This window comes from Oncorhynchus nerka, linkage group LG14 (assembly GCF_034236695.1).
Source record: "Oncorhynchus nerka isolate Pitt River linkage group LG14, Oner_Uvic_2.0, whole genome shotgun sequence".
Lineage (NCBI taxonomy): Eukaryota > Metazoa > Chordata > Actinopteri > Salmoniformes > Salmonidae > Oncorhynchus > Oncorhynchus nerka.
The window spans coordinates 36,952,054-37,024,142 of NC_088409.1; the positions used below are offsets into that span (position 1 = coordinate 36,952,054).

The 72,089-nt window shown below is 43.6% G+C and overlaps 2 protein-coding genes and 2 non-coding genes across 4 annotated transcripts in view; 2 read left to right on the forward strand and 2 right to left on the reverse strand.

The window, feature by feature from the left end:
* Positions 1 to 3,256: 3,256 nt before the first annotated feature.
* Positions 3,257 to 36,809, reverse strand: LOC115140959 (protein O-linked-mannose beta-1,4-N-acetylglucosaminyltransferase 2-like). Its single transcript, XM_029679484.2, has 2 exons — positions 36,523 to 36,809; positions 3,257 to 6,715 (listed from the first exon to the last, which is right to left on the reverse strand). Exon 2 carries the CDS (start codon positions 6,639 to 6,641, stop codon positions 4,866 to 4,868), a length of 1,776 nt encoding a protein of 591 aa, XP_029535344.2. The 5' UTR covers positions 6,642 to 6,715; positions 36,523 to 36,809; the 3' UTR covers positions 3,257 to 4,865.
* Positions 36,810 to 38,222: 1,413 nt separating this feature from the next.
* trnat-ugu (transfer RNA threonine (anticodon UGU)) lies at positions 38,223 to 38,295 on the reverse strand. Its single transcript has one exon. It is a non-coding gene; the product is annotated as a tRNA-Thr (tRNA).
* Positions 38,296 to 48,895: 10,600 nt separating this feature from the next.
* Positions 48,896 to 48,968, forward strand: trnat-ugu (transfer RNA threonine (anticodon UGU)). The gene has a single exon. It is a non-coding gene; the product is annotated as a tRNA-Thr (tRNA).
* A 12,915-nt stretch (positions 48,969 to 61,883) lies between these two features.
* LOC115140960 (FAST kinase domain-containing protein 4-like) overlaps positions 61,884 to 72,089 on the forward strand; it is a 21,421-nt gene continuing 11,215 nt past the window's right edge. The window contains exons 1-4 of the mRNA XM_029679485.2: positions 61,884 to 61,988; positions 62,581 to 63,119; positions 63,329 to 63,649; positions 69,553 to 69,727. Of these exons, the coding sequence (XP_029535345.1) occupies positions 62,703 to 63,119; positions 63,329 to 63,649; positions 69,553 to 69,727 (913 nt within the window). The 5' untranslated portion in view covers positions 61,884 to 61,988; positions 62,581 to 62,702. The remainder of the gene's footprint in view (positions 61,989 to 62,580; positions 63,120 to 63,328; positions 63,650 to 69,552; positions 69,728 to 72,089) is intronic.

Consider the following 72,089-nt stretch of genomic DNA (forward strand, 5'->3'; position numbering starts at 1 on the left):
AAACAGACATTGAATATCCCTTTGAGAAGCAGTGGGAGGTGAAAACTGAGGATGGATCAACAACATTGTAGTTACTCCACAATACTAACCTAATTGACAGAGTGAAAAGAAGGAAGCCTGTACATAATTAAAATATTCCAAAACATGCACTGTTTGCAACAAGGCACTAAAGGAATACTGAAACAATGTGGCAAAGCAATTCACTTTTTGTCCTAAATACAAGGTGTTACATTTGGGGAAAACCCAATACAACACATTACTGAGTACCACTCTCCATATTTTCAAGCATAGCGGTGACTGCATCATGTTATGCTCGTCATCGCTAAAGACTGGGGAGTTTTTCAGGGTAAAATATAAATGGAATGGAGTTAGGCACAGGCAAAATTCTAGAGGAAAACCTGGTTCAGTCTACTTTCCACCAGACACTGGAAGATTAATTCACATTTCAGCTGGACACGAACCTAAAACACAAGTCCAAATCTACAGTCGTGGCCAAAAGTTTTGAGAATAACACAAATATTAATTTTCACAAAGTCTGCTACCTCAGTTTGTATGATGGCAATTTGCATATACTCCAGAATGTTAGGAAGAGTGATCAGATGAATTGCAATTAATTGCAAAGTCCCTCTTTGCCATGCAAATGAACTGAATCCCCCAAAAATATTTCCACTGCATTTCAACCCTGCCACAAAAGGACTAGCTGACATCATGTCAGTGATTCTCCCATTAACACAAGTGTGAGTGTTGACGAGGACAAGGCTGGAGATCACTCTGTCATGCTGATTGAGTTCGAATAACAGACTGGAAGCTTCAAAAGGAGGGTGGTGCTTGGAATCAGTTCTTCCTCTGTCAACCATGGTTACCTGCAAGGAAACACGTGCCATCATCATTGATTGGCACAAAAAGGGCTTCACAGGCAAGGATACCGCTGCCAGTAAGATTGCACCTAAATCAACCATTTGTCGGATCATCAAGAACTTCAGTGAGAGCGGTTCAATTGTTGTGAAGAAGGCTTCTGTGCGCCCAAGAAAGTCCAGCAAGCACCAGGACCGTCTCCTAAAGTTGATTCAGCTGTGGGATCGGGGTACCACCAGTACAGAGCTTGCTCAGGAATGGCAGCAGGCAGGTGTGAGTTCATCTGCACACACAGTGAGGTAAAGACTTTTGGAGGATGGACTGCTGTCAAGAAGGGCAGCAAAGAAGCCACATCTCTCCAGGAAAAACATCAGGGACAGACTGATATTCTGCAAAAGTTACAGGGATTGGACTGCTGAGGACTGGGGTAAAGTAATTTTCTCCTTTCCGATTGTTTGGGGCATCCGGAAAAAAGCTTGTCCTGAGAAGACAAGGTGAGCGCTACCATCAGTCCTGTGTCAACAGTAAAGCATCCTAAGACCATACATGTGTGGGGTTGCTTCTCAGCCAAGGGAGTGGGCTCACTCACAATTTTATAAATAAAGAATGTTACCAACACATCCTCCGAGAGCAACTTCTCCCAACCATCCAGGAACAGTTTGGTAACGATCAATGCCTTTTCCAGCATGTTGGAGCACCTTGCCATAAGGCAAAAGTGATAACTAAGTGCCTCAGGGAACAAAACATCGATATTTTGGGTCCATGGCCAGGAAACTCCCCAGACCTTAATCCCATTGAGAACTTGTGGTCAATCCTCAAGAGGCGGGTAGACAAACAAAAACCCACAAATTCTGACAAACTCCAAGCATTGATTATGCAAGAATGGGCTGCCGTCAGTCAGGATGTGGCCCAGAAGTTAATCGACAGCATGCCAGGGCGGATTGCAGAGGTCTTGAAAAAGAAGGGTCAACACTGCAAATATTGACTTTTTGCATCAACTTCAAGTAATTGTCAATAAAAGCCTTCGACACTCATGAAATGCTTGTAATTATACTTCAGTATTCCATAGTAACATCTGGCAAAAATATCTAAAGACACTGAAGCAGCAAACTTTGTGGAAATTAATATTTGTGTCATTCTCAAAACAGTGAATGTTCCTGAGTAGCCGAGTTACAGTTTTGACTTAAATCTGCTTGAAAATCTATGGCAAGACCTGAAAATAGTTTGCTAGCAATGATCAATAACCAATTTGACAGAGCTTGAAGAATTTTAAGAAGAATAAGGGGCAAATGTTGCACAATCCAGGTGTGAAAAGCTGTTAGAGACTTGCCCAGAAAGACTCCCAGCTGTAATCGCTGGCAAAGGTGATTCTAACATGTGTTGACTAAGTGGGTTGAATACTTACGTAATAAAGATATACTGTATGTGTTTTTTTATTTTTTATTTTTTACAAATGTTAGTATTTTTCTTCCACTTGACATTACATATTATTTGTAGATTAATTTAATTGTACATTTTGTCAACCATTTTAATCCCACTTTGTAACAACAAAATGTGAAAAAAAAATCAAAGGGTGTAAATACTTTCTGAAGGCAATGTATTATATACGCTTAGTAGGACAGGAGGGCTGCAGCAAGACCTGATCCTACATCAGCACTCTTACTCTGGGGGCTTGGTACATACTGGGAAGCTAGTCATTACTTTAGTTTTGCACACCACAAGGCAATGAAAAGTAACAGGCAGCATTTCACACTATCATATAGACTTGAGTCCCAAAATCAGCACTATTTTTAGGCTCTGGTCACCTTTATCGGTCTTGGTCAAAAGGAGTACACTATAAAGGGAAGAGGGTGCCATTTGGGATACAAACCCTGCATCACGCATGGTTAGCAGCACTGATGAGCCATAGAATGGGTTACTCCTCCAGCTTGATTTGGGGCAGAGCAGTCATTACCACCCTTTCAAATTAAAAGCATAACAGGCTAATTATAGTCAAGTTTATGCATGCATATAACCTGCGCAAAATGTAAATGATCACAATCAGAAATGGTACCCATTAATAGTAAGTAAGGAATTCTGATCATATTCTGCAACTGTGTGGACTGAATAACAAAACATAGGACAATTGAAATTAATGGGGACACTCAGATATTGCTGTATTTAATGGGGACAAAGAAACTGATTGAAGGAACTCCAGTTCTTCTGAAAGAAATAGAACTACCCCTCGCATATCTAGTGACCGCACAGCAACAGAACCTTTCACATAAATACATGATAATAGATTCTCTTAATTTTCATTTAGAGGAATCCTGTTCTTAAAAGACTGCTACATTTGAATGAATAATGCATGTTTTAGTCAGCATCTTTAGAAAACTGGCAACATATTTTCCTGGACACACTCTTTGAAAGTTTTATCTGCCCTGAATTAATATCTCAAATGGGAAGAATTTATTATCCATGGGTCACAATAGTTCAAAACGGTAAATGGCAAATATTAAAGCCTCAATGAAGCACAAGATAATCCAAATCACAACTAATATCATACTTAATGGTACTGTAGACTGGTGACCATATTTTCAAATTCACTTTGGTTTCTCTTAAAGGAATACTTTGGGATTTTGGCAATGAAGACCTTTATCTACTTCCTCAGGGTCAGATGATCTCATAGATACCCTTTTTATGTCTCTGCGTGTGGTTTGAAGGAAGTTGCTAGCGCTACTAGTGTTAGCACAATGACTGGAAGTGTATGGGTACCTGCAGCAAGCAGGTCTGGGCAACTCCAGTCCTCAGGGGCCTGATTGGTGTCACACTTTTGCCCCAGCTAACACACCTGACACCAATAGTTAACTAATCATGAGCTTCAGTTAAAAACCCAATTAGTTTAAATCAGGTGTGTTTGCTAGGGATCGGGGAAAAGTGTTGACACCAATCAGGTCCCCGAGGACTGGAATTTCCCAGGCCTGAAGCAGATACCCAGCTAGCAGATGCCCATAGACTTCCAGTCATTGTGCTAATGCTAGTTAGGATTGGCTCGCAAAATTACTTCTAACTTCCTTCATACTGCACGCAGAGGCATAAATATGGTACCCACGAGTTCATTTGACTCTGGGTAAGTAGACAATTGCCAGAATCTCACAGTATCCCTTTAAGGATTTGGCAACATTCTGCAATTATGTAAATTGCCAATTAGAAAGACAACATGACAAAGCTACAACTTTGTGCAGGAGGGTAGGCTAAGCCACAAAGGTGTGATTTATCAGATAACTGTATAACAAATCACAAACCAATCAAGTATGAAACCAAGACCAAGTCATCCTAAAGTCCCACCTGGGCTTTGCTGAAAACCTACATTACACACTCAAATAAGTACAGGTATAGATAGATAGGTTCAGTGTTTAAGACTAATAAAAAAAACATACATGAATTTATACTATACATTTTTGCTCATAAATAAGTATATTAAAGAAATTCCTATATCTCAAAAATACATGTTGTATAGCACTTTCTCCAGGTACAGACAATGCATCCTTAAATCGTGACTCATGTATTCCCTAGTCCAATGCTAAATTCCATTGAATTTCTACTGCATTTCACTCTCCTCTGTGTGAGGACATGGTTGTCTCATCAAACAGCACAGTCTCTCATCCTAGATACAGATTACATCATATCAACTATCCTCAAATCGGAGACAATCCTCAATCACAGAAGTTCCTTTTAAAAAGAGATTAAGATCCCATTCAAAGCACTTGCAAATTCATAACATATCATACGAATTGCAGGAAACATACATTTATCGTGCAGGACGTAACATGTCATACAAAATGAATGACGTCGTATACAATTGTGCACCATTTTCCGGGACCCATTTTGTCTCGTGAGCGCTACTTTCAAAACTACTGGCTGAAATTATACAGAACCTTTCTAGCATCACCTTCAATAATCCAAAGCCCCAACATCTGATCATCTGGAACAAGCAGTCACATTCTCGAAACTGTAAATATCAACTCAAATTATGTCCTGCACGTGAGTACATCTGCAAAGGGCCCCAGGAGGTTTTTGTTAAAGATGCAGCGCACCCACACCAGGTACGTCGTAAAGGGTTTGATGTTTTCAGAGAAGGTATAGTTCTGGTGGGGGAGAATATAAGGCATGTACGTGTTCTCTCCTTGCTCCTGGATCCACACTTCGTACTTCACCTCCCTGACTTTCAGGTACTTGAGGTTCCAGGGGATTTGCCACGACACAGTCAGCATGGCCTCGTTGGTGGCCTGGACCGACGTCTGGCACTGGGGCTCTCTGACCTGGCCTGGGTGGACCGTGCTGGCAGGCTTGGCCTTCTTCAGGTTGGGCCTGGTTTTCACTGTCGCTCTGAGAGCCTCTAGTAAAGAAGGGATGTCCACTATGGTGTCCTGGTAGATGCGATAGAGCCACTCTGGGTTGCGGCAACACAGGTGTCTGGGCACTTCCTTACTGGCCAGGATGTGCTCCTGGTCTTCCTTATCCAGGTGGGCTATACCTCCCTGCTCCCAGGGCCTCTCTGGGTAGGCCACAGAGTTCTCCTCCACCATGTTCCTCCAGGCCACATACTGCAGGTCCATGCCTGGTAGAGAGGCCAGGGTTTTGTAAGGGGTGTACTGCTCTGGGTTGACCGCATAGGGGAAGAGCTCCACTACGACGGCCCCCCGGGAGAGGAAGAGAGAGGAGACCAGCTGGGCCCCGTGCATGCTGACCAATATGGAGGCCCCGCTGATGACCTTGATGATACTGGGGAAGGTCTGCTCCTCCAGAGACACCGTCACCGCTCTCATCTGGAACTCCTGCGCTAACGCCAGGATCAGCTCCGCTTCATTCAGGATGAGTCTGTTGATGGAGCGACTGAACACTACGATGTACTCGTTATTTTCCTCCGCTGCGCTCTCCTTCTCTCCTCGCGTGGTGATATTGAGCTTCTCCATCAGCGATGAGGCAAACTGCCGGATCTCGTTCCCAGAGACCAGGATGTTGGCTTTGGGGCCCTGTGGCTGGACAAAGCCGTACTGGTACCATGTGGTCATCTTGGACAAGCCCACGTAGGACTTTGTGAAGCACATAAGTTTGCCAAAGTTCCTCAGCTGTTCTTTGAGAAGTGGCTGCTTGCTGCTCAGCAGGCGGTAGAGGTCAAAGTGTGCGCCCTCACCCCAGCCCTCCATGAAGACCAGGCGGGCCTCATCGTCCAGGTCCGAGTACTGCCGCATGGTGTAGAAGATGGGCAGCAGGTCATCGTGGAACACGTGCATCAGGTTATCCGGATTGAACCGGTTGAGGATGAGGGTGACGTCAGGGATGAACACAGGCTTGGGCATGAACTTGAGGGCAGCTGCGGGCAGCTCCAGGAAGTTGAAGTACTGGGTGTTGTGATCCTCTACAGAGGACAGGTCCAGCAGGGCTGGCTGGAATCGCCGGGGCCCCAGGTTGGGCAGCATGAAGGAGGAGTTGCTGTGGAAGAAGACAAACTCTTCGGCCTCGGTGCAGTAGCACAGGTAGTCGAAGCGGCAGATGCGATCAGTGTGCATCTTTCCGGTGCAGACCATACGGGTGCCATACTCCTGGAGTGCCAGCAGAGCAGCGTGGTAGTCTATCCGGGCCTGGGACAACTCCTGGGACTGGCGGGTCAGCTGCAGCTCCTCCTCCAGTACTGCAGCGTGCTCGCTTAGCCTCACGTACTTCCAGAGCAGTGCTGCCACCACCGACACCAGCAGGCCGTTCAGTATCGCCGCCACGTTCATCCTGCAGCTCGCCGCACGCATCACAGCTCCACGTCCAATTTGATCTCTGACCTCACAAACATGCTTCGACTCCCGCTAGCCAGGCGCCGATACACCTGGAGAGGAGAGAGAGGGGGGGTGGGGGGAGGGGGGAGAGAGATTATTTTTAGCATATTACTGATATCATGTTTCCAATTGAACATAATATATTTCAGACTTTCCAAATTCAAATTACATTCAAACTCAAAGTAATCATATAAATAATATCAAACAAAGCGCAAGCCGATTATTTATAGTGCTATTGATGAAGGTCTACATACCAGTAGAACAATTTCAATTTTAGGGATCAAAGCATGGCTCAGAGCCCCTTTCCCTTGGAGAAGCCTTTGTCTGTGTCCCAAATAAATGGATACTCTGGGATTTTGCCAATGAATCCCTTTACCTACTTCGCCAGAGTCAGATGAACTCATGGATACCATTTTAGTGTCTCTGCGTGCAGTTTGAAGGAAGTTTCTCACTAGCGTTAGCTCAATGGCTATCTAGCGTTAAGGCAATGACCTGAAGTCTATGGGAACTAACAACACTAGTTAACATAGGCTCGCAATACTACCTCTTAACCTCCTTCAAACTGGACACAGAGACATGCAAATGATATCCACAAGTTCATCTGACTCTGGGGAAGTAGACAAAGGGCCCCATTGCCAAAACCTCAAAGTATTCATTTTAAGTGCACTACTTTTGACCAGGACTCATATGGCTCTCATCAAACTACACTGCCTTATTATTATTCGACCATGCTGGTCATTTATGAACATTTGAACATCTTGGTCATGTTCTGTTATAATCTCTACCCGGCACAGCCAGAAGAGGACTGGCCACCCCACATAGCCTGGTTCCTCTCTAGGTTTCTTCCTAGGTTTTGGCCTTTCTAGGGAGTTTTTCCTAGCCACCGTGCTTTTACACCTGCATTGTTTGCTGTTTGGGGTTTTAGGCTGGGTTTCTGTACAGCACTTTGAGATATCAGCTGATGTACGAAGGGCTATATAAATACATTTGATTTGATTTGATCAAAAGTAGTGCACTGTATAGGCTAGGGAAAAGTGTGCCATTTGAGACGTATCCTTTGTTTACCTTGGTGGATAAGCACAGGCTTTCCAGTAACCTCAAATCATTATGTCTTGATGAATGACAGTGTGAGGAGAGAAAGGGGAAAAGAAAAGTTACTCTTAAAACTACACTAATCTGCATATTGAGAGAACAAGTGAGTCATGTGGTGAGACAGACTATCTGCATCCTAAATGCTATTCCCTATATAGTGCACTACTTTTGATCAGTCCAGGATCTATAGGGCTGCAGTAAAAAGTAGTGCACTATCTTGGGAATACATTGCCATTTGGGATCCCAAGCAATTGCATCCAGACTATGGGGGTAAATAGTCATATAAAGGTTAAATGTTTCTATAGGCTAGCCTCTGCCTGAGATACTATAAATATCACTTTCCATAATAGCGGTTGAGATTAAAATAATATAATTATTCCAGTATAGAAAAGTTGAGGGTGTTCACTGCTTTATATCACCATAACTTACTTACATAACAATACTCAAAAAGAAGAGTCAAGAGAGTTAGTGTAGTCATTGGCATCTACGGACTATCTCCCTAACCTTCAACTTTGGGCTACAGACACTAAATACACTTCATTCCTCTCCCTGGAGCCAGACAGTCTGCAGTAGACTTGGTCGGTATACTGTATTTGCCGTATTCCAAAGTATTTGGTAATAGCCACGGGACTCTTCCCAGAAGGCCAGCATCCCGGAGTCGTCTCTTCACTGTTGACGTTGAGACTGGTGTTTTGCGGGTACTACTTAATGAAGCTGCCAGTTGAGGACTTGTGAGGCGTCTGTATCTCAAACTAGACACTCTAGTGTACTTGTCGTCTTGCTCAGTTGTGCACCGGGGCCTCCCACTCCTCTTTCTATTCTGGTTAGAGCCAGTTTGTGCTGTTCTGTGGAGGAAGTAGTACACGGCGTTGTACGAGATCTTCAGTTTCTTGGCAATTTCTCACATGGAATAGCCTTCATTTCTCAGAACAAGAATAGACTGACGAGTTTCAGAAGAAAATGCTTTGTTTCTGGCCATTTGGAGCCTGTAATCGAACCCACAAATGCTGATGCTCCAGGTACTCAACTAGTCTAAAGGAGGAGAGTTTTATTGCTGCTTTAAAATCAGGACAAAAGTTTAGCTGTGCTATCAATTGCAAAAGGGTTTTCTATTGCTCAATTAGCTTTTTAAAATTATACACTTGGATTAGCTAACACAATGTGCCATTGGAACACAGGAGTGATGGTTGCTGATAATGGACCTCTGTACGCCTACGTACAGTTGAAGTCCGAAATTTAAATACACCTTAGCCAAATACATTTAAACTCCGTTTTTCACAATTTAATCCTAGTAACAAGTCCCTGTCTTAGGTCAGTTAGGATGACCACTTTATTTTAAGAATGTGACATGTCAGAAAAATAGTAGAGAGAATGATTTATTTCATCTTTTATTTCTTTCAACACATTCCCAGTGGGTCAGAAGTTTACATACACTCAATTAGTATTTGGTAGCATTGTCTTTAAATTGTTTAACTTGGGTCAAACGTTTCGGGTAACCTTCCACAAGCTTCCCACAATAAGTTGGGTGAATTTTGGCCCATTCCTCCTGACAGAACGGTGTAACTGAATCAGGATGTAGGCCTCCTTGCTCGCACACACTTTTTCAGTTCTGCCCACAAATTTTCTATAGGATTGAAGTCAGGGCTTTGTGATGGCCACTCCAATACCTTGACTGTTGTCCTTAAGCCATTTTGCCACAAATTTGGAAGTATGCTTGGGGTCATTGTCCATTTGGAAGACCCATTTGTGACCAAGCTTTAACTTCGTGACCGATGTCTCGAGATGTTGCTTCAATATATCCACATAGCATCATGAGGGAGGAAAACTATCTATTTTGTGAAGTGCACCAGTCCCTTCTGCAGTAAAGCACCCCCACAACATGATGATGCCACCCCCGTGCTTCACGGTTGGGATTGTGTTTTCCTCCAAACATAACAATGGTCATTATGGCCAAACAGTTCTATTTTTGTTTCAACAGACCAGAGGACATTTCTCCAAAAAGTACGATCTTTGTCCCAATGTGCAGTTGCAAACCGTAGTCTGGATTTTTGATGCTGGTTTTGGAGCAGTGGCTTCTTCCTTGCTGAGCGGCCTTTCAGAGTCGGTCGACATAGGACTCGTTTTACTGTGGATATAGATACTTTTGTACCCGTTTCCTCCAGCATCTTCACAAGGTCCTTTGCTGTTGTTCTGGGATTGATTTGCACGTTTCACAACAAAGTACGTTCATCTCTAGGAGACAGAACGTGTCTCCTTCCTGACCGGGGAAGGGGAACAACTACTTCAAGGTCTCAGAGCGAGTGCCGTCACGGATCGAAGCGCTATTAGCGCGCACCCCGCTAACTAGCTAGCCATTTCACATCGGTTACACCAGCCTAATCTCGGGAGTTGATAGGCTTGAAGTCATAAACAGCTCAATGCTTGAAGCACAATGAAGAGCTGCTGGCAAACGCACGAAAGTGCTGTTTGAATGAATGCTTACGAGCCTGCTGCTGCCTACCACCACTCAGTCAGACGGCTCTATCAAATCATAGACTTAATTATAATATAATAAACACAGAAATATGAGCCTTTGGTCATTAAAATCGTCAAATCCAGAAACTATAATTTCGAAAAACAAAACGTTTATTCTTTCAGTGAAATACAGAACCATTCCGTATTTTATGTAACCGGTGGCATCCCTAAGTCTAAATATTGCTGTTACATTGTACAACCTTCAATGTTATGTCATAATTATGTACAATTCTGGCAAATTAATTACGGTCCTTGTTAGGAATAAATGGACTTCACACAGTTCACAACGAGCCTGGCAGCACAAACTGCTGCATATACCCTGACTGCTTGCACGGAACGCTAGAGAAGTGACACAATTTCCTTAGTTAAAAGAAAGTCATGTTAGCAGGCAATATTAACTAAATATGCAGGTTTAAAAATATATACTTGTTGATTTTAAAGAAAGGCATTGATGTTTATGGTTAGGTACACATTGGTGCAACGACAGTGCTTTTTCGCGAATGCGCTGGTTAAATCATCACCTGTTTGGAGAAGTAGGCTGTGATTCGATAAATTAACAGGCACCGCATCGATTATATGCAACGCAGGACAAGCTAGATAAACTAGTAATATCAACCATGTGTAGTTAATTTGTGATTCTGTTAAGGTTGATTATTTTTATTAGATAAGTTTAATGCTAGCTAGCAACTTACCTTGGCTTCTTGCTGCACTCGCGTAACAGGTAGTCAGCCTGTCACGCAGGCTCCTCGTGGAGTGCAATGTAAGGCAGGTGGTTAGAGCATTGGACTAGTAACCGGAAGGTTGCAAGATCGATTCCCCGAGCCGACAAGGTAAAAACCTGTCGTTCTGCCCCTGAACAAGGCAGTTAACCCACCGTTCCCAGGCAGTCATTGAAAATAAGAATGTGTTCTTAACTGACTTGCCTAAATAGGTTAAGGTAAAAAAAAATGTCCACAATCGGTGTCCAAAAATGCAGATTACCGATTGTTATGAAAACCTGAAATCGGCCCTAATTAATTGGCCATTCCGATTAATTTGTCGACCTCTACTTCTGACCCACTGGAATTGTGATACATCGAATTTTAAGTGAAATAATCTGTCTGTAAACAATTGTTGGAAAAATGACTTGTGTCATGCACAAAGTAGATGTTCTAACCGACTTGCCAAAACTATAGTTTGTTTATAACAAGAAATTTGTGGAGTGGTTGAAAAAGGAGTTAATGACTCCAACCTAAGTGTATGTAAACTTCCGACGTCAACTGTAGATATTCCATTTCCAGCTACAATAGTCATTTACAACATTAACAATGTCGACACTGTATTTCTGATCAATTTTAAGTTATTTTAATGGATAAAATGTTTAGCTTTTCTTTCAAAAACAAGGACATTTCTAGGTGACCCCAAACTTTGAACGGTAGTGTATGGAAAAGTCATATTTCAGTTTATTTTATTTCTAAAAAACATTTTTTCCCATGTCATTATGGGGTATTATTGTGTGTAGGTTAATGAGGAATTATTTATTTTAAATACATTTTGGAATAAGGCGGTAACGTAACAAAATGTGGAAAAGATCAAGGGGTCTGAATACTTTCTGAATGCACTGTAGATTCAAGTTGGCTGACTTTAAATATAAAGATTCACTGGCTACTCACTAGCACGTAGGCTTGTGCTTGAGAGATGTTTTATGAAACCATTATTAATTTTCTATAATGCCTGCTACCAGAAATGGGTTAGTTATTAGTGGATGTGCATTGTACATTATTCTGGTTAAATTTGTAACAAAAAGGGCATTTTCATATTTAGCTTTGAAAGCCAGATCAGTGATCATTACAAAAAAGCAGGTTAAACTATTTTGATAAATAAACCTACCATGCCGTCTAATATTCATTTTGTGCATGCAGAAAACTGTGAGTAGCATTCTTTTTGTTACTTTTATAAACTTTATGAGCTGTGATATCTGTCCCGCAAACAGTTTATCAGAGACTATATAAAATAATTGCATGCGCTAGTTTGCATTTGACTAGCAATCTCTATGTTATTTTCCATGTACTTGTTAGCATTGCTAACCTTGGGATTAGAGGCTAAGTGGGGTTTGAAAATAGCGCCCCTTGTGTCCGGTGCAGGTATTACCGAATATCCCAGGATGGCTCAAGGTTGGTTTGAAGGTAGGACAATCTGGATACCACCCAAGCCTACCTTGCAGCCATGCCCATCTGTCCTTCAATCCCAGGTTAAGTAAAATAACTTTAGCCCTACCTCAATGCCTCTAATGCTTTGAGCAGCAGACATTATGGAGCACAAGATTCATACAGCAGATATCAAATGGTCATTGCCACTTCCAACACATATTTGCACACACACATGCACCTCTGATTTCTTCATTTTTTCCTTGGGTCAAATCGCTCCATCCTAAAAACTCCTTGAGAATCCTCCTTTGCCACTAGCATCCCCAGAGAGTAGCCATCCCCCCACGGTCTTCCTGTCTCTCTCCTCTCCAGACTGAGCTCATAATGAACTCCAGTATCTCTGGCCTGACTCTGTCTAAATCCCAAATGGCACCCTATTTTCTATTTAGTGCAATACTTTTGACCAGGGCCCATTGGACACAGCCAGCCTTACACTCTCCTAAAGCCCCGGACTCTCTCTCCTCCAACAGCCAGCCAAGCCAAGGGCCCTGGAGGAAGAAGCCGGATTGAACAAAGACATAATGGCTCCATCTCTCCCTCCCTGCTCTCTCTTTCACTCTCGCTCTTGCTGCTCTCATTCTCTCTTTCCATATCTGCTCTCATATGCTGCAATAGAGACAGGCTAAAAAGTCCTCAGGCTATTTTGACATCAAAATACCTAGGCTACAATATGTCAGTGGTAGTAGTGGGCTCAGTCTTTGTGGTAATACCCTGCAGTTTTAGCTAAGTTACAGGAAAAAGATCAGTTACACAAGAGCTTTTCCCACTTGTTTTCATTACAACTTGAGATTTAGTTTACCAAAAGAGCATGATACTAATTCAGGTGAGAAAAGTATTGGGGAAGCCCTTATCGCCATCTATAGATACAATATGATAGCAATGCAGACGTATTGGTACTCATAATTCTCATATGTGAACTGCACTACATTTGAAGTTAAACTGAGTGAATCCCATCCATACCCGGGCCTCCTTTTTCTCCTCTCCCCAAATGTTTGACTTGGATCGCCATTCGCCAAGGGCACTGGCAGAGGAGACAGGTTTGGTTAACTCACCTTTGCCTACTGATCCATATTGTACTGACAGGGGGCTAAAGCCCATAATTAGACACCGCTGGTGACCTTGACAGTTGGACCTATAGGCTTCATGACCTGGGTGTCATCAGGAGGACAAGGTTTTCCCAAATGGCACTCTATCCCCTTTACAGTGCACTACTTTTGATGTGACCTGATCAGAAGTAGTGCACTACAAAGGGAATAGGGTGCCATTTGGGAAGTGACCTCTGGCTATCCCTAAACAAATTAATTGACCTACATGGTTCTTCTGAAGTTTGACCAAGCCCCCTACATGGGATTTAGGTCCAGAAATTACTTCTAAGATTTTAAATGTACCTGTATAGGCAGATAGCACAAACCCCTCGGCTTTCCCTTTTAGCCTACCCATTTAACAAATTCCTACAAGTTGGTATGCCATTAAGGCAATACCACTTCATTTTACTAATAGGTTAATAGTGCTCAATGCATTTTTCTGCTGCTTAAATGTCACAGCATGAAGACCTAAAGCAGCATTTCCCTCCAATCCATGAGGACAAGGGCAATGGTGCCAGTGCCAGTGGTGAGTGTTAATTCTCCTCGATGCACACAGGCGGCCCACAGGGATGCGTGCAGGGCCTATTGCAATTCCACTGTGCCAAGTACTGAAGGGCATTCCAAAGGTCAGCCTGCCTCTGTGATAAATTAGCAGGCAATTCCATGGCACCATCTTCAGCTAACACTGCACCGAGCCGTTGAGGTTTTAGGCTTGAGATTGAACGTTTTTGTGAGCGAAACTGTGAATCAAACTCCACTACTCAGCTCTCCAGTGTTCTCCCTACAGAGCAGGGATGCAATCGGATGAGGGCCATAAAAGGCTTCTCTTTTTTTTGCACTGCTAGGGGGAAATGCAGATTTTAACTAATTAAACAACAAAAGAATATGACCTACATGCTCATTCTGTGTGTGTAAAACAAAAAGTGGTTAATGTGAACCTAACTCACAGCAAAAAAATGTAAAGAAAGCAATCCAATGTTATTTGTTGCCTACACTTTACTGCAATGACACTCAAGTCTTGAGAAACAAAACAATACACTAATATTGCAGTTAGCCATGACAGGCTTTATAATAGAAGGCTTGTGTCCACACACATCTAAATATTGCACTTGGGAAAACAACATCTTAAAGTAGAACTAGAATGAAACAAACAGGCATTCTATTTTTGCTCAAAATAATTGCCCACTATAGTAGAGAAAAAGTGCACAAGGCTACATGTGTGCAAAGATAATGTTCACCGAGTAAAACAAGTAACAATCCCCCCCTCACTCACTCACTCACACACGTTACTGTCAAGTTCATCTCAACAAAAGCAATATCTTTGGGCTACACTGCACATTATTACATTTGACACTTTCTGCCTGTGGACATCTGTTCTACAATATGCCATCAGAGCATAATACCCTTTGTTGGCATAATTGAGCTCTTTCAGGCAGAGAGTCACCCTTTTTATCCACTGTATTGACGAAGTGAGAAAGAGGGAAAGTGTGTGGTGTTCCTTTCACCTCTATAGAGGCATCCAGCTTAAGCCAGGCCCAGCTCCAGCTACACTTGATCCCTGAATCCACTTGTTTAACAAGCAACGCCTCATTTTCACCTAATTCTCTCATTCTGAAAATTAACCACATATTGTAGAGGGAAAACATTAGTTCACAGATAGTAGTTAGTTCGTTAGCTTTGCCAGGGTCCAGTAAGCAACTAACGCGTTATAACTTGAGGAACGGTGTGCTGAAAAGCCCCCCACCCCACCCCTTCACATGAACACGCACACACTCAATTCTTCATTGCTGTGACTTGCTTGCTAGTTGAGATTTCTGATCACGTTCGGCTGTGTTTCATTTCATATGTCAGTTTGATCACGGTGGAGGCACTAGTAATGCCTGCAGTTTTCAGTTTGGCTATTTGTTTCAAGTGTGTTAGTCTATAAATAAATCACTGCCAAAATGTGTCATCTCTCCCATGTCTTATTTGACTAGTAGTTGTTCTGAAATGTTTATTTCTTGCCTACATTTTACTCCCTCCTCTATGTTAATATAACACACATACATTAATTATTAATTGGGACTGCAAGGCCTGGGACACTTCAGAATCCTTTTTTGTGACCTATCATGCCCTCTGATGTGTGCCACAGGAATTATTAGACTCTAGTCACAAAAGGAAGTGGTTATTTCAGCAATAATAGTTTTCAGAGCCATCTACTGTTCTCTCTACCCATCCCCCAATCCCCCATCATGCTTTTCCCTCTTATGGATTGTTCTACATTGTTTTAAACTTTTTCTGTTTTAGTTTTTAAGAATAAGAATGTAGGTACAGTAGTAATAATAAAATAATAATAATACAATTTGTACTCTGCGCAAAAAAGTTCAAATATAGTTCAAATATATAAGTCAACATGAGTGCATATCCATAATCACAGTCAACTGTTATAATAAAAAAATCAAAAAAAAAAAAAGTATAAATGTATAATATAATAAACAAACCTATGACAATGTGCCTCCATGAAAAATCCTCTCCCCAATAGGTCCCTTCGCCCTCAATAGGACACCCCCAGCACCTCCACCATCAACCTCCGCCCACCCCTCAAACACAATAATGATAAGAAATAAATAAATAAAATATATATTTATATATATATCTATATATATATCAAGATATACACACACATGCACAGTACATATTCATATGCACAGGACACTCAACTTATCTCTTATCCTACATCAGATATACAGGTGACATTTTCACCTGGATGACAGCACATAATCAGGAAGACGGAGATGCTCTTCATCCGAGGGAATGCCTGCCCTTTCTCAAATGTTAGATAATGATTATCACGTCATTTACATTCCAGCCCGCGTCAGCTCCAGATTTGACTACTCACACCCTGCTGGAATCCCTGCCTTCTCAGAATCCCCTCTGTTATTAATCTCTATATTGTAATCAATAAAGTGTTCCAAAATGCTGTACTTTCATTAACATATACACTGCTCAAAAAAATAAAGGGAACACTAAAATAACACATCCTAGATCTGAATGAATGAAATATTCTTATTAAATACTTTTTTCTTTACAGAGTTGAATGTGCTGACAACAAAATCACACAAAAATGATCAATGGAAATCAAATTTATCAACCCATGGAGGTCTGGATTTGGAGTCACACTCAAAATTAAAGTGGAAAACCACACTACAGGCTGATCCAACTTTGATGTAATGTCCTTAAAACAAGTCAAAATGAGGCTCAGTAGTGTGTGTGTGGCCTCCACGTGCCTGTATGACCTCCCTTCAATGCCTGGGCATGCTCCTGATGAGGTGGTGGATGGTCTCCTGAGGGATCTCCTCCCAGACCTGGACTAAAGCATCCGCCAACTCCTGGACAGTCTGTGGTGCAACATGGCGTTGGTGGATGGAGCGAGACATGATGTCCAAGATGTGCTCAATTGGATTCAGGTCTGGGGAACGGGCGGGCCAGTCCATAGCATCAATGCCTTCCTCTTGCAGGAACTGCTGACACACTCCAGCCACATGAGGTCTAGCATTGTCTAGCATTAGGAGGAACCCAGGGCCAACCGCACCAGTATATGGTCTCACAAGGGGTCTAAGGATCTCATCTCGGTACCTAATGGCAGTCAGGCTACCTCTGGCGAGCACATGGAGGGCTGTGCGGCCCCCCAAAGAAATGCCACCCCACACCATTTTTTATTTTTTTTATTTCACCTTTATTTAACCAGGTAGGCTAGTTGAGAACAAGTTCTCATTTGCAACTGCGACCTGGCCAAGATAAAGCATAGCAGTGTGAACAGACAACAAAGAGTTACACATGGAGTAAACAATTAACAAGTCAATAACACAGTAGAAGAAAAGGGGAGTATATATACAATGTGTGCAAAAGGCATGAGGAGGTTGGCGAATAATTACAATATTGCAGATTAACACTGGAGTGATAAATGATCAGATGATCATGTACAGGTAGAGATATTGGTGTGCAAAAGAGCGGAAAAGTAAATAAATAAAAACTGTGGGGATGAGGTAGGTGAAAATGGGTGGGCTGTTTACCAATAGATTATGTACAGCTGCAGCGATCGGTTAGCTGCTCAGATAGCAGATGTTTGAAGTTGGTGAGGGAGATAAAAGTCTCCAACTTCAGCGATTTTTGCAATTCCAGTCACAGGCAGCAGAGTACTGGAACGAAAGGCGGCCGAATGAGGTGTTGGCTTTAGGGATGATCAGTGAGATACACCTGCTGGAGCGCGTGCTACGGATGGGTGTTGCCATCGTGACCAGTGAACTGAGATAAGGCGGAGCTTTACCTAGCATGGCCACCGCCAAACCGGTCATTCTGGAGGATGTTGCAGGCAGCAGAACGTTCTCCACGGCGTCTCCAGACTCTGTCACGTCTGTCACATGTGCTCAGTGTGAACCTGCTTTCATCTGTGAAGAGCACATGGCGCCAGTGGCGAATTTGCTAATATTGGTGTTCTCTGGCAAATGCCAAACGTCCTGCACGGTGTTAGGCTGTAAGCACAACCCCCACCTGTGGACATCGGGCCCTCATACCACCCTCATGGAGTCTGTTTCTGACCATTTGAGCAGACACATGCACATTTGTGGCCTGCTGGAAGTCATTTTGCAGGGCTCTGGCAGTGCTCCTCCTGCTCCTCCTTGCACAAAGGTGGAGGTAGCGGTCCTGCTGCTGGGTTGTTGCCCTCCTACGGCCTCCTCCACGTCTCCTGATGTACTGGCCTGTCTCCTGGTAGCGTCTCCATGCTCTGGACACTACGCTGACAGACACAGCAAACCTTCTTGCCACAGCTCGCATTGATGTGCCATCCTGGATGAGCTGCACTACCTGAGCCACTTGTGTGGGTTGTAGACTCAGTCTCATGCTACCACTAGAGTGAAAGCACCGCCAGCATTCAAAAGTGAGCAAAACATCAGCCAGGAAGCATAGGAACTGAGAAGTGGTCTGTGGTCACCACCTGCTGAACCACTCCTTTATTGGAGGTGTCTTGCTAATTGCCTATCATTTCCACCTGCCGTCTATTCCATTTGTAGAACAGCATGTGAAATTTGTCAATCAGTGTTGCTTCCTAAGTGGACAGTTTGATTTCACAGAAGTGTGACTGACTTGGAGTTACATTGTGTTGTTTAAGTGTTCCCTTTATTTTTTTGAGCAGTGTATGTTCAGACCATTCCTGAGAGAGAAGGGGTGTAATATCTCCAGGTGGGCGTGTGATACCCTTCCTCACCCATGCTAACAAGATGTTACATCTTGTGATGTCTTTGCCTTGAAAGTAAGTATGAGAGTATAAGTAATGTACAATTAACCTGCTGAAAGTATACTGACTAAAAGGCAAAACAGAACTGTCAAATTATATTATAGCTGTGTCGTTGTATACTTGCGAATTAGAATTCTAAGTGTAACATAATTTTGTTGAGGAAAACTGAAATGCCCATCAAATTTTTTCCCCAGTTTGCTGAATGTGTTCTGAAAGAGGAGTCAATTGTCTTTTAAAATATGAACAAAGATGTTAACATCATAAGAGAAGAAATAGCAGTCACTCTTGTCCAAAACACCGGTATGTTCAATTTCTAATTTAATATAATTGTAGATAAAAATTTAAAATAAAACATTTATATGGATCTTTCAAGGTTATCTGTGATCCAACTTCTGACTAGACGGCCACTAAAACACATGTATTTAAATAATTATGTTACAAGAAACCTACACTATTCCCTTGTTCCCTGTTATCTCAGAAAAATACATGTAAAGATGCATAGACTACTTGACATTATGTTTTGCTAGATGACCTGAGCCGAGGTGGACAATAATGAGAAAGACTTGTTCACTTCTAAAAAGGCAATTTTTAGGAGTACGAATTTGTATAAGCAGTAATGTTTCTACATTTAACATTACATTTAAGTCATTTAGCAGACGCTCTTATCCAGAGCGACTTACAAATTGGTGCATTCACCTTATGACATCCAGTGGAACAGTAGTGCATCTAAATCTTTTAAGGGGGTGAGAGGGATTACTTTATCCTATCCTAGGTATTCCTTAAAGAGGTGGGGTTTCAGGTGTCTCCGGAAGGTGGTGATTGACTCCGCTGTCCTGGCGTCGTGAGGGAGTTTGTTCCACCATTGGGGGGCCAGAGCAGCGAACAGTTTTGACTGGGCTGAGCGGGAACTGTACTTCCTCAGTGGTAGGGAGGCGAGCAGGCCAGAGGTGGATGAACGCAGTGCCCTTGTTTGGGTGTAGGGCCTGATCAGAGCCTGGAGGTACTGAGGTGCCGTTCCCCTCACAGCTCCGTAGGCAAGCACCATGGTCTTGTAGCGGATGCGAGCTTCAACTGGAAGCCAGTGGAGAGAGCGGAGGAGAGGTAGCATCATCCACTTTGTCTGATAATTAAATTATTATTATTTGAGTGCATTCACGCAAGCTTTTCTGCACAAGGAGTCGTACGCCAGTTAATACTGTAATGACCTGACTAGATCATAAAGGAACAAGGGTCCAGACAGAGGACTGAGTTTCCGAACTTCACACAGGCTACTGTTTGGCCGTAGCCCACGCCAAATAAATGAAGGATACCCTATAAAACAACCGTGACCTTCTCTTGTGACGGCCACACGTAAGAGAGAGAACAATGGCTAAACCCGGTCTTAAAACCCAATGCTCCATCCTCCCTCCACGCCACTCCGCCAACCACCAGGATGCCCAGCATCAGAACATTTGAGGCATTCCTGTGGTTGGCAGATAGCAGGTCGATTGGCATGTCGGACCCCGCGAACACTGGGTACTGGTAAATACAACACAACCAACCAATAGCATAACACAGCTGTCCGTGAGGGTCGCTATAATTCCATAGCGAAATGGTTAGGTTACTAATGTTAGCTTATCTGATGTAACGTTAGCGGTCTGACTTTATTAGCTAGTTAATTTTCACACCATAAACTAAATTATTTGTTGGCCAATGTTGGTCAACATTTCTCTGGCCAGCTAACGGAGAATTCGATCCATCTAGCAAGATAGCATTTTTAAGTAAAGTTACCATTACTTGTTCCACCACACTTTCTCCCTCACCTCAAACTTTCCAAATGCCAGTCATTTTTCGGGTTACAGCTCATGAAGTACGCTTCCTCACCCCCATCTTCGTGGTCAGGTTTCTCACCTACCTCTTCATTATGTTCAAGGCCAGGGACACCCTGCTGTAAATTAATGGCAAACTGCCATTCCACTCTCCGCTGTCTTTCTAGAGTGCGCACTGATGCTGTACCTAGCACATTGGTTGTCTCTTCTCTCTTCAGTCGTGTGCTGCACTCTGTTGTTATGTGAATGATTGGCTGAGCCTTGGATACAGCCAGTATTGCTCGAAACGCGCATCACTCGTTCGCATACAGCCAGTAGTCATCCAAAGCCCCCCCACCCCAAAAAGTTTATCATCGGATTGACAAGAATCACGTAGGTCGCATATTTTGGATTCAAAACGGCGAATTTGCCGAAAGATGACTAGTTTGCATCCCCATGATGCTTTCCATATTAAAAATATCCTGTTGTGCAATAGCTTTTTTTTGTGTTTTCTTTTGTTGAATTTGACCCCTTTTTCTCCCCAATTTCATGGTATCCAATTGTTGTAGTAGCTACTATCTTGTCTCATCGCTACAACTCCCGTACGGGCTCGGGAGAGACGAAGGTTGAAAGTCATGCGTCCTCCGATACACAACCCAACCAGCCGTACTGCTTCTTAACACAGCGCTTCCAACCCGGGAAGCCAGCCGCACCAATGTGTCGGAGGATACACCGTGCACCTGGCAACCTTGGTTAGCGCGCACTGCGCCCGGCCCGCCACAGGAGTCGCTAGTGCGCAATGAGACAAGGACATCCCTACCGACCAAGCCCTCCCTAACCCGGACGACGCTAGGCCAATTGTGCTCGCCCCACGGACCTCCCGGTCGCGGCCGGTTACGACAGAGCCTGGGCGCGAACCCAGGGACTCTGATGGCACAGCTGGCGCTGCAGTACAGCGCCCTTACAGAGAGGCCTCTGTTGTGTAATAGCTTAATTCAATTCTAAATGATACAGATGTATAAAAAAGGATGGTAGGATGTATTTGGAGATGCTAGCACTCAGGACAAAACAGAACACTGTCTCAATGACTTAAATTAGCCTACATTTTGGTGCTCCAGATACTATTGCGGTACACACACTACTAAGAGACGGCCTTGAAGTCTATGAAATGTAGCTAAATAAATGTTCTGATGTAAAGTGTTTTGTGAACAATAGACAAAGTAGGCTATATCTAATCTAGTTTATATGACTAAATCAGGGGTTTTCAAAATGAGGGGAGGGGTCTTTTGGGTGATTTTATGTGAAAAATTATTTTATTAATATCAATAGCTGCAACAGAATACCACAATGGCAGGGTTTCCGTTAGCAGAATGTGGCACCTGACATTTTGACCAGCAGCATTTAAATCTACCGGAAATTTGAGAAATTTACCAGACCCATATGCAATCGCAAATTGTTTGCATAGTCAATTTACACAGAGCTCTGGCACACACACTTAGCCCACCACACATGCCACCAGGGGTCTATTCACAGTCCCCAAATTCAAGAAAGCGTACAGTATTATATAGAGCCCGTATTGCATGGAACTTCCTTCCATCTCAAATTGTTTAAATAAACAGCAAACCTGGTTTCAAAAAGCAGATAAAGCAACACCTTGCGGCACAATGCCTCTCCCCTATGACCTAGATAGTTTGTGTGTATGCATTGATATGTAGGCTACATGAGCCTCCTAAAAAAAATTATGTAGTTCTTTCCTTGTTTATTGAGGTTCTGTAGTATGTCATTCTGTATTGTTTAATGTTTTGTGTGGACCCCAGGAAGAGTAGCTGCTGCTTTTGCACCAGCTAATGGGGATCCTAATAAAATACCAAAATACTACATTTACTTTTCCTCAGCCAACAAGACACAGAGCAACGAACAGCAAAATCACTAGCCTATGTCAATCTACTATGCCCCATAGTAGGACAGTTGACCTATTCTATTGGTCAGCTTGTTGAGAAAGAAATAGCCTAATAGCGTGAATGTTTGTTCCATAATGCAATTAGCAGTAAAACCTGTCAAAAGCGCTCTGCACATCTAAGCGGTTTCCTATGACAGAGATTCAAATATCCATCAGAAATGTGAAAAGAGGGGAGATGTAATATGCAACAACTAGCATGGGTTGCTAATATGACTAGGGTTGTGCCTTTGGCTATGGACAATGAAAGAAAGTTGATCTAAAATAATTGCCTCCATGGATATGGTCTGATTTTGGCTAGGATACTTTGAAGCAAGGTAAGACCTGCACGTCATAATATGTATTAAAACTTTCAGGTTTCAAACAATTAAGTATATATGTTTTCAAAATGCATACGGTCTTCAGCTCATTGCAAAGTGGTGTGTGACACACTGATGAAGCCTGCCTTCCGTTGCCTAAGCATTTGCTGTTTGAGATGCTGTAGCAGCAGCTCTCGCGCTGTCTGACAGATTTTCCGCTCAAAGGCTCTGTATATGTATGCTGTACGAGTGTGATAAGATACATAACGAATATACTGTACACACGCCAATTTAATTCCACTAAATTATGCAAAATAACAGACTGATAAGCATGACCAGTCAAATGTACACTGAACAAAAATATAAAATGCAACATGTAAAGTGTTTGTTCCATGTTTCCTGAGCTGAAATAAAAAAATCCCCAAAATCTTCCATAAGCACAAAAAGCAAATTTTTCTCAAAGTTTGTTCACATTTGTATTTTATTTTTATATTTCACCTTTATTTAACCAGGTAGGCTAGTTGAGAACACCTTTATTTAACCAGGTAGGCTAGTTGAGAACACCTTTATTTAACCAGGTAGGCTAGTTGAGAACAAGTTCTCATTTACAACTGCGACCTGGCCAAGATGAAGCATAGCAGTGTGAACAGACAACAACACAGAGTTACACATGGAGTAAACAATAAACAAGTCAATAACACAGTAGAAAAAGAAAAAAAAGAGTCTATATACATTGTGTGCAAAAGGCATGAGGAGGTAGGCGAATAATTACAATTTGCAGATTAACAATGGAGTGATAAATGATCAGATGGTCATTGTGCAGGTAGAGATACTGGTGTGCAAAAGAGCAGAAAAGTAAATAAATAAAAACAGTATGGGGATGAGGTAGGTAAATTGGGTGGGCTATATAACGATGGACTATTTACAGCTGCAGCGATCAGTTAGCTGCTCAGATAGCAGATGTTTAAAGTTGGTGAGGGAGATAAGTCCCCAACTTCAGCGATTTTTGCAATTCGTTCCCAGTCACAGGCAGCAGAGAACTGGAAGGAAAGGTGGCCAAATGAGGTGTTGGCTTTAGGGATGATCAGTGAGATACACCTGCTGGAGGGCGTGCTACGGGTAAGTGTTGCCATCGTGACCAGTGAACTGAGATAAGGCGGAGCTTTTCCTAGCATGGATTTGTAGATGACCTGGAGCCAGTGGGTCTGGCGACTAATATGTATCGAGGGCCAGCCGACTAGAGCATACAGGTCGCAGTGGTGGGTGGTATAAGGTGCTTTAGTAACAAAACGGATGGCACTGTGATAAACTGCATCCAGTTTGCCGAGTAGAGTATTGGAAGCTATTTTGTAGATGACATCGCCGAAGTCGAGGATCGGTAGGATAGTCAGTTTTACTAGGGTAAGTTTGTCGGCGTGAGTGAAGGAGGCTTTGTTGCGGAATAGAAAGCCGACTCTAGATTTGATTTTGGATTGGAGATGTTTGATATGAGTCTGGAATGAGAGTTTACAGTCAGACACCTAGGTACTTATAGATGTCCACATATTCTAGGTCGGAACCATCCAGGGTGGTGATGCTAGTCGGGCGTGCGGGTGCAGGCAGCAAACGGTTGAAAAGCATGCATTTGGTTTTACTAGCGTTTAAGAGCAGTTGGAGGCCACGGAAGGAGTGTTGTATGGCATTGAAGCTCGTTTGGAGGTTAGATAGCACAGTGTAAGTGAGCATTTTACATCACTGTAAGTGAGCATTTTTCCTTTACCAAGATAAACCATCCACCTTACAGGTGTGGCATATTAAGAAGCTGATTAAACAGCATTATCATTACACATGTGCACCTTGTGCTGGGGACAATAAAATGCCAATTTAAAATGTGCAGTTGTCACATGACACAATACCACAGATGTCTCATGTTTTGAGGTAGCGTACAATTGACATGCTGACTGCAGGAATGTCCACCAGAGCTGTTGTCAGGTTGCCAGATAATTTAATGTTCATTTCTTTACCATAAGCTGCCTCCAACTCCATTTTACAGAATTTGGCAGTACGTCCAACCAGCTTCAAATCGAATCAAATTTTATTGGTCACATACACATGGTTAGCAGATGTTAATGAGAGTGTAGCGAAATGCTTGTGCTTCTAGTTCTGACTGTGCAGTAATATCTAACAAGTAAACTAACAATTTCACAACAACTACCTTATACACACACAAGTGTAAAGGAATTAATATGTACATATAAATATATGGATGAGCGATGGCCGTGCGGCATAGGCAAGATGCAGTAGATGGTATAGAGTACAGTATATACATATGAGATGAATAATGTAGGGTAAGTAAACATATCAAGTGGCATTGTTTAAAGTGACTAGTGATACATTTATTGCATCCAATTTTTAATTATTAAAGTGGCTAAAGATTTGAGTCAGTATGTTGGCAGCAGCCACTCAATGTTAGTGATGGCTGTTTAACAGTATGATGGCCTTGCGATAGAAGCGGTTTTTCAGTCTCTCGGCTTTGATGCACCTGTACTGACCTCGCCATCTGGATGATAGTGGGGTGAACAGGCAGTGGCTCGGGTGGTTGTTGTCCTTGATCATTTTTTGGCCTATCTGTGACATCGGTGGTGTAGGTGTACTGGAGGGCAGGTCGTTTGCCCCCGGTGATGCGTTGTGCAGACTCACTACCCTCTGGAGAGCCTTACGGTTGTGGGCTGAGCTGTTGCCGTACCAGGCTGTGATACAGCCCGACAGGATGCTCTCGATTGTGCATCTGTAAAAAGTTTGAGAGTGTTTTTGGGGACAAGCCAAATTTCTTCAGCCTCCTGAGATTCAAGAGGTGCTGTTGTGCATTCTTCACCACGCTGTCTGTGTGGTTGGACCATTTCAGTTTGGAAAGTTTTAAGTTCCTCGGCCTACACATCACGGACACCTTCTCCACTACTGTCCCATCGATGTAAAAATGGGGGGTGCTCCCTCTGCTGTTTCCTGAAGTCCACGATCATCTCCTTTGTTGACGTTGAGTGTGAGGTTATTTTCCTGATACCACATTCCGAGGGCCCTCACCTCCTCCCTGTAGGCCATCTCGTCATTGTTGGTAATCAAGCCTACCACTGTAGTGTCGTCTCAGTTGGACGCGTGCATGGCCACGCAGTCATGGGTGAACAGGGAGTACAGGAGAGGGCTGAGAACGCACCCTTGTGGGGCCCCAGTGTTGAGGATCAGCGGGGTGGAGATGTTTCCTTGCCTCACCACCTGGGGGCGGCCCGTCAGAAAGTCCAGGATCCAGTAGCACAGGACGGGGTCGAGACCCAGGGTCTCGAGCTGAATGAGACCTGAAAATAGCTGTGCTGCAACACTCCCTATCCAACCTGAGAGACATTGAGAGGATCTGCAAAGAAAAATGGGGAACCTCCAAAATAAATCAAATCAAATTGTATTTGTCACATGCGCGGAATACAACAGGTGTTGACCTTACAGTGAAATGCTTACTTACAAGCCCTTAACCAACAAGCAGTTTTAAAATGTAAAAAATATAAGAATAACAAAAAATGTAAGAGTAGCAGTAAATAACAATAGCGGGGCTATACACGGGGGTACGGGACAGAGTCAATGTGTCATTAAGCAGGCCACGGGTGATGTACTGGGTCATATGCACTACCCTCTGTAGTGCTTTGCGGTCAGAGGCCGAGCAGTTGCCATACCAAGCAGTGATGCAACCAGTAGGTAAATTGGGTGGGCTATATATATATATATATATATATATATATATATATATATATATATATGCTCTCGATGGTGCAGCTGTAAAACCTTTTGAGGATCTGAGGACCCATGCCAAATCTTTTCAGTATCATGAGGGGGAATAGGTTTTGTCGTGCCCTCTTCATGACGGTCTTGGTGTGCTTGGACCATGTTAGTTTGTTGCTTCACTACAGCCCCATCGATGAGAATGGGGGCATGCGCGGTCCTCCTTTCCCTGTAGTCCACAATCATCTCCTTTGTCTTGATCACGTTGAGGAAGAGGTTGTTGCCCTTGCACCACACAGTCAGTTCTCTGACCTCGTCCCTATAGGCTGTATCATCGTTGTCGGTGATCAGGCCTACCACTGTTGTGTCATCAGCAAACTTAACTTCTCTAGGATAGGGGGCAGCATTTGGAATTTTGGATGAAAAGTTTCCTGCAACTCATCCCCAGAAGATACGATATGCATATTATTAGTAGATTTGAATAGAAAACGGTTCGAATCATGTCTGTGAGTATAACAGAACTTATTTATCAGGCCAAACCCCGAGGCCAAACCATTCAGATTTTTTTTGGGGGGGGTCACTCTCTTTTCAATGGGTTTTCATTGGGAATCCAGATTTATAAGGGACTTGCTTGCAGTTCGTACCGCTTCCACTGGATGTCACCAGTCTTTAGAAATTGGTTGAGGTTATTCCATTGTGTAATGAAGAAGTACGGCCATCTTGAACGAGGGTCACTTCATGTGCACTGTTTGATAGAGGCGCATGACCAGAAAGCTAGCGTCAGTTTGTTTTCTTCCTGTATTGAACACAGATCATCCCATCTTCAATTTTATCGATTATTTACTTTGAAAAATACCTAAAGTTGTATTAGAAAAGTAGTTTGAAATGTTTTGGCAAAGTTTACAGGTAACTTTTGAGATATTTTGTAGTCACGTTGCGCAAGTTGGAACCGGTGTTTTTTCTGGATCAAGCGCGGCAAATTAATGGACATTTAGGATATATATGGAAGGAATTAATTGAACAAAAAGGACCATTTTGTGATGTTTATGGGACATATTGGAGTGCCAACAGAAGAAGCTTGTCAAAGGTAAGGCATGATTTATATTGTTATTTCTGCGTTTTGTGTCGCGCCTGCAGGGTTGAAATATGTTTTTCTCTCTTTTGTTTATGGAGGTGCTATCCTCAAATAATAGCATCGTTTGCTTTCGCCGAAAAGCCTTTTTGAAATCTGACATGTTGGCTGGATTTACAACACGTGTAGCTTTAATTTGGTATCTTACATGTGTGATTTCATGAAAGTTAGATTTTTATAGGAATTTATTTGAATTTGTCCCTCTGCATTTTCTCTGGCTTTTGGCCAAGTGGGACGCTACCATCCCACATATCCCAGAGAGGTTAATGGCTGGTGTTGGAGTCGTGCCTGGCAGTGCAGTCATGAGTGAACAGGGAGTACAGGAGGGGGCTAAGCACGCACCCCTGAGGGGCCCCCACGTTGAGGAAAATAGTATAAATAATACTACCTTGAATGAGTATGTGATATTTATACACACACACACACTTTATTTTTTATAATACCATCTTTGAGAACTAACAATAAAAAAAGCTATACAGCCAAGGAGAAAAGAAACTGGGCATTCTGGGCACATGCCCATTGATTTACTGCAGAGGAACACAGCAGTTGCCATTGCAAAATGCATAGAATTGCAGGAAATTAGCTTTAAAACGGCAAAATTGTCTAAGCTCCATGCAAAACTGTGTAGAATGTCTGGAAATTAGCTTCAAAACTTCAAAATGTTCTCAGCTCAATGGAAACGTGTAGAATTACAGAAAATGTGCCTTACAACAGCAAAATTCTCTACGCCGCCAAGATACCTTTCGAGCTAATAGACTTAGCTTACAGGTCCTCTTCCAGTGAACTGTGGGGATGTCAAAACAAATGTCTACCAAATCTCTTCACTTCTAAAATGTTGATTACTTCTACTTGCCATTATCATTCACTGGGACCCCCTGGCCGGGGGTCTCTGGGCAAGAAAAGTTTGAAAACCCCTAGACTAAATAATTTAAAAAATATATAGTATAGAACTACACTTCTACTAAACAAATGATTAGGCCTAAATAGACTGACAGCCTAGATTGTTTGAAAACTGATGTCCTCACATAGCAATAGACGTTAGGCTATGGGGAATAACACAATCTGAATGAAGAGTAAACAGAGCGCTTTTTGCTTGACATTTTCTGTGTGAGGAAGTAAATGTTGCCTTAAGAGTAACATGATCCAATTGGAGAAAGGTCAGCATAGTTCCCATCATAATCATATGCATGCATGAACTCGGGCTACAACTGCTTCACATTTAAATTATATTTCTGTCTGGCTTAATGTTACCGCTCCAGCTCCACTTCATCAGTATTCAGTCTCCCTAGAGCTCCCACCCACCACGCTTCTCAGTCAACCACCTCACCCACATCCGCTTTCCCCTAATCGTCCCAAAATCTTTGTTATACTGAATGCTGCTTATAAATAATGAAGCAGGCATAAAGAAAAGTAAATAGTCCCTTAGAAGGCAGCAGGCAGGCGGTACAGTAAGTAAATATGCTGTGAGTAGAAAAACTGTTAAACAAGCCAGACTGGACAACACATTTCTAGCCTGATGTTTCACCTGACTTCTCTCTATGCTTTTACAGTACAAATAGCTTTCTACTTTTGTCTCTCTGAGAAGACAAAAAGCCTGGAGTAGTTCCGTCTTTTTGAGATGTCCCTGGGTGACCTAGTAATCCCTAGGCTCTTTCTCAATTGTCCTCCTGATTCCTCACATCCTCTCTCTTCACATCCTCAAAATGCACAGAAGAGCCTAGGTTCCTTTGTCTAATCTCCTCCTCCAATGCATTTTGAGGAGGCGAAGAGAGAGAACGTGAGGAATCAAGGAAAGACAATTGAAAAAGAGCCATTGTTTCACGGAATCTGAAAGGGTCTTTGAAATAGTAAAGACAATTCAGCATCTGAGCAATTCCACAGTAGAGCTCAGCAGAGTACAGCATAGCAGAGTGCATTCGAGTACAGTACTCTAGTGTATTTAACTTGTGTGCTCTACTGAACTATACTCTAGTTATTTACTGAACAGTGCTATACTTTTCTGTTTTTACAGTTAGCGATCAAGTTATCGTCACAATAATTAATAAACAAAATTGATATCAATAAAACACTGACTAATTAATAGATCTACCTTTATTTGTTACTTCTGAATGTTCATTATCCTCCCATCCTAATGAGGGAGAGCAATTAGAAAATATCTTAAAGATATGTGGGTTTTTGCTAACAGAATATTAAGGCACAAGGCAATTTTTCAACAACGTACAGAAGGCAGACAAACTTTTCCAAAACGAAATATAAAGTGTTGATATTTGTTGGCAAGGGGTCTTTTACTTCAATATGAGTGTTATGTATTTCTAATACATTTAAACTATTTCTGGTAGATGTTTTTTTTTTAAAGACCCCGTTTCCATCTTTGCTTATTCCTACATTTTAAGATGGAAAATTGTAAAAACAATTATATATCCCTTAATAAAAAAAGACTTAAATTTGACATGCTCCTATGAACTTCACATGTTGCTGCTCATGGGTTCTTTTAGATGGAAATCACTATATACTTTTCACATAGTCACCAATCTCTTTCATCTATACATGATCACACCTCTGACATTTGTAGTGATGGGAGCAAGAGACAGTAGTGTTTCCAAACTGCTCCTATATGGGTTTGGTTACAAAAGGGTGAGCAGTAGCAGCAGTAACCAAGGCGAATGTTATTAAGCCTCTCTCTGATGACATCAAAGCTGTAGCAACTGAGCTAAGGCCGAGAGTGCCAGGTCTCTTCTATCAGGACTTGGCTGACAGGCCTTGCATGGCTCCCTAGTGTTTTGTATTGCCGTTTGCCTTGGAGACGATAAGCACCCTGATGATGGGGATGGGAGAAGTAGCGTAGAGCGGAGCAGCCTGGAGATTCTAATGCATTTTAATAAGGCTCCCGCTCCACGATAGGCAAACAGTGCTGTTAGTATCTTACTCTGGCATTTCTCCTCACTTCCTGTCGCTGGCTTGTCCCTTCAGGATCACCTTGGAGATTCCCTCCCTGCTCTGTATCCTCATCCTTTTGAAGGACAACTTGTTCACCTCTCCACTCTCACAAAGAACCACTTAATAGGCCTCTCTTCTCGGCTGCTTTATTGCCTGTGTCCTCCAGGCTTGTCATTTTTATTCCTGGCCCAATTGTGGCATGTCAGGTTGGATCAAGTCTCCTAGTGCTCATGTTAGCTAGAGCCCAATGCACAACAGTGGCTGTACCATACTCTCCCTCTCTTTCTCACTGCTGGGGACACACTGTCAGCCTGCCACAACAACCCAGATACAGTTAAAGCCACTGTAGTCTGTAAGGTTTCCAATCATTCTAAAATAAACCACTTAACCTAGATTATTCTCCTTGAAAAAAATCTCCTTAAAAAAAATCTTCCAGTTTCCTTAAAGTTAACAATACTTTGTTTATTTTAGAGGTCAACCGATTAAATCGACATGGCCGATTAATTAGGGCCGATTTCAAGTTTTTATAACAATCGATTATGGCCGATTACATTGCATTCCACGAGAAAGCTGCGTGGCTGGCTGACCAGCTGTTACACGAGTGCAGCAAGGAGCCAAGGTAAGTTGCTAGCTAGCATTAAACTTAACTTATAAAAAAACAATCAATCTTCACATAATCACTAGTTAGCTTACACATGGTTGATAATATTACTAGGTTAACTAGCTTGTCCTGCATTGCATATAATCAATGCGATGCCTGTTAAGTTATCATCGAATCTCAGCCTACTTCGCCAAACGGGTGATGATTTAACAAAAGCACAATCGTTGCACGAATGTCCCTAACCATAAACATCAATGCCTTTCTTAAAATCAATACACAGAAGTAGATTTTTTAAAACCAGCATATTTAGTTAAAAGAAATTCATGTTAGCAGGCAATATTAACTAGGGAAATTGTGTCACTTCTCTTGCGTTCATTGCACACAGGTTCATGGTATATGCAACAGTTTGGGCCGCCTAGTTCGTTGGGAACTAATTTGCCAGAACTTTACATAATTATGACATAACATTGAAGGTTGTGCAATGTAACAGCAATATTTAGATTTAGGGTTACCACCCGTTCGATAAAATACGGCACCGTTCCGTATTTCACTGAAAGAATAAACATTTTGTTTTCAAAATTATAGTTTCCAGATTTTACCATATTAATGACCAAAGGCTCGTATTTCTGTGTTTATTATATTATAATTAAGTCTATGATTTGATATTTGATAGAGCAGTCTGACTGAGTGGTGGTAGACAGCAGCAGGCTCGTAAGCATTAATTCAAACTTTACTGCATTTGCCAGCAACTCTTAGCAATGCTTGAAGCACAGCGCTGTTAATGACTTCAAGCCTATCAACTCCTGAGATTAGGCTGACAATACTAAAGTGCCTATTAGAACATCCAATAGTCAAAGGTATATGAAATACAAATGGTATAGAGAGAAATAGTCGACACATCATAATTCCTATAATAACTACAACCTAAAACTTCTTAACTGGGAATATTGAACCACTCGCTTTCATTTGTTCTGAGCAAGGAACTTAAATGTTAGCCTTTTTTTACATGGCACATATTGCACTTTTACTTTCTTCTCCAACACTGTGTTTTTGCATTATTTAAACCAAATTGAGCATGTTTCATTATTTATTTGAGACTAAATAGATTTTTATTTGTGTATTATATTAAGTTTTTTAAAAAGTGCCATTTTATATATATATATATATAAATTCAAAACAAATCAGCCGATTAATCACTACCAGCATGTTTTGGTCTTCCAATAATCAGTATCGGCGTTGAAAAATCATGATCGGTCGACCTCTAGATTGTTTCCAGTCGTTGCCCCAGGTGCCCATGAGAAATGGGTGCTTGATGCATCTATTCTGCATGGGATGAGGAGAAATGTCAGACACAAGGGAGGACAGATCATCCTATGGAAACATTGCAGCCCCATTTATAGGTCTAAGAAGCATTGTGTGCATTACACAGATCTTCCTAAAAAGCAGAAACTGAGTATTGTCAATAACATGAACTGGACACAGTACCAACGATAAGACAGTTAGCTGAGTACAGGATGCACTTGCCAGGCAGATTCCGACAGGACGGGACAAGGGTGAAGCAAACGAGACGATAGTTTGGTTCTGGCATGAGAAACTCAAACGAGAATCTGACAAAGAAAGAAGCAGGAACAGAGAGAGAAATAGAGACCTAATCAGAGGGAAAAAGGGAACAGGTGGGAAAAGGGTGAACGAGGTAGTAAGAGGAGATGAGGAACAGCTGGAGGAGGAGAGAAAGTACGACCCTGCCTCACACAGGAAGCGGCGCAGGTCCTAATCCAGGCACTTGTCATCTCCCGTCTGGATTACTGCAACTCGCTGTTGGCTGGGCTCCCTGCCTGTGCCATTAAACCCCTACAACTCATCCAGAACGCCGCAGCCCGTCTGGTGTTCAACCTTCCCAAGTTCTCTCACGTCACCCCGCTCCTCCGCTCCCTCCACTGGCTTCCAGTTGAAGCTCGCATCCGCTACAAGACCATGGTGCTTGCCTACGGAGCTGTGAGGGGAACGGCACCTCAGTACCTCCAGGCTCTGATCAGGCCCTACACCCAAACAAGGGCACTGTGTTCATCCACCTCTGGCCTGCTCACCTCCCTACCACTGAGGAAGTTCAGTTCCCGCTCAGCCCAGTCAAAACTGTTCGCTGCTCTGGCCCCCCAATGGTGGAACAAACTCCCTCACGACGCCAGGACAGCGGAGTCAATCACCACCTTCCGGAGACACCTGAAACCCCACCTCTTTAAGGAATACCTAGGATAGGATAAAGTAATCCTTCTCACCCCCCCCTCCCCTTAAAAGATTTAGATGCACTATTGTAAAGTGGCTGTTCCACTGGATGTCATAAGGTGAACGCACCAATTTGTAAGTCGCTCTGGATAAGAGCGTCTGCTAAATGACTTAAATGTAAATGTAAATGTAACACACCAATGAATTAGCTGATATACACACAGTGGGGAGAACAAGTATTTGATACACTGCCGATTTTGCAGTTTTTCCTACTAACAAAGCATGTAGAGGTCTGTAATTTTTATCGTAGGTACACTTCAACTGTGAGAGACGAAATCTAAAACAAAAATCCAGAAAATCACATTGTATGATTTTTAAGTAATTAATTCGCATTTTATTACATGACATAAGTATTTGATCACCTACCAACCAGTAAGAATTCCGGCTCTCACAGACCTGTTAGGTTTTCTTTAAGAAGCCCCCTGTTCTCCACTCATTACCTGTATTAACTGCACCTGTTTGAACTCGTTACCTGTATAAAAGACACCTGTCCACACACTCAATCAAACAGACTCCAACCTCTCCACAATTGCCAAGACCAGAGAGGTGTGTAAGGACAACAGGGATAAAATTGTAGCCCTGCACAAGGCTGAGATGGGCTACAGGACAATAGGCAAGCAGCTTGGTGAGAAGGCAACAACTGTTGGTGCAATTATTAGAAAATGGAAGAAGTTCAAGATGACGGTCAATCACCCTCGGTCTGGGGCTCCATGTAAGATCTCACCTCGTGGGGCATCAATGATCATGAGGAATGTGAGGGATCAGCCCAGAACTACACGGCAGGCTCTGGTCAATGACCTGAAGAGAGCTAGGACCACAGTCTCAAAGAAAACCATTAGTAACACACTACGCCGTCATGGATTAAAATCCTGCAGCACACGCAAGGTCCCCCTGCTCAAGCCAGCGCATGTCCAGGCCCGTCTGAAGTTTGCCAATGACCATCTTGATGATCCAGAGGAGGAAAGGGAGAAGGTCATGTTGTCTGATGAGACAAAAATAGAGCTTTTTGGTCTAAACTCCACTCGCCGTGTTTGGAGGAAGAAGAAGGATGAGTACAACTCCAACAACACATCCCAACCGTGAGAGCATGGAGGTGAAAACATCATTCTTTGGGGATGCTTTTCTGCAAAGGGGACAGGACGACTACACCGTATTGAGGGGAGGATGGATGGGGCCATGTATCGCGAGATCTTGGCCAACAACATCCTTCCCTCAGTAAGAGCATTGAAGATGGGTTGTGGCTGGGTCTTCCAGCATGACAACGACCCGAAACACACAGCCAGGGCAACTAAGGAGTGGCTCCGTAAGAAGCATCTCAAGGTCTTGGAGTGGCCTAGCCAGTCTCCAGACCTGAACCCAATAGAAAATCTTTGGAGGGAGCTGAAAGTCCGTATTGCCCAGCGACAGCCCCGAAACCTGAAGGATCTGGAGAAGGTCTGTATGGAGGAGTGGGCCAAAATCCCTGCTGCAGTGTGTGCAAACCTGGTCAAGAACTACAGGAAATGTATGATCTCTGTAGTTGCAAACAAAGGTTTCTGTACCAAATATTAAGTTCTGCTTTTCTGATGTATAAAATACTTGTGTCATGCAATAAAATGCAAATTAATTACTTAAAAATCACACTAATTTTCTGGATTTTTGTTTTAGATTCAGTCTCTCACAGTTGAAGTGTACCTATGATAAAAATGACAGACCTCTACATGCTTTGTAAGTAGGAAAACCTGCAAAATCGGCAGTGTATCAAATACTTGTTCTCCCCACTATACATACATTACACACACACCTCATCAACTCCCCCACTTCATCTACCTCAACTACAGGCTGTCAGCTGAGCTCCCATTCATTCATTCATTATAGATGACCTTCCTAACGGAAGTGCCAAGGCAATGAAAATTAGGCATTCATATTTAGAACAGGTTGGCTGTTTGACACTACCATGCTCCCCCACTACATCATGATATGTAGGCTATAGCAGCACCCACTCATCTGAGACCAAGAGCAACTGGTGAAAGAGGTCCATATTGCAGAAGAAGTCATGATAGCCTACTTAAAAAAAATGAATCATTGATATTGTTGGCTAGGCCTATTAGTGGAACTATGTGTATTCAAAAGGGGTATTCAAGTGGGTCTGGGCAGGTGTAATGTTTGTTGGATGTAGTCGTGTGTATGGGTTGTATTGTTTATAAGATATCAAATCAAATCTCATGTAAATAAAAGGTAGATAAAAAAATTATGAAAACCGAGTTATAATGCTGGTTTTCAATTTTAGTTGGTGGGATTTTCATAAAAGTCATCCTCAGTCAACATGGATTTAGGTCATTGTTGAAAATCTAAGGGATTAATTACTTGGTTTGTGATTGTCCTAGTCTAGCTAAATCTCTCCAGGATGATTGATTTGAAGGAAAAACATTCAATCCCAGACAATACTACCTGACCAAACTGTGTTAGAAGTTACCATTTAAGTCATCCTGAATTGAGATGAACACACATACCCCTAGTAATGACAGATTTAAAGCAAGGACAAATTAGTGTTTACTACTTCAGTCTTGTTTAGGCCTAGACAAAACTGTGTTCATGAACAATCGCGATTGATAAAAATGTCGGGGTTCAGATTACCATAGTTATGATTGAACAAGTATAGCCTAGCCATTGTAGGAATAAACTTGATTGATATTCATAAAGACTCCATGAGCTACTTAGATACAACAGGTCCTGTTCATATTTGAAACCATAACGTAATTTGTCCAGGCAAACGGTTAACCTTACACTCTTGCATTAAAATAAATTATGTGTCATGCCCATGAGCAGAATGCATGGGTAGCGTCAAGATACAGTAGCGTCAAGATAATTCGCAAAGAGCCACAGTGCTTTTGAATTCGAAACTTTGTCCTGAAACTAAAAGTTTTCAAACACCACATTGAAAACATGACATGCACCGATAATAAAACGTCTTTATTATTCTTACCGGGGAGTTTCGATAAAACGGAAAGGTATTTTCTTTTCTTCACTGCAGCTGAAACGTTTCAGCTAAGGCAGCATTACAAGCTCCAGAGCATACTCTCCGCAGAAACCTTCCAGAGGCTTGACGTGATAGAATGAACCTCCTTAACGATATGCCTCAATGTAGGTGCAACTGTACGAAATACCAACGCATTCATTGAAGTTTAAAGTTACACAGTATTTTTTTTGTTAGCTGTCAAAAATGAGATTTCGATTCAACTTGCTATCTTGTCTCCACCCACTGCAAAGTCAAATCCCATATCCAAACCTCGCGAGATGTTATCGGCGTTTTCTCCACACTCCCTGATGATGTGACCATAACGATAACATAAGAGGATATAAAATGAGGTCCCAGAATTTGTACAACGATTATAATTTATGGCGACAAAAGTGAATCGTTCTCTCTTGTATTATGTTTATCTTGCATAGACCACTAGTTACAATTCACTCACATGCGAACTACTTTGTTTTTCAGGACAAGCTATATACACATATCGCAAATTGCATGTAAAATGTTTATATAAGAAAACATTTGCACATACTGCATTTCAAATACTGCATTTCTCCTCACAACTCCATATTCCCTTTGGCATTTCATTAATCCTAGTTTACACCCTTCTGACAGGGGGTTAGGGGACATTACTTTTGCATTAATCATGCTCAATCTCTAAATAAATGGAATCTACGGATTTCACATGACTGGGAATACAGATATGCATCTGTTGGTCACAGACACCTTAAAAGAAATAAAAGAGCACGCTTTTCCAGCGTGCCAGTGGCCATCAACGGTGAGCATTTGCCCAATGAAGTTGGTTACAATGCCGAACTGCAGTCAGGTCAAGACCCTGGTGACGATGATGAGCACGCAGATGAGCTTCCCTGAGATGGTTTCTGACAGTTTATGTAGAAATGATTTGCTTCTGCAAACCCACATTTTCATCAGCTGTCCGGGTGGCTGGTCTTAGACGATCCAACAGGTGAAGAAGCCGGATGTGGAGGTCCCGGGCTGGAGTGGTTACACATGGTCTGCGTTTGTGAGGCCGGTTGGACGTACTGACGAGGGGAGAGTGAAACAAATGCTCAAGTAGGACTGCTTTCCTACTGCCATATACAATAATCTCTGCCAGAAAAAGATCAATGGAAATAAAATGCGGAAACAAAACAAATCTGTAGTGGTGACATGATCAAATACAACGACATCCACAGTTTTTACACATTCATCTCATATGTCAACATTGATTGCATTGGTCTCTCAAGCAAGGCCCTTCCCCCGGGGACAAAGCTCCACACATGCCCCACCCCGGCTCCCGATCCAGGCATTGAAGATGTTAATAAAATATATGTTTGTTATCTGCCCACAGGTGGAACAGTAGGCTACTCTGGCAAATTTAAATGATGTTCTGTCTGTCCATCAAATTGTGCGGCGTTGAATGATCATTGAGAGGCAAATGAACAGTTGTATGTTGCTAATAATCACATTGTTTTACTCCAATGCAATGTGTAGACAAGACTGCATGTTAGGCTACACAGGTTGTCATGGAGGCAGTCATTTCTGTTCTGTTGACACGAGACATAAACTACTTCAACAACATAATTATGGGGAGCAGAATTGAACACAAACCGGGATAGTACTGACCTGGATTAAAACATGTGACCCTTTAGTCAAGGCCCCAGCGAGAATTGAACTCGCGACCCCTGGTTTACAAGACCAGTGCTCTAACCACTGAGCTATGGAGCCTTACCTACTCACACCTTGAGACAACAGGCCATTTACATATTACAACGGATCTTGCCAATTCACAGACAGAAGGCCGCACCTCATGTCACTCACTCCACCACACAGCTGTTAGTGCAGTCTCGCCCAACCAGCTAAACAGGTAGTAGGCATATGAAGAAAAATCAACTACTCCAGGCTTGAGTGTCTGCTGGTTTTTAGTCTTTCTGTTACATCATGATCTACATGAGATTTAGACCAGAAAAACATAATACACATTTTTACATGCCAATTGGACCTGTGCAATAACACACACACACACACACACACACACACACACACACACACACACACACACACACACACACACACACACACACTACTAGAGAGCAGCAACAGACCATAAAATGCTTTGCCATTGCCAGAGAACAGCCTACAAATGATCACTGCATTTTATCGTCTGTTGCTGCGCTCTAGTGGCGTGTCCTAGCAGTGCCACAGAGAGTGTTTATTAGTCACATGCGCAGGGTTGCAGATGTAAATGCAGGGTACAGTGAATATCTTAAACTCCTACAGTGCAGGTCAAAGGGAAGTGAATGAAACAATAGCAACATAATAATAATTACATGTTTACAACTAACATGATAAATGTCCATTGGGTGGGGGCAGGTTAAATGTCAGATGAGGTGGTGGTGCTGGGGGGTTATGGGGAGCATCAATGTATAAACTTGATCTCCACTATAAAAATCATCTAGACATTATCTCCCATTTCTTTTAGACTAGTATTTAGTTCTCAACAGCAGAGTTTTGTTGTCACACCCTGACTTTAGTATTCTTTGTTTTCTTTGTTATTTTAGTTAGGTCAGGGTGTGACATGGGTCATGTATGTGGTTTTTGTATGTTTATGGGGGTGTGACCTATCTAGGGGTTTTTGTAAGTCTATGGTTGCCTAGATTGGTTCTCAATTAGAGGCAGCTGTCTATTGTTGTCTCTGATTGGGAACCAAATTTAGGCAGCCATATTCTTTGGGTATTTTGTGGGTGATTGTTCCTGTTCCAGTGTTTATGTTACGGGACTGTTGCGTCTTCGTTCCTTTTGTCGGTTTGTTGTTTTTGTTTGGTGTTTAAGTATTCCCATTAAATATGGATTATCATCACGCTGCATCTCGGTCCTCTTCTCTTTCACCCGAAGACAATCGCTACAGAATCACCCACCACCAAAGGACCAAGCAGCGTGGTAACGGGCAGCAGCAGGAGGAGCAGCGCAATCAGGACTATTGGACTTGGAAGGAGATACTGGATGGAGAAGGACCCTGGACGCAGCCGGGGAAATATCGCCGCCCCAAGGCAGAGCTGTGGGCAGTCAAAGCGGAGAGGCGGCGGTATGAAGAGGCAGCACGGCAGCGCGGCTGGAAGCCCGAGAGGCAGCCCCAAAAAATGTATTGGGGGGAGGCACACGGGGAGTGTGGCAAGGCCAGGTAGGAAACCTGCGCCAACTCCCCATGCTTACTGTGGAGAGAGGGTGTAGTACTGGTCAGGAACCGTGTTATGCGGTAGAACGCACAGTGTCTCCAGTATGCGTGCTTAGCCCGGTGTGCTACATCCCAGCTCCCCGCATCTGCCGGGCTAGGGTGAGGATCCAGCCAGGGCAGATGGTAACAGCCCTGCTCTCCTGACAGCCAGTGGGTCTCCTTGGGCCAGGATATCCTGCGCCGGCGTTGCGCACTGTGTCTCCCGTATGTCTGCACAGCCCAGTGCGTCCTGTGCCTGCACCCCAGACCTCCAGTGCATCTTCAAGGTCCGGTCTATCCAGTACCACCAGTGCCAACACCACACACCAGACCTCCAGTACGCCTCCACAGCCCAGTACATCCTGTTCCTCCTCCTCACACTCGCCCTGAGGTGCGTGTCCCCAAGCCGGTACCACCAGTACCAGCACCAGGCCTATAGTGCGCCTCGGCAGTCCAGTACGCCCTGTTCCTCCTCCCGCACTCGCCCTGAGGTGTGTGTCCTCGGCCCAGTGCCGGCACTACGCACCAGGCCACCAGTGCGCCTCGGCAGTTCAGTATGCCCTGTTTCTCCTCCCCACGCTCGCCCTTAGGTGCCTGTCCTCGGGCCCAGTACCACCAATACCGGCACCACGCACCAGGCCTACAGTGCGCCTCACCAGTCCAGAGCGTCCGGCAACAGTGCCCAGTCCAGAGCGTCCGGCAACAGTGCCCAGTCCAGAGCGTCCGGCAACAGTGCCCAGTCCAGAGCGTCCGGCAGCAGTGCCCAGTCCAGAGCGTCCGGCAGCAGTTCCCAGTCCAGAGCGTCCGGCAGCAGTTCCCAGTCCAGAGCGTCCGGCAGCAGTGCCTAGTCCAGAGCCTACGACGGGCCGCAGACCGGAACCTCCCACGACGGGCCGCAGTCCGGGTCCGCCAGAGTCTCCCCTCCAGTCCGGGTCCGCCAGAGTCTCCCCTCCAGTCCGGGTCCGCCAGAGTCTCCCCTCCAGTCCGGGTCCGCCAGAGTCTCCCCTCCAGTCCGGGTCCGCCAGAGTCTCCCCTCCAGTGGCGTCCTCTAGGCCGTGGTCGGCGGTGAGGATTCCCGCTCTAGAGACATTAAGTAAGGGTGAAGTGGAGCGGGGTCCACGTCCCGAGCCAGAACCACCACCTCGGATTTATGCCCACCCAGACCCTCCCATATAGTGTTAGGTGTGCGGCCGGGAGTCTGCACCTCCGGGGGGGTACTGTCACACCCTGACCTTAGTATTCTTTGTTTTCTTTGTTATTTTAGTTAGGTCAGGGTGTGACATGGGTGATGTATGTGTTTAGCCTTGTCTAGGGGTTTTGTATGTTTATGTTGGTGTTTCCTATCTATGGTTGCCTAGATTGGTTCTCAATTAGAGGCAGCTGTCTATTGTTTTCTCTGATTGGGAACCATATTTAGGCAGCCATATTCTTTGGATATTTTGTGGGTGATTGTTCCTGTTCCAGTTACGGAACTGTTTCGTCATCGTTCCTTTTGTCGGTTTGTTGTTTTTGTTCGGTGTTTAAGTATTCCCATTAAATATGGATTATCATCACACTGCATCTTGGTCCTCCTCTCACACAGTTAAGAATACAAACTGGGCTGTGCGTTGCTTCGAGGGCTGACTAGCAGAGAAGAAAAAAGTTGTTGACTTCAAAACTGTCACTAAGGAAGAGTTTACCATTGTTCTCTGACAGTTTTATGGAAATGTACGAAATGGGAAAGGGGAGGAGTACAGCATAAGTAGCTACCTGGCACTCCGGAGTGGGCTCAACGGGTTTCTAAATTTTACCTTTATTTAACTTGGCAAGTCCGTTAAGAACAAATTCTTATTTCCAATGACGTCCTAGGAACAGTGGGTTAACTGCCTGTTCAGGGGCAGAACGACAGCTCGGGGGTTTGAACTTGCAACCTTCCGGTTACTAGTCCAACGCTCTAACCACTAGGCTACCCTGCCGCCTCAACCACCAGCTAGTGCCTTATGAAGGACACTGAATTTACCACCTCGAATCATGTATTTCTGGCCAACATCAAACAACTAAGGCAAGGCAAATATATCACAAACAACCACCCTCCCATCACTGATAAGGACATGGCCCAGCTCCAAAACTTCCAGGCTCTGAATCCCGGTACACCAAGGGGTCTGGTCCAGAAAGTGTGGCTCGACCTCCAGTTACATCTGGGTCAAAGACGAAAAGAGGGGAACAGACAACTAAAGCCCAACTCATTCCTCATAAAAACAGACGAGAACAGTCTAAGGTATGTTGTTCATAGCCTGTTTGTTTTATTTCTAAGTTGCACTCGTAATAGGCTACTGGAAAGCAATATTATAACACCGCATTCTCTCTCTCAGATACGCAACTCTAGCATATAAACAAGGCCATAAAAAAATCGTCTGGACCCAAGGGAGAGGAACAGGGAGTCCATGAGGGGATTCATGTTCGAGCAGCCAGGGAACCCACTATGCCCGGTGGCATGACTGGAGAAATATCTACTGAAATGCCTGGAGAACAGCCTTGCATTTAATCTCCACCCAAGGAGGGGTGTGTATCGGGGACTCGATCTGGTACACGTCAGGGCCGATGGGCGTGAACTATCTGGCAGCACTTCTACCCAAGATCTGCAGGGCAGCGGGAACAACTACATACACAAATCACAGCATCAGGACCACGACAGTCCAGAAACTGGCCAATGCTGGTTTAGATGCGACGGAGATTATGTCAGTTAGTGGGCATCGGTACAGAACAGAAAGACTGGGTCGCGTCCATAGATACAGAACAAAAACAATGAATGACTGGGTCGCGTCTCTAGCAACCCTAGATTTGTGTCGGGACTATATCTTGTGGATGGATGAAATAGTTCGAATAAATTAATCAAAATATAGTTTTTAATGAAAATATGTCGATCATTATTTGAATATGTTGTTAACCCGTTGTATAAAAGTGATAATGTCCTCGAAGCCAGTGTTCGGCAGATATATTGGGACGGTTTGCCGGCCCTAGTCGAACACCCATGCCAATATGTCCTCCAAACATCGGCTTCTCAGGCATTATCACTTAAATGTCCTACACAGTTTTAGTGTAATTTTATGATTTCATGTCTATTGACTGTTAAGTGATGAACAAAACTGGAAATGGCTTCTCTGATGTTTTCAAGTAGCATCCCTGAGATGACTAATACAATAAATTATGGATAGTGTAGCTCACACATGCATAATCTATGAGCAGAATTACTGCCTTACCTCAATTAGCCACAAAATTCCTAGTTTGAAAGCGACTGTTTTCTGGAAGCTGTGCCATTCCATTTTCCCTAGATTTCCCCCCATGTGGGCCAGCCCCCTATCAATTCGTGTTCCAGTCAATGAGTTCAGCCCCTCGCTACTTGATTGACAGCTAGCAAGAATCAGTGTAGAGCGAGAGAGCGCAATGACGTGGTGCACACATCTGCACATGTGTGATGTAGTACGCAATTGTCGGGGACAACTTTTGGCTCATGAGCGCTACTTTCAGAACTACTGGCTAAAAAGTATTCAAAAGTACCGGAAAATCCCTTTATCTATAAGTACAGTAGCACCAAATGTTCCAATACAATAACATTCTAAATGTTGATACTTTCGGTGCTTTTTAAAATACTAAATATCAATCTAGGTTGCCAAACTCACACAGAAACAAGCCTTGGCAGCATAACGAATAGCTTTAACACGGGAATAGTGTAAAACACAAAAACAAGTTGAATCTTACATCTAATGAAGGAATGAATGAGTCATGGGGGTTCTGGTCCTCAAGGGACTCAAGGAGGGAGCTGTCGTTTCCCCCCGTGTTGTCACCATTAATTGTCATAAATGTATTACTCACGGCCTGTTTGCAATTATATGGTGTGGTTTAGTATGGGTATAAGTGTTTTTCTGCCTACATTGGTCTGGGTTTAGTTCAGCTGTCCTGTTGCACTTACCTAACATGACCAAACATCCACAGGAGTGCCTGCTTTCTCCACCACACACTGAATACAGAAAACACAATGTTTTAGGTCTGAAAAATACAATTCTACCCCTCAGGGGGAGAAAAGTTGGAAACGCTTCCCAAACAAATCATCTTCAGGTGAAAACTCAACTTCTTGGTAGAGCTGATGTTTTTCTCTACAGCAGTAGCTAGAACACAAAGGTAAAGCAATATAAGGTATGACTAGTGTTACGAATCCCTTTTGGCCCGACAGTCTAGGGGGGATGGTAATGAGACCCGTAACATAACTCATGCAAATTATTATTGTGACAAAGTAAAAGTGTGCACGAAATAACCACGACAACAGAAATCTACCGTCAAACTCTAGGTTTATTTATAAACACACGGTAATGGGGGGAGCAGGAAAAGGGGCTGAGCTGGACCCAAGGAAAGAAACAATAAGTATTCAAAAACACCCCTAAGCTAGACTAGCCTACTTTAACAACAGCTAACTAACTAACCAAAAATACAGTGGGTGGTCCACCCAGTTCTAACTAGTGTATTTAACAAAGTTCACCTACGGGTAGTGTATGCCCATGGGCGACTTGTCTTGGTTTCCCCCTTTTCCCACCAGCAACACACAAACACCATAACCAAAAACAATACTCACAGGTGATGACAAAGTGCTATGGAGGTGCTTTAAACAAAAGAGAGGTTAAGACACAAAGCGAGAGTGAAACACAGAGACCTACAGACATGGCATTTACAGAGAGATTGCTAGAGATTGAGCGAGAGATTGCTAGAGATTGAGCGAGAGATTGCTCCAGAGCAAACAAATGATGGGGTTTTTAAACCATGGGGAAGGAACTGTGATAGGGTAGGAAATAGGAGGAGGTGTGTCTTCTGATTGATGATTGATTGGGGAGTGATGGTTTTCACCTGTGAGGGGAGAAGGAGAGAAAAGAAACACACACACAGGATACACACACACACACACACACACAGGATAACTGTATCCGTAACACTCCCACCCTTAAAAGAGCAACCCTAGGGGTTGCGACTACAGTATTCAATGAATACTCACAACATCCTTGCAAAACATACAGAAATCATTTTCACACACGAGACAAAGCATCTGCCAACACATTATCAGAACAAAAACTGGTTACCCGATTTTGTCTTCGGTAACGGTCCGACACAATCAACCACCACATGCTCGAATGGTTCACCTATGACAGGTATGGGACAAAGAGGAGCGGGAGGAATAACCTGATTTGGTTTTCCTGTTATCTGACATGTGTGGCATGTCCGACAGAACTGAGCCACATCTTGTTTTAAACCCGGCCAAAAGAAATGTCGAAGGATCCGATCATAAGTTTTTGTGATTCCTAAATGACCAGACCACTGGTGATCATGAGCAAGGGATAACACATTTTGTCGAAAGGCTGTAGGAATCACTATTTGGTAAACAGCATTCCAATCTCCATCCGCGTCAACATGGGATTTCCATTTACGCATGAGGAGATTACCATCAATGAAGTAAGCCACGTTCTTCTTCTTCACATCTTCCAATGAGACAACACTAGAAAAACATTTAGCAAGCTTGTTGTCAACCTTTTGGTTAGCAATCAGCTGCTCACGAGTGACTGGTAACTGTATTGCATCAGCAATAAGTTCAACGTTCTTTGATTCTTTCCTGGGCTGTTTGTCAGAAGTGATCAGCTTCTCAGAGGTATCACACAATCCATCTTCTTGATCAACCTCTTTGAACAGAACAGTGTTCGACAAATCTATCACGTCACCCTCTTGTCGTGCCTGAGCACGAGTGACAGCACAAGCGGGGAACACATGTGGATAACTCTGTGCCAGCTCATTAGAGAGAGAGTGGTCACTTTTATCCAATACTTCCAATACGGGTACTACCTTTCCTCCGGCAATATCGTTACCCATTATAAAGGTCACACCTTTCACTGGCAACATAGGGCGTACCCTCACTCTGAATATTCCACTGATTAACTCAGAGTGTACTTTCACAAAGTGCAATGGCACTGGGACAAAACCCATGTCAATACCCTGCACTAACACACTGGAACCACAGTATGTATCATCAGATAAGGGCAACACATCAGACAATATAAACGACTGCGCCGCACCAGTATCTCTAAGGATTTTAACCGGTCGCTGAGACGCTTCTTCATTCGTTAGGGACACAAACCCCTCGAAAATGAATGGTTCATAACGGCGGTCGGGGACTGAGACTTTCAAACTACAGTTACCCTGAGGCACCTGTTTTGTTGCAGACCTCACAACCGTACGAACTAGAGCAACACCTGTTGGTGGCTTGGCACGAAGAGGCATCCCTTGTTTGCGTTTAAGCAGGAAGCAATCATTAATCATATGTCCTACTTTATGACAATAGAAACAGGGACGCTCATTCTTCTGGCGTGCATGATATACTACTGCTGGCCGACTAGGGCTAAAGGTAGGAAACTCAGTGGCTCTACTCTCAGTTTGAGCCGAAAACACACTCTTGTGCGTCAACACAAACTTGTCTGCCAACACAGACGCTTCTGCCAGGGAGGATACTTTCTGTTCGTTTAGGTAAACTACAATGCATTCGGGTAAGCAATTTTTAAACTCTTCCAACAAGATTAACTGAGATTGACAGTACCCCCCCGGAGGTGCAGACTCCCGGCCGCACACCTAACACTATATGGGAGGGTCTGGGTGGGCATAAATCCGAGGTGGTGGTTCTGGCTCGGGACGTGGACCCCGCTCCACTTCACCCTTACTTAATGTCTCTAGAGCGGGAATCCTCACCGCCGACCACGGCCTAGAGGACGCCACTGGAGGGGAGACTCTGGCGGACCCGGACTGGAGGGGAGACTCTGGCGGACCCGGACTGGAGGGGAGACTCTGGCGGACCCGGACTGGAGGGGAGACTCTGGCGGACCCGGACTGCGGCCCGTCGTGGGAGGTTCCGGTCTGCGGCCCGTCGTAGGCTCTGGACTAGGCACTGCTGCCGGACGCTCTGGACTGGGAACTGCTGCCGGACGCTCTGGACTGGGAACTGCTGCCGGACGCTCTGGACTGGGCACTGCTGCCGGACGCTCTGGACTGGGCACTGTTGCCGGACGCTCTGGACTGGGCACTGTTGCCGGACGCTCTGGACTGGGCACTGTTGCCGGACGCTCTGGACTGGTGAGGCGCACTGTAGGCCTGGTGCGTGGTGCCGGTATTGGTGGTACTGGGCCCGAGGACAGGCACCTAAGGGCGAGCGTGGGGAGGAGAAACAGGGCATACTGAACTGCCGAGGCGCACTGGTGGCCTGGTGCGTAGTGCCGGCACTGGGCCGAGGACACACACCTCAGGGCGAGTGCGGGGAGGAGGAACAGGGCGTACTGGACTGCCGAGGCGCACTATAGGCCTGGTGCTGGTACTGGTGGTACCGGCTTGGGGACACGCACCTCAGGGCGAGTGTGAGGAGGAGGAACAGGATGTACTGGGCTGTGGAGGCGTACTGGAGGTCTGGTGTGTGGTGTTGGCACTGGTGGTACTGGATAGACCGGACCTTGAAGATGCACTGGAGGTCTGGGGTGCAGGCACAGGACGCACTGGGCTGTGCAGACATACGGGAGACACAGTGCGCAACGCCGGCGCAGGATATCCTGGCCCAAGGAGACCCACTGGCTGTCAGGAGAGCAGGGCTGTTACCATCTGCCCTGGCTGGATCCTCACCCTAGCCCGGCAGATGCGGGGAGCTGGGATGTAGCACACCGGGCTAAGCACGCATACTGGAGACACTGTGCGTTCTACCGCATAACACGGTTCCTGACCAGTACTACACCCTCTCTCCACAGTAAGCATGGGGAGTTGGCGCAGGTTTCCTACCTGGCCTTGCCACACTCCCCGTGTGCCTCCCCCAATACATTTTTTGGGGCTGCCTCTCGGGCTTCCAGCGCGCTGCCGTGCTGCCTCTTCATACCGCCGCCTCTCCGCTTTGACTGCCCACAGCTCTGCCTTGGGGCGGCGATATTTCCCGGCTGCGTCCAGGGTCCTTCTCCATCCAGTATCTCCTTCCAAGTCCAATAGTCCTGATTGCGCTGCTCCTCCTGCTGCTGCCCGTTACCACGCTGCTTGGTCCTTTGGTGGTGGGTGATTCTGTAGCGATTGTCTTCGGGTGAAAGAGAGGAGGACCGAGATGCAGCGTGATGATAATCCATATTTAATGGGAATACTTAAACACCAAACAAAAACAACAAACCGACAAAAGGAACGAAGACGCAACAGTCCCGTAACATAAACACTGGAACAGGAACAATCACCCACAAAATACCCAAAGAATATGGCTGCCTAAATTTGGTTCCCAATCAGAGACGACGATAGACAGCTGCCTCTAATTGAGAACCAATCTAGGCAACCATAGACTTACAAAAACCCCTAGATAGGTCACACCCCCATAAACATACAAAAACCCTAGACATGTCAAACACATACATGACCCATGTCACACCCTGACCTAACTAAAATAACAAAGAAAACAAAGAATACTAAAGTCAGGGTGTGACAACAAAACTCTGCTGTTGAGAACTAAATACTAGTCTAAAAGAAATGGGAGATAATGTCTAGATGCTTTTTATAGTGGAGATCAAGTTTATACATTGATGCTCCCCATAACCCCCCCACCACCACCTCATCTGACATTTAACCTGCCCCCACCCAATGGACATTTATCATGTTAGTTGTAAACATGTAATTATTATTATGTTGCTATTGTTTCATTCACTTCCCTTTGACCTGCACTGTAGGAGTTTAAGATATTCACTGTACCCTGCATTTACATCTGCAACCCTGCGCATGTGACTAATAAACACTCTCTGTGGCACTGCTAGGACACGCCACTAGAGCGCAGCAACAGACGATATGTGTATTATGTTTTTCTGGTCTAAATCTCATGTAGATTATGATGTAACAGAAAGACTGAAAACCAGCAGACACCCAAGCCTGGAGTAGTTGACTTTGCTTCATATGCTAACAACCTGTTTAGCTGGTTAGGCGAGACTGCACTAACAGCTGTGTGGTGGAGTGAGTGACATGAGGTGTGGCCTTCTGTCTGTGAATTGGCAAGATCCGTTGTAATATGTAAATGGCCTGTTGTCTCAAGGTGTGAGTAGGTAAGGCTCCATAGCTCAGTGGTTAGAGCACTGGTCTTGTAAACCAGGGGTCGCGAGTTCAATTCTCGCTGGGGCCTTGACTAAATGGTCACATGTTTTAATCCAGGTCAGTACAATCCCGATTTGTGTTCAATTCTGCTCACCAGAATTATGTTGTTGTAGTAGCTCATGTCTCGTGTCAACAGAACAGAAATGACATTATCTATATTTATTTTTACATTTTTGTGGCGAGTTACTGGGTTTTATACCTTCAGTCATGGCTCCATAGCTCAGTGGTTAGAACACTTGTCTTGTAAACCAAGGTTTGTGAGTTCAGATCACGCTGGGGCCTTCCTTGAGGGTCATATGTTTAAGCCTGGCTGATGTGTGCTCCAGCAGCACTACACACACTGCCTCTGCGACAACCTGTGTAGCCTAACATGCAGTCTTGTCTACACATTGCATTGCAGTAAAACAATGTGATTATTAGCAACATACAACTGTTCATTTGCCTCTCAATGATCATTCAACGCTGCACAATTTGATGGACAGACAGAACATCATTGAAGTTTGCCAGACTAACCTACTGTTCCACCTGTGGGGAGATATCTTATTAACATCTTCAATGCCTGGATCGGGAGCCGGGGTGGGGCATGTGTGGAGCTTTGTCCCCGGGGGAAGGGTCTTGCTTGAGAGACCAATGCAATCAATGTTGACATATGAGATGAATGTGTAAAAACTGTGGATGTCGTTGTATTTGATCATGTTACCACTACAGATTTGTTTTGTTTCTGCATTTTATTTCCATTTATCTTTTTCTGTCAGAGATTATTGTATATGGCAGTAGGAAAGCAGTCCTACTTGAGCATTTGTTTCACTCTCCCCTCGTCAGTACGTCCTACCGGCCTCACAAACGCAGACCATGTGTAACCACTCCAGCCCGGGACCTCCACATCCGGCTTCTTCACCTGTTGGATCGTCTAAGACCAGCCACCCGGACAGCTGATGAAAATGTGGGTTTGCAGAAGCAAATCATTTCTACATAAACTGTCAGAAACCATCTCAGGGAAGCTCATCTGCGTGCTCATCATCGTCACCAGGGTCTTGACCTGACTGTAGTTCGGCATTGTAACCAACTTCATTGGGCAAATGCTCACCGTTGATGGCCACTGGCACACTGGAAAAGCATGCTCTTTTATTTATTTTAAGGTGTCTGTGACCAACAGATGCATATCTGTATTCCCAGTCATGTGAAATCCGTAGATTCCATTTATTTAGAGATTGAGCATGATTAATGCAAAAGTAATGTCCCCTAACCCCCTGTCAGAAGGGTGCAAGCTAGGATTAATGAAATGCCAAAGGTAATATGGAGTTGTGAGGAGAAATGCAGTATGTGCAAATGTTTTCTTATATAAACATTTTACATGCAATTTGTGATATGTGTATATAGCTTGTCCTGAAAAACAAAGTAGTTTGCATGTGAGTGAATTGTAACTAGTGGTCTATGCAAGATAAACATAATACAAGAGAGAAGGTTTCATTTTACATACTTTTGTCGCCATAAATTATACAATCAAATCGTTGTACAAATTCTGGGACCTCATTTTATATCCTCTTATGTTATCGTTATGGTCACATCATCAGGGAGTGTGGAGAAAACGCAGATAACATCTCGCGAGGTTTGGATATGGGATTTGACTTTGCAGTGGGTGGGTCGAGAGTTCTAGAAGCTAATGAGTTGAAAAACAAAATGGAAAAATAAGATATTTGAACATTGTTTGATTTACGTGTAGTAGCAGTATCAATACGGAGAGGGGTTGGTTTATGCCCTATGGGGAGGGGGAGCCATGAGAGATGAGTTCAGAAGTTTACATACACTAAGTTGACTGCCTTTAAACAGCTTGGAAAATTCCAGAAAATGATGTCATGGCTTTAAAAGCTTTTGATAGGCTAATTTACATAATTTGAGTCAACTGTAGGTGCACCTGTGGATTTATTTCCAGGCCTAACTTCAAACTAAGTGCGTCTTTGCTTGACATCATGGGAAAAACCAAAGAAATCAGCCAAGACCTCAGAAAAAAAATTGTAGACCTCCACAAGTCTGGTTCATCCTTGGGAGCAATTTTCAAACGCCTGAAGGTACCACGTTCATCTGTACAAACAATAGTACGCAAGTATAAACACCATGGAATCACGCAGCCGTCACACCCCTCAGGAAGGAGTTGCGTTCTGTCTCCTAGAGGTGAATGTACTTTGGTGCGAAAAGTGCAAATCCATCCCATAACAACAGCAAAGGACCTTGTGAAGATACTGGAGGAAACGGGTACAAAAGTATCTGTATCCACAGTAAAACGAGTCCTATCTTGACATAACCTGAAAGGCCGCTCAGCAAGGAAGAAGCCACTGCTCCAAAACCGCCATAACAAAGGCAGACTGGTTTGCAACTGCACAATGGGACAAAGATTGTACTGAAATCACTGGATGATAACTTTCATGGTTGATTCAAGCTTTTTAGTTCTCTTTTGTTTTACCGTGTAATCAGAATTTGAATGTTAAATGCATTAATGGGTGGTGTGAAATTATTAAACATGTACTTTTTTTCTCTTTCCTTTTCAAGTCAATATGTTTTTAGGTTTTGTGGAACATGAGTGATCATTGTTCCAAAGAAGGGACTGATATATATTCACTAATTGATTTGAGGATGTTTTAGTATGTTTATAACTGAAGAAGTACATTAGGAGTAGTGACAAGTGTGTTATGGGTTAGATGGTAGTGTATGTGCAAATGTGTCTGCAGCAGGAGGTGAGGTGTTTGAGACAATGTTTAGATAGAGTTGTTAAGTGGGAGGGAACGTGACTGCAGGGGAGATCTGTGGGAGCTCATAAATTAAGGTTATGGTGAGAATAGAAGAGATAGTGGTGGCATTTCAGACACTATGGTAAACTTTCAAGAAACTGTGATTCTTTTGTTGGGTTGGATATTCTTCCAACTAATTCATATCTTTCCCAATTTCTAACAGCAAGCGAACATGTTGATGGAATTTATATGAATGACTAGAATAATCCACTCTGAACCCTGAAGCCGTATAATCGTATGAGTATGAAATTGATTAGAATTATGTATGACCATAGTCTGTACAATATGTCTATAAACCTCATTTGAATAACAGACAGACTGTCTGAGCATGATTCAGGGCCGACCTTGGCTGGGGCCACTGAGAGTACTTCCCAGTCTCCCTATCATGATGGAGGAGGGGGGGTAAGTCTCACGGAATCCCCTTATCTTTGTCGGCTGGTTAGTGTGAATGTGTGTGCGTAGCGGGACATTGTGTGCTAATGTTAGCGTGAATGTGTGTGCGTATGGTGGGGTGAATGTGTGCGTGAGAAGCCAGTATAAAATTAATTGTTTTGTATTCTTGACTTTAGAACGTTCCCGTGAATAAACATTTGACTATTTTAGCTGGGCCTCTGTTTTAATTTCTATCAGTATCCTACAAATCCTGATATTGCAGACTGAGTAGTTGAATTGAATTGGTTAATGAACATGAGAACATAATTCTCGTAACAGAACACTTGACAGATTACATGCAGGAGTTATTCTCACATCAGTCGCTGTAGGGACCGTAATTGAAGGAGGCAATAGGCATGGGCCATGTTAGTAGTAGCACGGGTTATTTTAGTAGCATTGTTGGGATATCAGTTTGAGGACTCGTGCCACATGGCTTAGTAACTGGTAACTGGGAGACCGATGGGAGTACAGAGGGGAGGCTGTTATTCAAATGTCACAAATTAGTGATCTTGCCATAAGAGTATGTTGTCAGGAAATGACCCATGGGTTGCAGTGTGTAAATCCTCAGGTGAAAGCAAGGGCACGGGCTGAATTCTGGAGATTGAGTGTGCATCCAGATTGACCAGGCGGGGGTGCTTGGACTAGAGGTTGACCGATTATGATTATAACGACGATACTGATTATTGGAGGACCAAAAAAAAGCCGATACCGATTAATCGGCAGATTTGATATTTTTATTTATTTATTTGTAATAATGACAATTACAACAATACTGAATGAACACTTTTATTTTAACTTAATATAATACATCAATAAAATAAATTTTGCCTCAAATAAATAATGAAACATGTTCAATTTGGTTTAAATAATGCAAAAACAATGTGTTGGAGAAGAAAGTAAAAGTGCAATATGTGCCATGTAAAAAAGATAATGTTTAAGTTCCTTGCTCAGAACATGAGGCGGCAGGGTAGTGGTTAGAGCGTTGGACTAGTAACTGGAAGGTTGCAAGTTCAAAACCCCTGAGCTGACAAGGTCTGTCGTTCTGCCCCTGACCAAGCAGTTAACCCATTGTTCCTAGGCCGTCATTGAAAATAAGAATTTGTTCTTAACTGACTTGCCTAGTTAAATAAAGGTAAAAATTAAATTAAATGAGAACATATGAAAGCTGGTGGTACCTTTTAACATGAGTATTCAATATTCCCAGGTAAGAAGTTTTAGGTTGTACCTATTATAGGAATTATAGGACTATTTCTTTCTATTCCATTTGTATTTCATATACCTTTAACTATTGGATGTTCTTATAGGCATTATAGTATTTCCAGTGTAACAGTATAGCTTCCGTCCCTCTCCTCGCCCCTACCTGGGCTCGAATCAGGGACACATCGACAACAGCCTCGAAGCATCGTTACCCATCGCTCCACAAAAGCCGCGGCAAGGGGAACAACTACTTCAAGGATGAGGCGAGTTACGTCACCGATTGAAACGCTATTAGCGTGCACCCCGCTAACTAGCTAGCCATTTCACGTCGGTTACACCAGCCTAATCTCGGGAGTTGATAGGCTTGAAGTCATAAACAGCTCAAATGAATTTGTTCTTACATGACTTGCCTAGTTAAATAAAGGTAAAATAAAAAATGACTCAGCCTGCGTCCCAAATGACCCAGCCTGCGTCCCAAATCCATGAGGAGGTACGTGTTCACCCTTCAACTTGCCCCAGCCAACCTCGTCCTCTCCAGACCTCAGCAACCTTTGCTCACAGGAAGAAAGTAGAAAATGAGACCAGGAGTGACAGAATAGGATGATACCAAACAAAATAAACAATGGTCAGTCACGTAGACATTCAAGAACAGGGCGCACGAGAGAGCGCGTCAGCAACAAGCTCCAAGGAAAAGAACGTCTCACAGTCCTTTTCATTACATTTTGTCAGCAACCATATGTTTCCAACAATATCAAATGAGTCTGGGGTACGACCGAGAGAGGTGCGACCCCTGGTTAATCTGGCTCACCTTCCCAGAGCAAACTCTCCCCTGAGAGCTTTCCTTCCCTAACCAACTGTAGCCGCTCTTGTTGCAACTTGATTTTTACACACTCTAAATCCTGGTTAAATGACAATTCCTTTTCATACTTTACACAATCATGCACTAGTTGTAACAAGCAGTTATTTCTGTTGTTCAAAAGACAGACCACTAGGTCTAACAGATGGGAAGGCCATTGTAATGAAACAGGGAGACAGCTGGCCATGCAGTCATGAGTGAACAGAGATTAAAGGATTAAGCACACACCCCTCAGGGCCCCTGTGTTGAGGATCAGTATAGCGGATGTGTTGTTACCTACCCTTACCACCTGGGGGTGGCCCGTCAGGATGTCCAGGATCCAGTTGCAGCGGGAGGTGTTTAGTCCCAGGGTCCTTAGCTTATTGATGAGCTATGGCACGATGGTGTTGAACGCTGAGCTGTAGTCAATGAATAGCATTCTCACATAGGTGTTCCTTTTGTCCAGATGTGAAAGGGCAGTGTGGAGTGCAATAGAGATTGCATCATCTGTGGATCTGTTGGAGAGGTATGCAAATTGGAGTAGTTCTGGGATAATGTTGTTGATGTGAGCCATGACCAGGCTTCATGGCTACAGACGTGAGTGCTATGTGTCGGTAGTCATTTAGGCAGGTTACCTTAGTGTTCTTGGGAACAGGCACTATGGTGGTCTGCTTAAAACATGTTGGTATTACAGACTCGGACAGGGAGAGGTTGAAAATGTTAGCGAAGACACTTGCCAGTTGGTCAGTGCATGCTCGCAGTACAAGTCCTGGTAATCCGTCTGGCCCTACGGCCTTGTGAATGTTGACCTGTTTAAAGGTCTTACTCACATTGGCTGCGGAGAGTGCGATCACACAGTCTTCCGGAACAGCTGGTGCTCTCATGCATGTTTCAGTGTTATTTGCCTCGAAGCGAGCATAGAAGTAGTTTAGCTCATCTGGTAGGTTCGTGTCAATGGGCAGCTCTTGGGTGTGCTTCCCTTTGTAGTCTATAATGGTTCGCAAGCCCTGCCAAATCCGACGAGCGTCAGAACCGATGTAGTACGTATCGATCTTAGTCCTATATTGATGCTTTGCCTGTTTGATGGTTCGTCGGAGGGCATAGCAGGATTTCTTATAAGCTTCCGGGTTAGAGTCCCGTCTCTAGCCTTTAGCTCAGTGCGGATGTTGCCTGTAATCCATGGCTTCTGGTTGGAGTATGTACATACGTTCACTGTGGGGACGACGTCATCGATGCATTTATTGATGAAGCCAATGACTGATGTGGTGTATTCCTCAATGCCATCGGAGGAATCCCGGAACATATTCCAGTCTGTGCTAGCAAAACAGTCCTGTAGCATCTGCTTCATCTGACCACTTTTTTATTGGCCTAGTCACTGGTGCTTCCTGCTTACAATTTTTCTTGTAAGCAGGAATCAGGAGTATAGAATTATGGTCAGATGTGCCAAATGGAGGGCGAGGGAGAGCTTTGTATGTATCTCTGTGTGTGGAGTAAAGGTGGTCCAGAGTTTTTTCCCCCCTCTGGTTGCACATTTAACATGTTGATAGAAATTTGGTAATACGGATTTAAGTTTCCCTGCATTAAAATCCCCAGCTACTAGGATCGCTGCCCCTGGGTGTGCGTTTTCTTGTTTGCTTATTGCGGAATTCATCTCATTCAATGCTGTCTTAGTGCCAGCCTCAGTCTGTAAACAGATACGAAAAATACAGATAGTGTGGTCTACAGCTAATCATGAGATACTCTACCTCAGGCGAGCAATAGCTCGAGAATTCCTTAGATGTCATGCACCAGCTGTTATTCACAAAAATACATAGTCCGCCGCCCCTTGTCTTTTACCAGACGCCACTGTTCAGCCACGACTCTGTGAAGCATAAAGTATTACAGTTTTGAATGTCCCGTTGGTAGTTTAATCTTCCGCGTAGGTCATCTATTTTATTCTCCAAAGATTGCACGTTTTCTAGCAGAATGCAAGGATGTGGAGGTTTATTTGATCGCCTATGAATTCTCTTCACGCAAATCACTGGGATTTGGGCCTGTTCCAGAGAAAGCACTATATCATTCGTGTTGGGCTCGTCAGACTCGTTAAAGGAAAAAAAGGATTCTGCCAGTCCGTGATGAGTAATCGCAGTCCTGATGTCCTGAATTTATTTTCGGTCATAAGAGACAGTAGCGGCAACATTATGTACAAAATAAGTTAAAAAATAAGTTACAAACAACGCAAATAGACAAACAAAAAAACTAAATCGGTTGGGGACACGTAAAACATCAGCCTTCTCCTCGGGCGCCATTTTTTCATATCTCCAGCAGACGTTTGGCATTGCACATGGTGATGTTAGGCTTGTGTGCGGCTGCTCAGCCATGGAAACCCATTTCATGAACCACCCGACAACCGTTCTTGTGCAGTGTTGCAACCGAGGACTGATCATTTTTTACACGCTACGCACTTTAAAAGAGAGGGAGAGCAAGAGACACAGCTGCATGTGAGCTCTCACATTTATCAACATGTTTTTTGAGGTGGAGTAACTCTGCAAGATCATGGTCGAACCATCTGGATCAGATGGTTTAGACCCTTTCTTTTTAAAGTTGCTGCCCCCGTCACACCCTGATTTGTTTAACTTGTGCTTGTCTCCACCCCCCTCCAGGTGTCACCCATCTTCCCCAATTTCCCCTCTGTATTTATATCTGTGTTTTCTGTCTGTCTGTTCCAGTTCATCTTGTTTGTCAAGTCAACTAGCGTTTTGTCTCTGCGCCTGCTTTTTACAATTCTCTCTTTTCTCGCCCTCCTGGTTTTGACACTTGCCTGTTCTGACGCTGAGCCCACCTGCCTGACCCTGAGCCTGCCTGCAGTCCTGTACCTTGGAATGAGCTGCTACAAACACTCAAACCGGACAGTTCTATCTCAATCTCTTCATTCAAAGACTCAATCATGGAGACTCTTACTGACAGTTGTGGCTGCTTTGCGTGATGTATTGTTGTCTCTATTTTCTTGCCCTTTGTGCTGTTGTCTGTGCCCAATAATGTTTGTACCATGTTTTATGCTGCTACCATGTTGTGCTGCTGCAATTTTATGTTGCTACCATGTTGTTGTCATGTTGTGTTGCTGCCATGCTATATTGTTGTCTTAGGTCTCTCTTAATGTAATGTTATGTTGCCTCTCTTGTCGTGATGTGTGTTTTGTCCTATATAAATAAATAAAAATGTAATTCCCCGTCCACGCAGGAGGCCTTTTGGTAGGGTGTCATTGTAAATAAGAATTTGTTCTTAACTGACTTGCCTAGTTAAATAAAGGTTAAATAAATCATGTATAAATACAAAAATTCAGCGCTCAGCGATCCCGTTCTGTGAGCTTGTGTGGCCTACCACTTCTCAGCTGAGCCGTTGTTTCTTCTAGAAGTTTCCACTTCAAAATAACAGCACAAATAACAAATCAAATTCGATTTGATTTGATTTGACTTACAGTTGACCGGGGCAGCTCTGGCAGGGCAGAAATTTGACACACTGACTTGTTGGAAAGGTGGCATCCTGTGACCGTGCCATGTTGAAAGTCGCCAAGCAATTCATGTAGGCCATTCTACTGCCAATGTCTGTCTATGGAGATTTCATGGCTGTATGCTCAATTATCTACACCTGTCATCAACGGTTGTGACTAAAATAGCCAAATCCACTAATAGCCAAATCCACTAACACCTACTCATTCAAGGGTTTATCTTTATTTTTTTACAATTTTCTACATTGTAGAATAGTAGTGAAGACATGAAAACTATGAAATAATATACACTGCTCAAAAAAATAAAGGGAACACTAAAATAACACATCCTAGATCTGAATGAATGAAATCACACAAAAATGATCAATGTAAATCAAATTTATCAACCCATGGAGGTCTGGATTTGGAGTCACACTCAAAATTAAAGTGGAAAACCACATTACAGGCTGATCCAACTTTGATGTAATGTCCTTAAAACAGGTCAAAATGAGGCTCAGTAGTGTGTGTGGCCTCCACGTGCCTGTATGACCTCCCTACAACGCCTGGGCATGCTCCTGATGAGGTGGCGGATGGTCTCCTGAGGGATCTCCTCCCAGACCTGGACTAAAGCATCCGCCAACTCCTGGACAGTCTGTGGTGCAACGTGACGTTGGTGGATGGAGCGAGACATGATGTCCCAGATGTGCTCAATTGGATTCAGGTCTGGGGAACGGGCGGGCCAGTCCATAGCATCAATGCCTTCCTCTTGTAGGAACTGCTGACACACTCCAGCCACATGAGGTCTAGCATTGTCTTGCATTAGGAGGAACCCAGGGCCAACCGCACCAGCATATGGTCTCACAAGGGGTCTGAGGATCTCATCTCGGTACCTAATGGCAGTCAGGCTACCTCTGGCGAGCACATGGAGGGCTGTGCGGCCGTGCAACGAAATGCCACCCCACACCATGACTGACCCACCGCCAAACCGGTCATGCTGGAGGATGTTGCAGGCCGCAGAACGTTCTCCACAGCGTCTCCAGACTCTGTCACGTCTGTCACGTGCTCAGTGTGAACCTGCTTTCATCTGTGAAGAGCACAGGGCGCCAGTGGCGAATTTGCCAATCTTGGTGTTCTCTGGCAAATGCCAAACGTCCTGCACGGTGTTAGGCTGTAAGCACAACCCCCACCTGTGGACATCGGGCCCTCATACCACCCTCATGGAGTCTGTTTCTGACCGTTTGAGCAGACACATGCACATTTGTGGTCTGCTGGAGGTCATTTTGCAGGGCTCTGGCAGTGCTCCTCCTGCTCCTCCTTGCACAAAGGTGGAGGTAGCGGTCCTGCTGCTGGGTTGTTGCCCTCCTACGTTCTCCTCCACATCTCCTGATGTACTGGCCTGTCTCCTGGTAGCGCCTCCATGCTGGACACTACGCTGACAGACACAGCAAACCTTCTTGCCACAGCTCGCATTGATGTGCCACCCTGGATGAGCTGCACTACCTGAGCCACTTGTTTGGGTTGTAGACTCCGTCTCATGCTACCACTAGAGTGAAAGCACCGCCAGAATTCAAAAGTGACCAAAACATCAGCCAGGAAGCATAGGAACTGAGAGAGAAGTGGTCTGTGGTTATCACCTGCAGAACCACTCCTTTATTGGGGGTGTCTTGCTAATTGCCTATAATTTCCACCTGTTGTCTATTCCATTTGCACAACAGCATGTGAAATTTATTGTCAATCATTGTTGCTTCCCGAAGTGTGATTGCCTTGGAGTTACATTGTGTTGTTTAAGTGTTCCCTTTATTTTTTTGAGCAGTGTATATGGAATCATGTAGCAACCAAAAAAGTGTTAAACAAATCAAAATATATTTTAGATTCTTCAAAGTAGCCACCCTTTGCCTTGGTGAAAGACCTTGCACACTCTTGGCATTCACTCAACCACCTTCACCTGGAATGCTTTTCCAACAGTTTTGAAGGAGTTCCCACATATGCTGAGCACTTGTTGGCTGCTTTTCCAACACTCTGCGGTCCAACTCATACCAAAGCATCTTAATTGGGTTGAGGTCGGGTGATTGTGGAGGCCAGGTCATCTGATGCAGCACTCCATCACCCTCCTTCTTGGTCAAATAGCCCTTACACAGCCTGGAGGTCATTGTTCTGTTGAAAACAAATGATAGTCCCACAGTGCAAACCAGATGGGATGGTCTATCGCTGCAGAATGCTGTGGTAGCCATGCTGGTTAAGTGTGCTTTGAATTCTAAATTAATCACAGACAGCGTCATCAGCAATCCCCCCCACATCGTCACACCTCCATGCTTCATGGTGGGAACCACATATGCAGAGATCATCTGTTCACCTACTCTGTGTCTCTCAAAGACACGGTGGTTGGAACCAAAAATCTCAAATTTGGACTCATCAGACCAAAGGACAGATTTCCACCGGTCAAATGTCCATTGCTTGTGTTTCTTGGCCCAAGGAAGTCGCTTCTTCTTATTAGTGTCCTTCAGTAGTGTTTTTTTGCAGCAATTTGACCATGAAGGCCTGATTTACGTAGTCTCCTCTGAACAGTTGATGTTGAGATGTGTCTGTTACTTGAACTCTGTGAAGCATTTATTTGGGCTGCAGTATCTGAGGCTGGTAATCTAATGAACTTATCCTCTGCAGCAGAGGTAACTCTGGGTCTCCCTTTCCTGTGGCGGTCCTCATGCGAGCCAGTTTCATCATAGCCGCTTGATGGTTTTTGCAACTGCACTTGAAGAAACTTTCAAAGTTCTAGACGTTTTCTGGATTGACTGACCTTCATGTCTTGAAGTAATGATGGACTGTTGTTTCTCTTTGCTTATTTGAGCTGTTCTTGCCATAATATGGACTTGGTCTTTTACCAAATAGGGCTACCTTGTCATAATACAACTGATTGGCTCAAACGCATTAGGAACGAAAGAAATGTCACAAATTAACCTTTAACCAGGCACACCTGTTAATTTAAATGCAATCCAGGTGACTACCTCATGAAGCTGGTTGAGAGAATGCAAAGAGTGTGCAAAGCTGTCATCAAGGCAAATGGTAAACTTTGAATAATCTTAAATATAAAATATATTTAGATTTGTTTAACACTTTTTTGATTACTACATGATTCCATATGTGTTATTTCATAGTTTTTATGACTTCGCTATTATTCTACAATGTAGAAATTGAGAAAAACCCTTGAAAGAGTAAGTGTGTCCATGCTTTTGACTGGTACTGTCTGGTTTATGTTTCTTGCTTTTATTATCATGGGATGTCATGGGACGGATGATTGTTTCCGCCAATCTACGAAAAAGTACGAAAAAAGTACGAAAAAGTACAAGACTGTATGCACTCACTACCTTAAGCATTTGCTAAATTACTAAAATGTAATATATATATATATATATATATATATATATATATATATATATATATATATATATATATATAAATTGCCTAAAGGGTGTTTTAACATAGTAATTGTTTGACTTTTCTGACTCATCAACAGCTTTTACATTTGTAAATGTGGCTTATAGGAAATCTCACATGAAAGGATAACATTTATTTTTAGATGTTTTGCAATTTGAGGGAAAACAATGAGACGTTTAATAGTTTTGAGACTATGAAATGTGTTTCACCCAGTAAAATAGTACCAGAGTAAAAGTAAAAAAGTATTTGGTTTTAAATATACTTAACTATCAAAAATAAAAGTGTAAATAATTTCAAATTCCTTATATTAAGCAAACCAGACGGCACTATTTTCTTATTTTTTACATTTACGGATCTCTAACACTCAGACATAATTTACAAATTAAGCATGTGTGTTTAGTGAGTCCGCCAGATCAGAGGCAGTAGGGATGACCAGGGATGTTTTCTTGATAAATGCATATATTGGACCCTTATCCTGTCCTGCTAAGCATTCAAAATGTAACGAGTACTTTTGGGTGTCAGGTAAAATGTATGGAGTAAAAAGTACATTATCTTTTTAGGAATGTAGTGAAGTAAAATTTGTCAAAAATATAAATAATAAAGTAAAGTACAGATACCTCAAAAAACGTCTTAAGTAGTACCTTAAAGTATTTTTACTTAAGTACTTTACGCCACTGTGTGTCTAATTCTATGGGTTCCGCGTATAGACATAAAGACCAGGTTCTGCAATTAAAATAAGACGACTTAATAAAATGCCTTGAAACAAGCAGACCAATCGCAGCTTCATCCGACAATCATGTGACACCGGTATCTTTGATGATGTCATTTTCTTGCGACTATTGCTGACAGCTCCATGTGAATGTCGCCTTCGTCCACTAGCTATTTAGCTTATTTATCAAGGTAAGAACAGTCCTTTAAAGATAGAAATGGCAGATAAATGTATTTATGTCTCCACAAGACCCGTTATAGGTGTACTTGTGAATGCAGAGAATGTTGCCAGTCTGAGTTTCATAATTGTAATGGCTAGAACGGCATAAACCCTAGTCGGCAAGGTCAGAATACGCTTGATGACAATCTCAGCTTTTGAGATCGGAATGTTGCTAGTAACGTTAATTCAGTTCAGTCTACTATGACTAGTTGCCACAACCGTGTCTATTCATTGATTTCCTGCAAGTGTTTTGCTTGTAGTAGTACAGGCTACACGATTGTTGACACAATGTTATGTTACACAACACAATCCCCGCGTTACTGTTACTAATTGCTAAAGCGTCTCAAGATAGCTAGGCTAAGCTTGTTGACAGTCCGTGGCCGGCAGACTACGGAGAATAAGAATATATAGTCCTTATCATAAAGTTGCACATTATGGGGTTGTTTGGGCATAGCAACATGTGATTGTAGGTTCAGAATCCCAAAAATAATGAGAACCACTGAGTGATATTCACTCTCTTGAATTAACTCTCTCTCGCTCTTTCCCTCTCTCACTCGCTCTCAGGTGTTAGCATGGTGACTCTGGCTGCTGTGTTGTGAATAGGATTCTCGCTGCTCTCTGGTCTCGTGCTGCTCTCTCTGGTCTCGTGCTGCTCTCTCTGGTCTCGTGCTGTTCTCTATTCCTCCATGACCAGCCGTCTGCTGGGCCGATGTGCCCGTCTCCTCCCCAGGGCCACCCCCCAGGCCTCAGCCACCGCTGCCTTCCTGCCTACCCCTGCAGCTGGGCCAGCAGAGCCGCTGTGGGCCCAGGCCTGGCGGCAGCCTGTGGTAAGGGGGCTATGTGAGGGCAGGAGTTTGGTCAAAGAGGAGTATCCCATCGAGCCCAAACGCACCCAGCTGGATGAGCTCTTAGAGAGGGCCCAATCTCCACAGGATGTCCTGCAGGCGTGGGCGGCACAAGGAGGAAAGGCCAATCAGGCGGCTAAGACTCTGGTTCAGCTTGTCAGATTGGCTGGGAGAGAGAAAGGTGGGGCTAAAGTGGACCAATTTGAGCTGCTGAATGATCCCAGACTGCTGGACATAATGGACACAGTTACTGCACAGGTAGGAGAGGGTGTAGTAAGACGTGGCAGGGGACAGGTAGGATGAGAGTAGATAAGTGGAGAGTTGAGAGGGTATGAAGATGGGTAAGGAGAGGAAAAGGAAGAGACATGGGGCAGGTTACAGTTAGGGCAGAGGGCGGCTAAATATTCAAAACCTCGGTGCTCTCAGTTTCTTTTGAGTGTTTGTAAATTGACTGTCTCTTCCCCCAGGTAGCGTCAGTGTGGAATGGTACGCTGGTCTCTCTGCTGCGCTCCCTCTCTACTCTGGGTGTTCCGCCTACAGCTGCAGTACAACGCTCCATCCAGACAGAGGTGCTGTGGCGTGTACGCAGACTCTCCTACAAACAGCTGGCTTTCCTGGCAGACTGGGGAGCAGGGCGGAAGGGTCAGATGGAGTTGTCGCTGGTGAGTGCAGCGCTGAAACAGCTGGAACTCCGCTGGACTGAGATCGCTGACGCCAGAACAGTCAGTACCCTGATGGCTAGGGCTGGACACCTCAGTCCTGCACTGATGGACAGACTGGAGGATAAGGTAACGAGCGAAAGTATTCACCCCCCCTTGACATTTTTCCTATTTTGTTGCCTTACAACCTGTAATTAAAATCGATGGGGCGTTTATCATTTGATTTACACAACATGCCTACCACTTTGAAGATGCAAAATATTTTTTTATTGTGAAACAAACAAGAAATAAGACAAAAAAAACAGAACTTGAGCGTGCATAACTATTCACCCCCCCAAAGTCAATACTTTGTAGAGCCACCTTTTGCAGCAATTACAGCTGCAAATCTCTTGGGATATGTCTCTATAAGCTTGGCACATCTAGCCACTGGGATTTTTCTCCATTATTCAAGGCAAAACTGCTCCAGCTCCTTCAAGTTGGATGGGTTCCCCTGGTGTACAGCAATCTTTAATTCATACCACAGATTCTCAATTGGATTGAGGTCTGGGCTTTGACTAGACCATTTCAAGACATTTAAATGTTTCCCCTTAAACCTCTCGAATGTTGCTTTAGCGGGATGCTTAGGGTCATTGTCCTGCTGGAAGGTGAACCACAAGAATTCGCCCCCCTTGACGGCGCTAAATACAGGGAAATTCCACAAGAATATCCCTGTATTTAGCGCCGTCCATCATTCCTTCAATTCTGACCAGTTTCCCAGTCCCTGCTGACAAAAAACATCCCCACAGCATGATGCTGCTACCACCATGCTTCACTGCGGGGATGGTGTTCTCGGGTGTTGAGAGGTATTGGGTTTGCGCCAGACAAAACGTTTTCCTTGATGGCCAAAAAGCTAAATTGTAGTCTCATCTGACCTAGAGTACCTTCTTCCATATGTTTGGGGAGTCTCCCACATGCCTTTTGGCAAACACCAAACATGTTTGCTTATTTTTTTCTTTAAGCAATGGCTTTTTTTTCTGGCCACTCTTCCATAAAGCCCAGCTCTGTGGAGTGTACGGCTTAAAGTGGTCCTATGGACGGATACGCCAATCTCCGCTGTGGAGCTTTGCAGCTCCTTCAGGGTTATCTTTTGTCTCTTTGTTGCCTCTCTGATTAATTTCCTCCTTGCCTGGTCTGTGAGTTTTGGTGGATGACCCTCTCTTGGCAGGTTTATTGTGGCGCCATATTCTTTCCATTTTTTAATAATGGATTCAATGGTGCTCCGTGGGATGTTCAAAGTTACAGATTTTTTTGTAACCCAACCCTGATCTGTACTTCACATCTTTGTCCCTGACCTGTTTGAAGAGCTCCTTGGTCTTCATGGTGCCGTTTGCTTGGTTGTGCCCCTTGCAGGTGTGTGTGTGTATATAGACACTGAGATCATGTGACCCTTAGATTGCACACAGGTGGACTTTTTATAACTATTTCTGTAACTTCTGAAGTAATTGGTTGCACCAGATCTTATTTAGGGGCTTCTTAGCAATGGGGGTGAATACATATGCACTCACCACTATTATTCTTTTGAAACCAGTTCTTTTTTTTTCATTTCACTTCTTCACCAATTTGGACTGTTTTGTGTATGTCCATTACATGAAATCCAAATAAATCAATGTAAATGACAGGTTGTAATGCAACAAAATAGAATAGTTACACTGTTTGTCAGAACACAAAGTGAATGAGACATGGTGGGGAAAGGGAATTTTGGGAGAGAACTGTGTGATGCTTGGCTTGGTTTATTTTTTGTTATGCTCTGCAAATGCACATGTACAAATGGAACATTAGAGTCAAAGCAAATTGACTTTGTCAAGAAAAGATTTGGGCCAAAATGTTCCTTGCCTTTTCGGGCAGCCACAAAGCACATTCTATTGAATAGGTTTACAATATTCGATTTAAAAAAATCTCTGATAGAAGATCAAGACTTGACATCCATTCGAGTGCTCGATTACTCATGCCCATCCCTAGAATATATCAAGCATGTGACTCAACAAACTTGTTGGATGCATTTGCGGTTTGTTTTTGGTTGTTTTGTATTCTGTTTTGCCCAATAGGAACTCAATGGTGAATAATATCTTGTGCCATTTTGGAGTCACTTTTTTATTATATGTAAGAATGGATGTTTCTGATCACTTCTACATTCATGTGGATGCTACGATGATTATGGATAATCATGAATGAATTGTGAAAAATGGTGAGTGAGGAGGTTAGAGGCACAAAGATCACCCCCCCCCCCCCCCCCCCCTGTTCTTCTGTTCTTCCTTCAGACAAGCATGTGTCAGAGACATTGTGCAAATGAACAAAGTTATCGTTCACATCCGCTTGTAAATGTCCAAACTCACCAAAAATGGCATTTCGGTAGCTCCTACCTATATACAGTGCCTTCAGAAAGTATTCAGACCGTATTCTAAAATGGATAGAAAAATATACTCTACCGATCAAAAGTTTCCTTATTTTTGAAGAACAAGCACTTTTTTTTATTTTGTCCATTTTAAAATAACATCAAGTTTATCAGAATTACCGTAGACATTGTTAATGTTGTAAATGACTATTGTAGCTGGAAACTGCAGATTTTTTTTCATGGAATATCTACATAGGCGTACAGAGGTCCATTATCAGCAACCGTCACTCCTGTGTTCCAATGGCACATTATGTTCGCTAAGTTGATCATTTTAAAAGGCTCATTTCATTGATCATTAGAAAATCCTTTTGCAATTATGTTAGCACAGATGAAAACTGTTGTTTTGATATTAAAGAAGCAATGAACTGGCCTTCTTTAGACTAGTTGAGTATCTGGAGCATCAGCATTTGTGGGTTCGATTACAGGCTCAAAATGTCCAGAAACAAAACTTTCTTCTGAAACTCATCCGTCTATTCTTGTTCTCAGAAATGAAGGCTATTCCATGCAAGAAGTTGCCAAGAAACTGAAGATCTCGTACGCTGTGTACTACTCCTTTCACAAAACAGCGCAAACTGGCCCTAACCAGAATAGAAAGAGGAGTGGGAGGCCCCGGTGCACAACTGAGCAAGAGGACATGTACATTAGTGTCTAGTTTGAGAAACAGCGACTTCAACTGGCAGCTTCATCAAATAGTACCCGCAAAACACCAGTCTCGACGTCAACAGTGAAGAGGCGATTCTGGCCTTCTAGGCAGAGTTCCTCTGTCTAGTGTCTGTGTTCTTTTGCCCGTCTTAATATTTTATTTTTACTGGCCAGTCTGAATGTCTTTTTCTTTGCAACTCTGCCTAGAAGGCCAGCATCCCGGAGTCGCCTCTTCACTGTAGACTATAGAGTTCTTCTGTGTGGAGATGGGAGAACCTTCCAAAAGGACAACCATCTCTGCAGCACTAAACCAATCAGGCCTTTATGTTAGAGTGGCCAGACGGAAGTCACTCCTCAATAAAAGGCACATGACAGCCCGCTTGGGAGTTAGCCAAAAGGCACCTGAGGACTCTCAGACCATGAGAAATAAGATTCTCTGGTCTGATGGAGCCAAGATTGAACTTCTTCGCCCGAATGCCAAGCGTCCCATCTGGGGAAACCTGGTACTATCCCTACGGTGGTGGCAGCATCATCACGCTGTGGGGATGTTTTTCAGCGGCAGGGACTGGGAGACTAGTCAGGATTGAGGCAAAGATAAATGGAGCAAAGATCCTTGATGAAAACCTGCTCCTGAGCGCTCAGGACCTCAGACTGAGGCAAAGGTTCACCTTCCAACAGGGCAAATACCCTAAGCATCCAAGACAATGCAGGAGTCGCTTCGTGACAAGTCTTTGAATGTCCTTGAGTCGCCCAGCCAGAACCCAGACTTGAACCCAATCGAACATCTCTGACAGAGCTTGAGAGGATCTGCAGGGAAGAATCGGAGAAAGTCCCCAAATACATGTGTGCCAAGCTTGTAGTGTCATACCCAAGACGACTCGAGGCTGTAATCGCTGCCAAAGGTGCTTCAACAAAGTACTGAGTAAATGGTCTGAATACTTATGGAAATGTGATATTTAAGGCCTTGTAAGTAAGCATTTCATGGTAAGGTCTGCTCCTGTTGTATTCGTGGGAGTATGACAAATAAAATTTGATATTTCAGTTTATTTAAAAAAATTATCCACAATGTCAACCTGTTTTTGCTTTTTTATTTTATGTTTACATTTACATTTACATTTAAGTCATTTAGCAGACGCTCTTATCCAGAGCGACTTACAAATTGGTGCATTCACCTTATGACCTCCAGTGGAACAGTAGTGCATCTAAATCTTTTCAGGGGGAGGGGGGGTGAGAGGGATTACTTTATCCTATCCTAGGTATTCCTTAAAGAGGTGGGGTTTCAGGTGTCTCCGGAAGGTGGTGATTGACTCCGCTGTCCTGGCGTCGTGAGGGAGTTTGTTCCACCATTGGGGGGCCAGAGCAGCGAACAGTTTTGACTGGGCTGAGCGGGAACTGTACTTCCTCAGTGGTAGGGAGGCGAGCAGGCCAGAGGTGGATGTAGATTGAAATATAATTTAATACATTTTAGAATAAGGTGGTAACGTAACAGTGGGAATATTCAAGGCGTCTGAATACTTTCCGAAGGTACTGTATGTATAACTTTGAGCTGAATTGCCTGTCTTTACAATTAATTTATTTTAGTTTGCTCATTAGCATATTTAGCTAGCAGCCTCCATGGAAATTCTCTATTACTTGTGCTAATTTTGTTAGCATTCTGTTAATGGATGCCAATGAGCTTTTTTGCATTTTTTTTGTCTCTCCGTTGTGTACTAAGCCGGTAATACCGTAGATCCCAGAGTGAGAAAAGGACGGTATGACGACATGAAAATCTGGATACTGCTCAACCCTTCCATCTGGTCCTGTGGCCTTGTGAATGTTAACCTGTTTTAAAGGTCTTCATCACATCGGCTACGGTGAGCGTGATCACACTGTCATCTGGAACAGCTGGTGCTTTCACGCATGGTTCACCGTTGTTTGCCTGGAAGCGAGTGTAGAAGGCATTTAGCTCGTCTGGTAGGATCGCGTCACTGAGCAGCTTGCGGCTGGCTTTACCTTTTGTAATCTGTGATAGTTTGCAAGCCCTGACACATCGAGCTTAAGAGCTGTTGTAGTAGGATTCAATCTTAGTGCTGTATTGACGCTTTGCCTGTTTGATGGTTCATCGGTGGGCGTAGCAGGATTTCTTATAAGCGTCCAGGTTAGTGTCCCGCTCCTTGAAACAGTAGCTCTAGCCTTTATCTCAGTGCTGATGTTTTCTGTAATCCATGGCTTCTGTTTGGGATATGTACGTAACGTCATCAATGCACTTATTAATGACGTGACGATGGCGTTTACCTCATTGGATGAGTCCTGGAACATATTCCAGTCTGTGCTAGTGAAACAATCCTGTAGCTTAGCATGAGCTTCATCGGAGCACTTCCATATTAAGCACGTCACTGGTTCTTCCGGTTTGAGTTTTTGCTTGTAAGCAGGAATCCGTTTCCGAGAAACATAGGATATTACAGTTCTTCAGGTCATTATCAGGATTAATTTAGTAGTTTTCAGAAACATCTTATCTACTCATTCAGACAGAAAATTACTCCAGTCAACATTTACCATTCAGTTACTATTGGGCAAAACACAACCAAAACAAACCACAAATGCATCCAACAAGTTTGTAGAGTCACAAGCTTGATGAAGTCATTGCATTTAAGAAATATGCGACCAAATGCTAAACGTTTGACTTTGATACACTACTGTATAAGTTCATTTGTCTACATACTTATTCACATGGGCAGACTAAATACAGAGTGCTTTCATTTCTAAACACTAAAACATATGTATGAAAATGCCTCAAAAGGTGACATTCTGTACGGTTGGCTCATATGAAACACATCTCGTAATCTGAAATGCTGGACTATATAGCCATTTAACAAAAAAATGTTTGCTTCACTATCCAAATATGCAACTGAAACTGCCACCACCAACAAATCTATCTCAACCCAACGCTCCTTTTCTTTTCTCTCTGTTCCCATCCCAGGCGTTAGAGCTAGCTGAAGGGTTTGGGGCGGAGGATATCCGCAGGGTGTCTGTGTCTCTGGCGTCTCAGGGACGCCGGTCAGTGCCTCTGCTCAGAGCTCTGTCCTACCACTTCCTACAGAAACCCTCAACAGACCTTACCACACCGCTACTGTTGGACCTCGCCTACGCATATGGTACATAGACACACTTGACAATTTTTTTTAACTTGTTGTGGATATTACATTTGTTTTATTTTCTGACTGTTATTTCAAGTCATTTCATCTCCATAGAGCTGCTGCCTATGCTGTCTGACAATCACTATCCTGTTTTTTTCTCTAGTGAAACTGTGCAATGTGCGCATTGAGCTCACAGAAAATAAATAAAATAATATAATCTATGTAGGTCAATAAGTTGTTTAAAAACCGAACAATAACCGAAATGTCTGTTAATTGCTCAGCAGTTATATACACTGCTCAAAAAAATAAAGGGAACACTTAAACAACACAATGTAACTCCAAGTCAATCACACTTCTGTGAAATCAAACTCTCCAATTAGGAAGCAACACTGATTGACAATAAATTTCACATGCTGTTGTGCAAATGGAATAGACAACAGGTGGAAATTATAGGCATTTAGCAAGACACCCCCAATAAAGGAGTGGGGTCTGCAGGTGGGGACCACAGACCACTTCTCAGTTCCTATGCTTCCTGGCTGATGTTTTGGTCACTTTTGAATGCTGGCAGTGCTTTCACTCTAGTGGTAGCATGAGACAGAGTCTACAACCCACACAAGTGGCTCAGGTAGTGCAGCTCATCCAGGATGGAACATCAATGCGAGATGTGGCAAGAATGTGGCAAGAATGCTTTGTCTGTCAGCGTAGTGTCCAGAGCATGGAGGCGCTACCAGGAGACAGGCCAGTACATCAGGAGACGTGGAGGAGGCCGTAGGAGGGCAACAACCCAGCAGCAGGACCGCTACCTCCGCCTTTGTGCAAGGAGGAGCACTGCCAGAGCCCTGCAAAATGACCTCCAGCAGGCCACAAATGTGCATGTGTCTGCTCAAACGGTCAGAAACAGACTCCATGAGGGTCCGACGTTCACAGGTGGGGGTTGTGCTTACAGCCCAACACCGTGCAGGACGTTTGGCATTTGCCAGAGAACACCAAGATTGGCAAATTCGCCACTGGCGCCCTGTGCTCTTCACAGATGAAAGCAGGTTCACACTGAGCACATGTGACAGTCTGGAGACGCCGTGGAGAACGTTCTGCTACCTGCAACATCCTCCAGCATGACCGGTTTGGCGGTGGGTCAGTCATGGTGTGGGGTGGCCCTCCGTGCTCGCCAGAGGTAGCCTGACTGCCATTAGGTACCGAGATGAGATCCTCAGACCCCTTGTGAGACCATATGCTGGTGTGGTTGGCCCTGGGTTCCTCCTATTGCAAGACAATGCTAGACCTTGTGTGGCTGGAGTGTGTCAGCAGTTCCTGCAAGAGGAAGGCATTGATGCTATGGACTGGCCCGCCCGTTCCCCAGACCTGAATCCAATTGAGCACATCTGGGACATCATGTCTCGCTCCATCCACCAACGCCACGTTGCACCACAGACTGTCCAGGAGTTGGCGGATGCTTTAGTCGAGGTCTGGGAGGAGATCCCTCAGGAGACCATCCGCCACCTCATCAGGAGCATGCCCAGGCGTTGTAGGGAGGTCATACAGGCACGTGGAGGCCACACACACTACTGAGCCTAATTTTGACTTGTTTTAAGGACATTCCATCAAAGTTGGATCAGCCTGTAGTGTGGTTTTCCACTTTAATTTTGAGTGTGACTCCAAATCCAGACCTCCATGGGTTGATAAATTTGATTTCCATTGATCATTTTTGTGTGATTTTGTTGTCAGCACATTCAACTCTGTAAAGAAAAAAGTATTTAATAAGAATATTTCATTCAGATCTAGGATGTGTTATTTTAGTGTTCCCTTTATTTTTTTGAGCAGTATATATATATATATATATATATATATATATACACACACACATATAAAGTAACACTTTGTAATTGTGAAAATGATAATATGCCCTTTTTGTGTAAGATCTGTTTGAAAAAAAATGCCTGTGGCCTCTTATCAAGGTGAGTGCACAAAAAAAGGATTTAACCTTGCATGTGCCAGTTTTCCCATAAAGGTTGGTGTTTATCCATTTTGAACTTGATGGGAAAGTGTGCATCTCCACGCAAATCTCAAACCATGCGTGCACACAACTTCTAGTGGTTCACACATGAGTAGCTCGGCAAACAATTCTGAATGTACATGCAATTTTCACGTGCTTCACTGCAAATTTCTTCTGATGTAATTTAGGCATTGACATGGATTCTGAACATCCAATTTTGTTGGTTCTCTATGAACAAATGTAATTTTAAGAGTGAAATTAAACAGAGGACATAATTTGGGAAAATATAAAACATATATTTGGGGGGGAAATGTCATTTTATAAGGGAATAGGGAAGAGTTGCAGGGGCATAGCAGGATATCTTATAAGCGTCTGGATTAGTGTCCCGCT

Excerpts from the sequence above, each read along its gene's own strand:
- LOC115140959 (XM_029679484.2), bottom strand. The coding sequence starts at position 6,641 with ATGCGTGCGGCGAGCTGCAGGATGAACGTGGCGGCGATACTGAACGGC.